Raw genomic sequence first — 72,089 nt, forward strand, 5'->3', positions numbered from 1 at the left:
GACAGTTTCTCCCTGTCTCTCCTTACTAATAGATACTCTATTTAATCAGACAGTTTCCCCCTGTCTCTCCTTACTAATAGAGGAGCTATTTAATCAGACAGTTTCTCCCTGTCTCTACTTACTAATAGATACTCTATTTAATCAGACCGTTTCTCCCTGTCTCTCCTTACTAATAGATTCTCTATATAATCAGACAAGTTTCCCCCTGTCTCTCCTTACTAATAGATACTCTATTTAATCAGACAGTTTCCCCCTGTCTCTCCTTACTAATAGAGGAGCTATTTAATCAGACAGTTTCTCACTGTCTCTCCTTACTAATAGATACTTAATTTAATCAGACAGTTTCTCCCTGTCTCTCCTTACTAATAGATACTCTATTTAATCAGACAGTTTCTCCCTGTCTCTCCTTACTAATAGAGGAGCTATTTAATCAGACAGTTTCTCCCTGTCTCTCCTTACTAATAGATACTCTATTTAATCAGACAGTTTCCCCCTGTCTCTCCTTACTAATAGATACTCTATTTAATCAGACAGTTTCCCCCTGTCTCTCCTTACTAATAGATACTCTATTTAATCAGACAGTTTCCCCCTGTCTCTCCTTACTAATAGATACTCTATTTAATCAGACAGTTTCTCCCTGTCTCTCCTTACTAATAGAGGAGCTATTTAATCAGACAGTTTCTCCCTGTCTCTCCTTACTAATAGAGGAGCTATTTAATCAGACAGTTTCTCCCTGTCTCTCCTTACTAATAGATACTCTATTTAATCAGACAGTTTCCCCCTGTCTCTCCTTACTAATAGATACTCTATTTAATCAGACAGTTTCCCCCTGTCTCTCCTTACTAATAGAGGAGCTATTTAATCAGACAGTTTCCCCCTGTCTCCCCTTACTAATAGGGGGAAACTGTCTGATTAAATAGCTCCTCTGTCTCCCCTTTCTAATAGATGAGCTATTCAATCAGGCAAATTATTTAATCAGTGAAGAACGTACAATCACTTCCTGGCATGAGAGAGATGGAGTGATGAGAGGAGATAGATGGAGGGGTGGTTGGAGAGAAAGATGAACGTTTGAGAGAAGAATTCCATAACAGGTCATAGTGTGGTCACCATGCCAATCACAATCAGGTTCAAACTGCAATTTCAACTTGTTCAAAGATCAATGTTGACATTTACTGTCTGATAGTTTCATTGATAGGTTGTTATCAAACACCCCTGCAGCGGTCACATTCCTGAGAGATATCTATTCTATTCTACCTTTTCATCTCAGAAGAGGTGAAAATAAATATCTTCCTATGTTTTGATTGACATGAGCACACAAGTATTGCTCAAAACAGTTAATGTTAAGAACCTTGAGATTCCACTATGTTTCAATCAATCAATCAAAGCCCTTCTTACATCAGATGATGTCACAAAGTGCTGTACAGAAACCCAGCCTAAAACCCCAAACAGCAAGCAATGCAGGTGTAGAAGAACGGTGGCTAGGAAACTCCCTAGAAAGTCTACAACCTAGGAAGAAGCCTAGAGAGGAACCAGGCTATGAGGGGTGGCCAGTCCTCTTCTGGCTGTGTCGGGTGGAGATTATAACAGAACATGGCCAAGATGTTCAATGTTCATAGATGACCAGCAGGGTCAAATAATAATAATCACAGTGGTTGTCGAGGGTGTAGGCCAGCACCTCAGGAGTAAATGTCAGTTGGCTTTTCATAGCCAATCATTCAGAGTATCTCTACCACTCCTGCTGTCTCTAGAGAGTTGAAAACAGCAGGTCTGGGACAGGTAGCACGTCCGTTGAACAGGTCAGGGTTCCATAGCCGCAGGCAGAACAGTTGAAACTGGAGCAGCAGCAGGGCCAGGTGGACTGGGGACAGCAAGGAGTCATCAGGCCAGGTAGTCCTGAGGCATGTTCCTAGGGTGCAGGTCCTCAGAGAAAGAGAGAGAGAAAAACAGAGAAAGATAATTAGAGGGAACATACTTAAATTCACAAAGGACACCGGATAAGACAGGAGAAATACTCCAGATATAACAGACTGACCCTAGCCCCCCGACACATAAACTAATGCAGCATAAATACTGGAGGTTGAGACAGGAGGGTTTGGTAGACACTGTGTCCTCATCCGACGATACCCCCGGACAGGGCAAAACAGGTAGGATTTAACCCCACCCACTTTGCCAAGCACAGCCCCCACACCACTAGAGGGATATCTTCAACCACCAACTTACCATCCTGACACAAGGTCAAGTATAGCCCACAAAGATCTCCACCACGGCACAGCCCAAGGGGGGCGCCAACCCGGACAGGAAGATCACGCCAGTGACTCAACCCACTCAAATGACGCACCCCTTCTAGGGACGGCATGGAAGAGCACCAGTAATAAGGTTAGAGGCAGAGAATCCCAGTGGAGAGAGGGGAACTGGCCAGGCAGAGACAGCAAGGGTGGTTCGTTGCTCCAGTGCCTTTCCGTTCACCTTCACACTCCTGGGCCAGACTACACTCAATCATAGGACCTACTGAAGAGATGAGTCTTCATTAAAAACTTAAAGATTGAGACCGAGTCTGCGTCCCTCACATAGATAGGCAGACCATTCCATAAAAATTGTGCTCTATAGAAGAAAGCCCTGCCTCCAGCTCCTTGCTTAGAAATTCTAGGGACAGTAAGGAGGCCTGCGTCTTGTGACCATAGCGTATGGGTAGGTATATACGGCAGGACCAAATCGGAAAGATAGGTAGGAGCAAGCCCATATAATGCTTTGTAGGTTAGCAGTAAAACCTTGAAATCAGCCCTAGCCTTAACAGGAAGCCAGTGTAGAAAGGCTAGCACTGGAGTAATATGATCACATTTTTTGGTTCTAGTCAAGATTCTAGCAGCCGTGTTTAGCACTAACTGAATTTTATTTAGTGCTTTCTCCGGGTAGCCTGAAAGTAGACCGTTGCAGTAGTCTAACCTAGAAGTGACAAAAGCATGGATACATTTTTCTGCATAATTTTTTAACAGAAAGTTTCAGATTTTTTGCAATGTTTCATAGATGGAAAAAAGCTGTCCTTGAAACAGTCTTGATATGTTCATCAAAAGAGAGATCAGGGTCCAGAGTAACGCAGAGGTCCTTCATGGTTTTATTTGAGATGACTGTACAACCATCAAGATTAACTGTCAGATCCAACAGAAGATCTCTCTGTTTCTTGGGACCTAGAACAAGCATCTCTGTTTTGTCCGAGTTTAAAAGTAGAACATTTGCCGCCATCCACTTCCTTATGTCTGAAACACAGGCTTCCAGTGAGGGCAATTTTGGGGCTTCACCATGTTTCATCGAAATGTACAGCTGTGTGTCATCCGCATAGCAGTGAAAGTTAACATTATGTTTTCAATTGACATCACCAAGATGTAAAATATATATAGTTAAAATAATAGTGGTCCTAAAACGGAGCCTTGTGGAACACCAAAATTTACATTTGAATTGTCAGAGGACAAACCATCCACAGAGACAAACTGATATCTTTCCGACAGATCAGATCTACACCAGGCCAGAACTTGTCCGTGTTGACCAATTTGGGTTTCCAATCTCTCCAAAAGAATGTGGTGATCGATGGTATCAAAAGCAGCACTGACGTCTAGGAGTATGAGGACAGATGCAAAGCCTCGGTCTGACGCCATTAAAAGGTCAATTTACCACCTTCACAAGTGCAGTCTCAGTTCTGTGATGGGGTATAAAACCAGACTGAAGCATTTCGTATACATTCTTTGTCTTCAGGAAGGCACTGAGTTGCTGCGCAACAGCTTTTTCTAAACATTTTGAGAGGAATGGGAGATTCGATATAGGCCGATTAGGTTTTTTATATTTTCTGTGTCAAGGTTTGGCTTTTTCAAGAGAGGCTTTATTACTGCCACTTTTAGTGAGTTTGGTACACATCCAGTGGATAGAGAGCCATTTATGTTCAACATAGCAGGGCCTTGCACAGGAAGCAGCTCTTTCAGTAGTTTAGTTGGAATAGGTTCCAGTATGCAACTTGAAGGTTTAGAGGCCATGATTCTTTTCATTAATGTGTCAAGAGATATAGTACTAAAAAACTTGAGTGTCTCCCTTGATCCTAGGTCCTGGCAGAGTTGTGCAGACTCAGGACAACTGAGCTTTGGAGGAATATGCAGATTTAAAGAGGAGTCCGTAATTTGCTTTCTAATGATCATGATCTTTTCCTCAAAGAAGTTCATGAATTCATCACTGCTGAAGTGAAAGCCATCCTCTCATGGGCAATGCTGCTTTTTAGTTAGCTTTGCGACAGTATCAAAAATATATTTTGGATTGTTGGAAAAATAGAATGATCGAGCAGCAGTGAGGGTTCTTCGATACTGCGCTGTCCTGTCTTTCCAAGCTAGTCGTAAGACTTCCAGTTGAGTGTAGCGCCATTTCCGTTCCAATTTTCTGGAAGCTTGCTTCAGAGCTCTGGTATTTTCTGTATACCAGGGAGCTAGTTTCTTATGACAATTGTTTTTTGTTTTTAGTGGTGCGACTGCATCTAGGGTATTCCACAAGGTTAAATTGAGTTCCTCAGTTAGGTGGGTAACTGATTTTTGTACTCTGACGTCCTTGGGTAGGCGGAGGGAGTCTGGAAAGGCATTTCGGAATCTTTGGGTTGGGAATATGGTCACTAGTGTAACCAGGAGGTGACGCCTCATTTAACACAGTAAATTCATCAGGCTTAAGCCATGTTTCACATGTTTCAGTCAGTCCAATCACATCAAGATTATCATCAGTGATTAGTTCATTGACTATAACTGCCTTGGAAGTGAGGGATCTAACATTAAGTAGTCACATTTTGAGATGTGAGGTATCACAATCTCTTTCAATAATGGCAGGAATGGAGGAGGTCTTTATTCCAGTGAGATTGCTAAGGCAAACACCGCCATACTTAGTTTTGCCCAACCTAGGTCAAGGCACAGACACGGTCTCAATGGGGATAGCTGAGCTGTCTACACTTACTGTGCTAGTGGAAGACTCCACTAAGCTGGCAGGCTGGCTAACAGCCTGCTGCTTGGCCTGCACCCTAACTCATTGTGGAGCTAGAGGAGTTAGAGCCTTGTCTATGTTCGTAGATAAGGTGAGAGCACCCCTCCAGCTAAGATGGAATCCGTCACTCCTCAACAGACCAGGCTTGGTCCTGTTTGTGGGTGAGTCCCAGAAAGAGGGCTAATTATGTACAAATTCTATCATTTGGGAGGGGCAGAAAACAGTTTTCAACCAGCGTTTGAGTTGTGAGACTCTGCTGTAGAGCTCATCACTCCCCCTAACTGGGAGGAGGCCAGAGACTCTGCTGTAGAGCTCATCACTCCCCCTAACTGGGAGGAGGCCAGAGACTCTCTGCTGTAGAGCTCATCCCTCCCCCTAACTGGGAGGGGGCCAGAAACTGATGCCGACACATCTTTCTAGCTGATTTACACGCTGAAGCTATATTGCGCTTGCTGACCTCTGACTGTTTCCTCCTAATATCGTTGGTGCCGACGTGGATAACAATATCTCTATAATCTCTACACTCGCCAGTTTTAGCTTTAGCCAGCACCGTCTTCAGATTAGCCTTAACGTCGGTAGCCCTACCCCCTGGTAAACAGTGTATGATCACTGGATGATTTGTTTTAAGTCTAATACTGTGGGTAATGGAGTCGCCAATGACTAGGGTTTTCAATTTGTCAGAGCTAATGGTGGGAGGCTTCGACGTCTCAGACCCTGTAACGGGAGGAGTAGAGACCGGAGAAGGCTCGGCCTCTGACTCCGACTCGCTGCTTAATGGGGAGGACCGGTTGAAAGTTTCTGTCGGCTGAATGAGCGACACCGGTTGAGCATTCCTACAGCATTTCCCTCCAGAAGCCATGAGAAAATTGTCCGGCTACGGGGACTGTGCGAGGGGATTCATACTACTATCTGTACTTACTGGTGACACAGACGCTGTTTCATGCTTTCCTACACTTAAATGACCCTTGCCTAACGATCGCGTCTGAAGCTGGGCTTGCAGCACAGCTATCCTCGCCGTAAGGCGATCGTTCTCCTGTATATTATGAGTACAGCAACTGCAATTAGAAGGCATCATGTTAATGTTACTAATTAGCTTAGGCTGGTGGAGGTCCTGACAAACCACATCCAGATAAAGCGTCCGGAGTGAAAAAGTTGAATGAAATAAGTTGAGCAACGGAAAAACAACAAAAATATATAAGCGGTAATTAAAAAATTAAAACCGTAGAGTTGGCAGGTAGCAAAGTAAGGTTAGCAACAAAACGCACAGCAGGATGTAAACAAATCTACAAGTTGTGACTGGAAATGATGGTAGTCTCCAAAAACCGTGCTATATAACTAAAATGCATTAGTATTGGTAGTAGGGGAAAGGGGGATACCTAGTAGAACTGAATGCCTTCAACTAAAGTGTGTCTTCTGCATTTAACTCTCTGAATCAGAGAGGTGCAGGGGGCTAACTTAATCGACTTCCACATTTTTGGCACCCGGGGAACAGTGGGTTAACTGCCTTGCTCAGGGGCAGAATGACAGATTTTTACCTTGTCAGCTCGGGGATTCCATCCAGCAACCTTTCGGTTATTGGCCCAACGCTCTAACCACTAGGCTACGTACAGTAGTAGCAGTAGTAGTACATCATTGTTAAATGAAAAAACAGTAGGCAATCTCCTTCTAGTCCATATCCCTGTATTTGAATAACGTGCCACGGGATTCAACTGGCTGTTGAGTAGGTGGGACGCAAGCGTCCCACCTAGCCCAGAGAGGTTAATGTTGTTATAGAATGGTTGTTTCGTCGGTCTTCGCGTTCAATTATATAATTTACTTAGCTGCAGACTAATAATTAATATCAAAGACTTGTTCTTATTCTGTCGGTATCAGTAGTCTAAAAGTTAACTTTCAGTAGAGGAATTGGATGGTCAAACCTATTGGCCAACTCGTCATGGAGTGGAGGCCTGGTCTGAAGAAAGTGACCCTGGGTGGGGTTTTTTTCCGGAATGACAGAAAAAGGCTGTCTCATGACGCCTGGTCCTGTCTGTGTCCCTGGAGGGCGTGCCGATGACTGATTTAAGCTTTGAACAGAAATACATTCTATCACATTAACATCAGTACATAGGATCTCAACGTATTACAAATAGCTTTATCCTTATTAATACATTTTATACAACCATTTAGATGCAAGTCCCATAGCTGAGGCTATTATATAAACAGTATTATGGTAATATGGCTATATTGTCTCTTCTGAGTATCACAAAATTGTACCAAGCGGACCAGTTCGTAGCTGGATTCTTCACCAATCTTTTATACCTTCTCCAGAACATAAATGTCGTTCGGTTCCCCAATTCTGTGAGTTGGAAGAATTTCCTTGGTCTCTCTATGAAACCCCTCTGTGTCTCAACTGGGCCAGGCGGCAGGACATTTCCTTTGGAATTTACGACCGCCTTCACCGGGCCTGGGTAGGGAGAGGTAGGTAGGGGGATGGTGCAAGGGGGAGGGGGTCAACTGTGCTCCCTGTACTCAAAGAGAGGGCAACGTCATGACAATATTAAGGGCCTGTCTCCAAGAGGCCATTTAGACATTTTCTCTGATTCTGGGCTAGAGGTGTCCCCCTGTTGCAACTTATAATGAACCAGATAGATTTATAATTGACTTTACCAACGAATGCCCTCCCTTCTGTTCACCTGGAAATTCCCATTAAATTGTAATTTGAGATAAACTCAGCAAAAAAAGAAATGTCCCTTTTTCAGGACCCTGTCTTTCAAAGATAATTCATAAAAATCCAAGTAACTTCACATATCTTCATTGTAAAGGGTTTAACCTCTATGGGCTAGGTGGGACGCTTACGTAACAGCCACTGGCAGCCTGTGGCGCGATTTTCAAAACCGTAAAAATCCTATTACTTCAATTTCTCAAACATATGACTATTTTACAGCTATTTAAAGACAAGACTCTCGTTAATCTAACCACACTGTCCGATTTCAAAAAGGCTTTACAACGAAAGCAAAACATTAGATTATGTCAGCAGAGTACCAAGCCAGAAATAATCAGACACCCATTTTTCAAGCCAGCATATAATGTCACCAAAACCCAGAAGACAGCTAAATGCAGCACTCACCTTTGATGATCTTCATCAGATGACAACCCTAGGACATTATGTTATACAATACATGCATGTTTTGTTCAATCAAGTTAATATTTATATCAAAAACCAGCTTTTTACATTAGCATGTGACGTTCAGAACTAGCATACCCCCCGCAAACTTCCGGGGAATTCGCTAACATTTTACTAAATTACTCACGATAAACGTTCACAAAAAGCATAACAATTATTTTAAGAATTATAGATACAGACCTCCTCTATGCACTCGATATGTCCGATTTTAAAATAGCTTTTTGGTGAAAGCACATTTTGCAATATTCTAAGTACATAGCCATGGCATCACGGGCTCGCTATTTAGACACCCGGCAAGTTTAGCACTCACCATAATCATATTTACTATTATAAAAGTTTGATTACCTTTTGTTGTCTTCGTCAGAATGCACACCCAGGACTGCTACTTCAATAACAAATGTTGGTTTGGTCCAAAATAATCCATCGTTATATCCGAATAGCGGCGTTTTGTTCGTGCGTTCCAGACACTATCCGAAATAGTAAACAAGTGTCGCGCGCATGGCGCAATTCGTGACAATAAAATTCTAAATATTCCATTACCGTACTTCGAAGCATGTCAACCGCTGTTTAAAATCAATTTTTACGCCATTTTTCTCGTAGAAAAGCGATAATATTCCGACAGGGAATCTCCTTTTCGGCAAACAGAGGAAAAAATCCCAAAGGCGGGGGCGGTCGGGTCACGCGCCTAAGCCCAGTGTCCCTTGATCGGCCACTTGAGAAAGGTGATAATGTGTTTCAGCCTGGGGCTGGAATGACGACATTCTGTTTTTTCCCGGGCTCTGAGCGCCTATGGACGACGTGGGAAGTGTCACGTTAGAGCAGAGATCCTTAGTAAATGATAGAGATGGAAAAGAAGTTCAAGAAATGGTCAGACAGGCCACTTCCTGTAAAGGAATCTCTCAGGTTTTGACCTGCTATTTGAGTTCTGTTATACTCACAGACACCATTCAAACAGTTTTAGAAAATGTAGGGTGTTTTCTATCCATATGTAATAAGTATATGCATATTCTAGTTACTGGGTAGGAGTGGTAACCAGATTAAATCGGGTATGTTTTTTATCCAGCCGTGTCAATACTGCCCCCTAGCCCTAACAGGTTAAACACTGTTTCCCATGCTTGTTCAATGAACCATAAACAACTAATGAACATGCACCTGTAGAACGGTTGTTAAGACACTAACAGCTTACAGACGGTAGGCAATTAAGGTCACAGTTATGAAAACTTAGGACACTAAAGAGGCCTTTCTACTGACTCTGAAAAACACAAAAAGAAAGATGCCCAGGGTCCCTGCTCATCTTCGTGAACGTGCCTTAGGCATGATGCAAGGAGGCATGAGGACTGCAAATGTGACCAGGGCAATAAATTGCAATGTCCGTACTGTGAGACGCCTAAGACAGCGCTACAGGGAGACAGGACGGACAGCTGATCATCCTCACAGTGGCAGACCACGTGTAACAACACCTGCACAGAATCGGTACATCCGAACATCACACCTGCGGGACAGGTACAGGATGGCAACAACAACTACCCGAGGTATACCAGGAACGCACAATCCCTCCATCAGTACTCAACCAGTCCGCAATAAGCTGAGAGAGGCTGGACTGAGGGCTTGCAGGCCTGTTGTAAGGCAGGTCCTCACCAGACATCACCAGCAACAACGTTGCCTATGGGCACAAACCCACAGTAGCTGGACCAGGCAGGACTGGCAAAAAGTGCTCTTCACTGACGAGTCGCAGTTTTGTCTCACCAGGGGTGATGGTCGGATTCGCGTTTATCGTTGAAGGAATGAGCATTACACTGAGGCCTGTACTCTGGAGCGGAATCGATTTTGAGGTGGATGGTCTGGGGCGGTGTGTCACAGCATCATCGGACCAAGCTTGTTGTCATTGCAGGCATTCTCAACGCTGTGCGTTACAGGGAAGACATCCTCCTCCCTCATGTGGTACCCTTCCTGCAGGCTCATCCTGACATGACCCTCCAGCATGACAATCCCAACAGCCATACTGCTCGTTCTGTGCGCAATGTCCTGCAAGACCTGAATGTCAGTGTTCTGCCATGGCCAGCGAAGAGCCCGGATCTCAATCCCATGGAGCACGTCTGGGACCTGTTGGATCGGAGGGTGAGGGCTAGGGCCATTCCCTTCAGAAATGTTTTGAACTTGCAGGTGCCTTGGTGGAAGAGTGGGGTAACATCTCACAGCAAGAACTGGCAAATCTGGTGCAGTCCATGAGGAGGAGATGCACTGCAGTACTTGTTAGTTTAGATTACTTGTTAGATATTACTGCATGGTTGGAACTAGAAGCACAAGCATTTCGCTACACTCGCATTAACATCTGCTAACCATGTGTATGTCACAAATACATTTTGATTTGAGGAGGAAATGCACTCCACTACTTAATGCAGCTGGTGGCCACACCAGATACTAACTGTTACTTTTGATTTTGACCCCCCGATTGTTCAGGGACACATTCTTCAATTTCTGTTAGTCACATGTCTGTGGAACTTGTTCAGTTTATGTCTCAGTTGTTGAATCTTGTTACGTTCATATAAATATTTACACATGTTAAGTTTGCTGAAAATAAACGCAGTTGACAGTGAGGCCGTTTCTTTTTTTGCTGAGTTTGTGTCCTCAGAGAGTATATGGAAGCGCGAACTAATGAAGTCATATGACAGCTAGAGTAAATAGTAGCGTGTGTGTGTAATTAACCTTGACATTACACACCCTCAGCGAAGAAACATTTTCTCATGAAATCATGTAACTTATAATTAGAGGAAAGGATTCCTGTCAATGCACCCTGCTACAAGCAGGAAACGCATTATGGACAAACCAGAAATGTAACATATCTGTTTGATAGTAACCCTGTCTTGAATGTTGAAGTGTGAACTATCTTGTCATCTTTTTGGCTAACCACAATGGAACATTATAATCTTTTAGGACCCTATTCCAACTAAACTACTGAAAGAGCTGCTTCCTGTGCTTGGCCCTCCTATGTTGAACGTAATAAACGGCTCTCTATCCACTGGATGTGTACCAAACATACTAAAAGTGGCAGTAATAAAGCCTCTCTTGAAAAAGCCAAATCTTGACCCAGAAAATATAAAAAACTATCAGCCTATATAGAATCTTCCATTGCTCTCAAAAAAAATTGAAAAAGCTGTTGCGCAGCAACTCACCGCCTTCCTAAAGACAAACAATGTATACGAAACGCTTCAGTCTGGTTTTAGACCCCATCATAGCACTGAGACTGCACTTGTGAAGGTGGTAAATTACCTTTTAATGACGTCAGATCGAGGCTCTGCATCTGTCCTCGTGCTCCTAGATCTTAGTGCTGCTTTTGATACCATCGATCACCACATTCTTTTGGAGAGATTGGAAACCCAAATTGGTCTACATGGAAAAATTCTGTCCTGGTTTAGATCTTATCTGTCAGAAAGATATCAGTTTGTCTCTGTGAATGGTTTGTCCTCTGACAAATCAACTGTAAATTTCGGTGTTCCTCAAGGTTCCGTTTTAGGACCACTATTGTTTTCACTATATATTTTACTTCTTGGGGATGTCAGTCGAAAACATAATGTTACATTTCACTGCTATGCGGATGACACACAGCTGTACATTTCAATGAAACATGGTGAAGCCCCAAAATTGCCCTCGCTAGAAGCCTGTGTTTCAGACATAAGGAAGTGGATGGCTGCAAAATTTCTACTTTTAAACTCGGACAAAACAGAGATGTTTGTTCTAGGTCCCAAGAAACAAAGAGATCTTCTGTTGAATCTGACAATTAACCTCTATGTGACCGGCGGGACGAATTCGTCCCACCTACGTAACATCCACTGCCAGCCTGTGGCGCGATTTTCAAAATCTTCAAAATCCTATTACTTCAATTTCTCAAACATATGACTATTTTACAGCCATTTAAAGATAAGACTCTCGTTAATCTAACCACACTGTCCGATTTCAAAAAGGCTTTACAACGAAAGCAAAACATTAGATTATGTCAGCAGAGTACCAAGCCAGAAATAATCAGACACCCATTTTTCAAGCCAGCATATAATGTCACCAAAACCCAGAAGACAGCTAAATGCAGCACTCACCTTTGATGATCTTCATCAGATGACAACCCTAGGACATTATGTTATACAATACATGCATGTTTTGTTCAATCAAGTTCATATTTATATCAAAAACCAGCTTTTTACATTAGCATGTGACGTTCAGAACTAGCATACCCCCGCAAACTTACGGGGAATTCGCTAACATTTTACTAAATTACTCACGATAAACGTTCACAAAAAGCATAACAATTATTTTAAGAATTATAGATACAGACCTCCTCTATGCACTCGATATGTCCGATTTTAAAATAGCTTTTGGTGAAAGCACATTTTGCAATATTCTAAGTATATAGCCCAGGCATCACGGGCTCGCTATTTAGACACCCGGCAAGTTTAGCACTCACCATAATCATATTTACTATTATAAAAATGTCATTACCTTTTGTTGTCTTCGTCAGAATGCACACCCAGGACGTCTACTTCAATAACAAATGTTGGTTTGGTCCAAAATAATCCATCGTTATATCCGAATAGCGGCGTTTTGTTCGTGCGTTCCAGACACTATCCGAAATAGTAAAGAAGTGTCGGCGCTTGGCGCAATTCCTGACAATAAAATTCAAAGTATTCAATTGCCGTGACGTCGAAGCATGTCAACCGCTGTTTAAAATCAATTTTTACGTCATTTTTCTCGTAGAAAAGCGGTAAAATTCCGACAGGGAATCTCCTTTTCGGCAAACAGAGGAAAAAATCCCAAAGGCGGGGGCGGTCGGGGTCACGCGCATAAGCTAGTGTCTCTTGATGGGCCACTTGAGAAAGGCGATAATGTGTTTCAGCCTGGGGCTGGAATGACGACATTCTGTTTTTTCCCGGGCTATGAGAGCCTATGGACGACGTGGGAAGTGTCACGTTAGAGCAGAGATCCTTAGTAAATGATAGAGATGGCAAAGAAGTTCCAGAAATGGTCAGACAGGCCACTTCCTGTAAAGGAATCTCTCAGGTTTTGACCTGCCATTTGAGTTCTGTTATACTCACAGACACCATTCAAACAGTTTTAGAAAATTTAGGGTGTTTTCTATCCATATGTAATAAGTATATGCATATTCTAGTTACTGAGTAGGAGTGGTAACCAGATTAAATCGGGTATGTTTTTTATCCAGCCGTGTCAATGCTGCCCCCTAGCCCTAACAGGTTAATCTGGATGGTTGTACAGTCGTCTCAAATAAAACTGTGAAGGACCTTGGTGTTACTCTGGACCCTGATCTCTCTTTTGAAGAACATATCAAGACTGTTTCAAGGACAGCTTTTTTCCATCTACGTAACATTGCAAAAATCAGAAACTTTCTGTCCAAAAATGATGCAGAAAAATGAATCCATGCTTTTGTTACTTCTAGGTTGGACTACTGCAATGCTCTACTTTCCGGCTACCTGGATAAGCACTAAATAAACTTCAGTTAGTGCTAAATACGGCTGCTAGAATCCTGACTAGAAGCCAAAAATGTGATCATATTACTCCAGTGCTAGCCTCCCTACACTGGCTTCCTGTTAAGGCAAGGGCTGATTTTCAAGGTTTAACTGCTAACCTACAAAGCATTACATGGGCTTGCGCCTACCTATCTTTCCGATTTGGTCCTGCCGTACATACCTACACGTACGCTACGGTCACAAGACGCGGGCCTCCTAATTGTCCCTACAATTTCTAAGCAAACAGCTGGAGGCAGGGCTTTCTCCTATAGAGCTCCATTTTTATGGAATGGTCTGCCTACCCATGTGAGAGACGCAGACTCAGTCTCAACCTTTAAGTCTTTACTGAAGACTCATCTCTTCCGTAGGTCCTATGATTAAGTGTAGTCTGGCCCAGGGGTGTGAAGGTCAACGGAAAGGCTGGAGCAACGAACCGCCCTTGCTGTCTCTGCCTGTCCGGTTCCCCTCTCTCCACTGGGATTCTCTGCCTCTAACCCTATTACAGGGGCTGAGTCACTGGCTTACTGGTGTTCTTCCATGCCGTCCCTGGGAGGGGTGCGTCACTTGAGTGGGTTGAGTCACTGACGTGGTCTTCCTGTCTGGGTTGGCGTCCCCCCCCCCTTGGGTTGTGCCGTGGTGGAGATCTTTGTGGGCTATACTCGGCCTTGTCTCAGGATGGTAAGTTGGTGGAGATATCCCTCCAGTGGTGTGGGGGCTGTGCTTGGGCAAAGTGGGTGGGGTTATATCCTGCCTGTTTGGCCCTGTCTGGGGGTTTCATCGGATGGGGCCACAGTGTCTCCTGACCCCTCCTGTCTCAGCCTCCAGTATTTATGCTGCATTAGTTTATGTGTCGGGGGGCTAGGGTCAGTCTGTTACATCTGGAGTATTTCTCTTGTCTTATCCGGTGTCCTGTGTGAATTTAAATATGCTCTCTCTAATTCTCTCTTTCTCTCTTTCTTTCTCTCTCTCGAGGACCTGAGCCCTAGGACCATGCCTCAGGACTACCTGGCATGATGACTCCTTGCTGTCCCCAGTCCACCTGGCCGTGCTGCTGCTCCAGTTTCAACTGTTCTGCCTGCGGTTATGGAACCCTGACCTGTTCACCGGACGTGCTACCTGTCCCAGACCTGCTGTCCCAGACCTGCTGGGACCCTGACCTGTTCACCGGACGTGCTACCTGTCCCAGACCTGCTGGAACCCTGACCTGTTCACCGGACGTGCTACCTGTCCCAGACCTGCTGTTTTCAACTCTCTAGAGACAGCAGGAGCGGTAGAGATACTCTCAAAGATCGGCTATGAAAAAGCCAACTGACACTTACTCTTGTTGCACCCTCGACAACTACTATGATTATTATTATTTGACCATGCTGGTCATTTATGAACATTTGATCATCTTGGCCATGTGCTGTTATAATCTCCACCCGGCACAGCCAGAAGAGGACTGGCCACCCCTCATAGCCTGGTTCCTCTCTAGGTTTCTTCCTAGGTTTTGGCCTTTCTAGGGAGTTTTTCCTAGCCACCATTCTTCTACACCTGCATTGCTTGCTGTTTGGGGTTTTAGGCTGGGTTTCTGTACAGCACTTTGAGATATCAGCTGATGTAAGAAGGGCTATATAAATGCATTTGATTTGATCAACTGGCAGCACAGGTTGAAGCAAAGTATAGTGCCATTGTTTTCAGGAAGTGGTGCTCATGTTGAAATGAGGGACAGGAGGTAGACTAAGGGCAAGGAAGCCACCTGAACTGCCTTACAAAGAAAGAGCAGTCTACGGAAACAGTGAATCTGAGAAAAATGGCTTTAAAGACATTTGTCACCAAAGGTAAAAGGTCAAGTAGTCAAAAATGTAGGCTACAACTTCTTTACCCATCAACCAATCATTGCCCTTCTTTATGAGCCGTTGGAAAAGCTGCTTGGTCTTGTTCAAAGCTCAATGGGTACTTTGCCAATGAGTTGTTGGTTTAGGCTGAGTGGGCTCAAAGTGTACTAGGCCTATGAGTTGTGGTTTAGGCTGATTGGGCTCAAAGGAGACTAGGCCTATGAGTTGTTGGTTTAGGCTGAGTGGGCTCGAGTGGGACTTGGCCTATGAGTTGTTGGTTTAGGCTGAGTAGGCTCAAAGTATACTAGGCCTATGAGTTGTTGGTTTAGGCTGATTGGGCTCAAAGTATACTAGGCCTATGAGTTGTTGGTTTAGGCTGATTGGGCTCAAAGGAGACTAGGCTTATGAGTTGTTGGTTTAGGCTGAGTGGGCTCGAGTGGGACTTGGCCTATGAGTTGTTGGTTTATGCTGAGTGGACTCAAGGGGGACTTGGACTATGAGTTGTTGGTTTAGGCTGAGTGGGCTCAAGGGGGACTTGGCCAATGAGTGGTTGGTTTGAGGTTGAGTAGGCTCAAAGTTGTTAATGGTGCGTCAGTTCGTTTCTGGTATCAGAACAAAATAGTCAGCACATAGTAACTTTTGATTTATTTGTACTTTAATTAATGCAAACACGTGTATGGTAAATATGTGGTTCGTATATACGGGCTCACTGAAATACCACGCAGGGCAGACAGAGAACTGAAATGTCATCACAAGTTCTTCTTTAAATACTTCTTGACAGACGTAGTTCCCACCCCTTGATGGGCCTGTCAGAGTAGAGTCTGGGTGTGGTTTAGACTTACTCCAGCCTATCGTTGGCGTGCAGGTTGGTCCCAACCTCTTGACGCATCACATGTTGCCTGGCGTTGGATCTTATCTTCTTAGTGTATACTCAAGAGTCAGCAACCACTCAATTTCCAGTGATTTACTTATACTGTTGTTTCTCCACTCTACCTGTTCCTCACATGCTCCCCTTGTGATGGGTTTCACAACCTCCTATCACTAAGTCAGCTGCCTACACCTTGTTACACAATGCACAGTTCTCTAAAACCCCTACATTGCAAACATTATCTTGTTATTGCTGTTGTTCAGCAAAAAGCTCTTGCAAAACCCTGTTTTAAAGCATCAGCATTCTGTCCACATGACCCACCATCACATGAGCCACTTACTCTAACATATATCAATATTCAATTATCTATAGTTTATATACTTAATATTGTAGCATAGCTTCCCCGGTATATTATATAAGTTATGCAAACAAATAGTCAGTTCAACCCTAACAAAGTGTACTAGGCCTATGAGTTGTTGGTTTATGCTGAGTGGGCTCAAAGTATACTAGGCCTATGAGTTGTTGGTTTAGGCTGAGTGTTTTTCTACTGTAGATTTTTGCTACTTAACAAGGACAACACACAGGTCTTTCCATCATTGTATGATTTTTTTGTGTGCAAATGAACTCAAGCTTACGGACAATGTCAAATGTGATATTGCGAAGCACCTGAGTGAGTTGGGTGCGCAATTACGCAGGTACTTTCCCGAAACGGATGACACAAACAACTGGATTCGTTATCCCTTTCATGCCCTTCCTCCAGTCTACTTACCAATATCTTAACAAGAGAGCGTCATCGAAATTGCAACAAGCGGTTCTGTGAAAATTGAATTTAATCAGAAGCCACCGCCAGATTTCTGGATTGGGCTGTGCTCAGAGTATCCTGCCTTGGCAAATCGCGCTGTTAAGACACTGATGCCCTTTGTGTTAAAGGAATTTTATATCTTGATGATAATAATCAATAATCAATTCACCTTGACTAATGCCCAAGGTTTGTAAGACAATGGGTTAAAATAATTAGGCAAGGACTCAGCTTTCTGCAAAAGGTTTCTGTAGCTTTATTCATGAGAACGTTCTGGCGTCAGGATAACAAAACAGTCATTATATAGTTCTTGCTTACTTACACACATGCATTTACACACAATCTGTTGGTGACCTGCAACTCCCATTGACTTCTCACGCTGTTTATCACATTCTGGCTCAGCCTGTTCCTTTCCTTCAAGGTTAGGAACTCTTTGAAGTTTTACTCCCTTGACCATCTGCTTCTGTAGCTCTCTATACTAATTGCATACACACATTTCTTTCCCTCTCCAGTGGTTCCTGGACTTTCCGGAACTAATCAGACCAATCGATCCCTACATTGATCATTACATTGATTATTCATTAACCATGCTGTATGACTAATAATTCATCATGGTTTATTGATTCATTTACCTTTATTAGATAATTCTCTTATCACTTTGCAACCATGTACCTATGTGAGAGTGGATTCTCAGCCCTCACTAGCATAAAAACTAAATACAGGCAGACTGTGTGTGGAAAATTATTTAAGACTGAGACGCTCTCCAAAACAACCCAACATTGCAGAGTTATGAGCATCCTTTCAAGCACACCCTTCTCATTAACCTGTGGTGAGTTATTCACAATTTTTGTATGACTCAGCTCTCTCTCATGTATGACCCAGCTCTCGCTACCATGTATGAACCAGCTCTCTCTATCATGTATGAACAATTTCTCTCTATCATGTATGAACCAGCTCTCTCTATCATGTACGACTCAGCTCTATCATGTATGACTCAGCTCTCTCTGTCATGTCTGATTGAGTTCTTCTCTGAGTGTGGGTAAAGTTATGATGTCCTGACCTGTTTCACCTTTCTCCTCCTCTAACTTTACTTTGTTGTCTCTACCACCCTCTACTGTCAGTTCCTGGAATATTACCAGTGCATTCATACTGTATAAGGGATGCATAATGGGACCTTATTCCCTACATAGTGTACTACTTTTGACCATAGCCCCATGGACCCATACTGTGGATATTTAATTATACCAGTTCTGACTTAAACTCACTAATGAGAAGATCTCAATTGCATACTCCTTCTCAAACCCTTTGGAGAAGAAGGTTAAAGGGGTGGGACTTCTGGCTTTCTCATCCAATGGGTTTTGGCAAGGAGACGAGGAGAGGAAGTGAGGAGTATGGCATTTAATTCCCTGTCTGTCCTTCAACTGAGATGTTAGGCTGTCCAATTGGTTTCCTTCAACTAAGGCGTTAGGCTACCCTCTTAAAGGTGTATGTCAACTGTCTCGTCAGATAATGATTCCATGGCACAATATATTTATCTAGTTTTTTCATTTATGAGAACATCATATAACATTTAACAAACAAACTGCAGGAAAACACAGTACAATAGTAAACAATAAATGTTGATTGTTTTTTAATGTATGTTCTTTATATATCTTAGAATGTAGTAGGACATTGGTTTGAGTTGCTTTGACATTCTTGTTGGTTTTATTTTACCTTTATTTAACTAGGCAAGTCAGTTAAGAAATAATTCTTATTTACAAAGACAGCCTAGGAACAGTGGTTTAACTTCCTTGTTCAGGGGCAGACCTACAGATTTTTACCTTGTCAGCTTGGGGATTCGACCTAGCATCCTTTCGGTTACCGGCCCAATGCTCTAAAGCTTCTTAGGGCTAGGACCCTTTTTTCTCAATTTATGCCTGAATGACGTGCCCAAAGTAAACTGCCTGTTGCTCAAGCCCTGAAAAGCTAGGATATGCATATAATTGGTACCATTGGAAAGAAAACACTTTGAAGTTTGTAGAAATGTTAAAATAATGTAGGAGAATATAACACAATAGATATGGTAGGAGAAAATCCAAATAAAAACCAACCAGATTTCTTTCTTTTTGAGAGACCATGCTCTTACAATGGAAAGTATAGGGGCATACTGAATTCTAGCTCCCAGGATGCAATTCCTATGGCTCCCACAGGGTGTCAGCAGTCTATCTTCAAGGTTTCAGGCTTGTAACTTCCAAAACAAATAAGAAATATCAGTTTAAGTACAGGGACAGAGTCTTGGAAATTCGTGTTTGGGCACCATGAAGACAAGACGCACATGCTAAAATCGGTTTCCTATTGAACATACTTCTTTCCGTAAGAAATATTATAGTTTGATTACATTTTAGGGTATCTGAGGAGTAAATAGAAACATATTTTGAGTTGATGAAACAAAGTTTAGGGGTAGATTTTTGGATTCCTTTCCCTGTTTGTTGAACGAGTGGATTACTCAAATCGATGGCGCCAACTAAACAGATTTTTTGGGATATAAAGAAGGATTTTATCTAACAAAACGACACTACATGTTATAGCTGTGACCCTTTGGATGACAAATCAGAGTAAGATTTTTTAAAGTAAGTGAATATTTAATCGCTATTTGTGAATTTATGAAACCTGTGACGGTAGAAAAATATTTTGATGTGGGGCGCCGTCCTCAAACAATCGCATGGCATGCTTTTGCTGTAATAGCTACTGTAAATCGGACAGTGCCGTTAGATTAACAAGATTTTAAGCTTTCAACCGATATAAGACAATTGTATGTACCTAAATGTTTAATATCCATCATTTTTATAATTATTTATTTGAATTGCACACCATCCAGTTTCACCGGAAGTTGTCCCGCTAGCGGGACGCCTAACCACTAGGCTACCTGCCGCCGAAAACCTGATTTAAAGCCCTCATATGTATACACTGGGTGTATAAAACATTAAGAACACCTTCAGTAGAAGAGCTAAGTGACTTCAACGTGGCACTGTCATAGGATGCCATCTTTCCAACAAGTCAGTTTGTCAAATTTCTGCCCAGCTAGAGCTGCCCTGGTCAACTGTAAGTGCTGTTATTGGGAAGTGGAAACGTCTAGGCCAGGGGCGAAAATCTGATATCCACTTTGGAGGGGACAATTACATGAAATTTTCTCAAGAGCAATTCCTGAGGGGGACACCAAAAGTAGTGCTGTAACACATAGCCTACATTGTAATATGGTAAATGTATATTGAGGAACCAAAGAAATAAGGTGTTTGCCGTACTCCTAACTACCGGTACCCAAAACTACACAACTAATCACAACAGCAATAGCATTGCCTTTAACAAATCTTAGTTCAGTCACCAGTTTAAGTTGAGAGTGGGGGTATCCATGGCATTTTCCAATTATGTTCCTATTTTACAAGTAAAAAAAATTGAGAACCTTTCATAATGTTGCCAAACAAAGACTCAACAAACTTACCTGAGACTCCCTGTCTCTGCCAGTCTGTCCCTGCATATCTGTCCCCAACTCTGCTGTCTGTGTGCCATCTGTTGCCTGCTCTGCCTAATGACATCATTGTGAAACATTTCCATTAGAATTTCATTTCTTTCTTATGAACATTTTATCAACTAGTCTTTGAGATATTAGGCTACCAGGGTTCTTACTATGCGTTTTGGTGTATTGAAAAATACTCTGTCTGTCTTTTATTTTTCTGCCTGGCTGGCTACACACACAGTGTGTAGGTTATTTACAGTAGGAGATGGGCTTCTATCATCTTCAATCATTCTATATGGGCTTCGATCTAAAAGGTAGCTAGCAAATGTGAAACGGATTAAAATGACAAGAGTTGACAGCTATATGAGTTCACCATTTACACAACATATGCTGCAACCTTTTGTAATTTTAATAGTTTGTTTCATATTGGCTGGCTTCCAACAATAGCTGAATTTGCAAAGCTAGCGAGCACCAATTCAGTTTCAGTGGTGTTTGCTATAATCTTTGCTACCCGGGTTAAATAAAGGTGAAATAAAATAAATAAATAAAAGTTCCCTTGCGACAATTTAGCTTTTGCAACGAGACCATTAAATATATTTAAGACAATGGTAGAAGAGAGTGTAGTTCTGTTCAGTTTGGACTTCAGTTTATCGCTAACCTTATCACAGGGACTTTGAAGCACTAACTTACATCATCTGCATGCTGATTCCATCTTTGACGACGCCACATAAATGGAATAGGTACTAGCTAGCTTAATAGTTAATATTTGTGTACTAGCTCTGCATATTCAGCTAGTGTGTGTGTGCGCGATTGACTGGATGAACCTCACGGCAGTTACGTAGCAAGCTAAGGAACTGGCAGTGGATCAAACCATTGTGAGGCAAAGGGCGGGGGGAGGTCCCAATCTTTTGAAACTTAAAAACGCGCTATTAAGTGTCTATAATCAGCACAATTGCTTTCATTGCGTATTATTAATATTATTTAAATTACATAGTTATGTTTCAGTGATATATTGGGGGGGACAAATCATATTTTTCCCAGGATGGGGGGGTCGTGTCCCCCCCGTCCCCCCCCGGGATTTCCGCCCCTGGTCTAGGCGCAACAACGGCTCACCCACAGTGGTAGGCCACACAAGCTCACAGAAGGGGACCACTGAGTGCTGAAGCATGTAACACGTAAAAATTGTCTGTCCTCGGTTGCAGCACTCACTACCGAGTTCCAAACTGTCTCTGGAAGCAACGTCAGCACAATAACTGTTTGTCGGGAGCTTCACGAAGCAGCTACACACAAGCCTAAGATCACCATGCGCAATGCCAAGAGTTGGCTTGAGTGGTGTAAAGCTCGCCGCCATTGCACTCTGGAGCAGTGGAAACGTGTTCTCTGGAGTGATGGATCACACTTCATCATTTGACAGTCCGACGATGAATCTGGGTTTGGCGGATGCCAGGAGAATGCTACCTGTCCGAATGCATAGTGCCAACTGTGCATAGTGCCAACTGTACATTTTTGTGGAGGAGGAATAATGGTCTGGGGCTGTTTTTCATGGTTTGGGCTAGGCCCCTTAATTCCAGCGAAGGGAAATGTTAACGCTACAGCATATAATCACATGTATGACTCAGGTCTATCTATCATGTATGACTCAGCCCTCTCTATCGTGTATGACTCAGCTCACGCTATCATGTATGAACCAGCCCCTCTATCATGTCTGATTGAGTCCTTCTCTGAGTTTGGGTAAAGTTACAGTCCTGACCTGTCTCTCCTCTCACCTTTCTCATTGTAACTTTAATTTGTCTCTACTGCCCTCTACTCTCAGTTCCTGGAAAATGACCAGTGCTTTCATACTGCGTAATGGATTAGCTAACTTACATACCCAGGGGATGTGTCCCAAATGGCACCCTATTCCCGACACAGTGCACTAATTTTGACCAGAGCCACATGGGCCCATACTGTGGATATTTAATTATACCAGTTATGACTTGAACTCACTAATGATCAGGAGCATTTTGTCACCCCTGGGAAGATCTCAATTGCATACTCCTTGCGACCTCTCTCATCTCCTCAAAACCCATAGGAGGCGAAGGTCAAAGGGGAGGGACCTCTGGCTTTCTTATCCAATGGTTTTATTTAAAAAAATGATTTAACCTATATTTAACCAGGCAAGTCAGTTAAGAACAAATTCTTATTTACAATGACGGCCTACTAGGTTTTGACAAGATGTTAGGCTGTCCAATGGGTTTTCTTCAACTGAGGCGTTAGGCTGTCCTCGGGTGGTAAAAAGGTGTATGTCAACTGTCCCATCAGGATATGACTCCATGACATATTACAATTATCTAGTTTTCTTTTCATTTATGAAAACATATTACATTTCACAAACAAATTGCAGGAAAATACAGTACAATAGTAAACAATAAAACCAAAAAGAATATCAAAGCAACTCAAATCAATGTCCTACTACATTCAAAAACATTTATAGAAAATAAATTAAAAAGTAGAGAGAAAAAAAAATCAACATCTCATGTAGATTAAAAGCCTCCCAAATTATACTATATTCAAAATATAGACATCTCAGATTCACCATTGCATTACGTTTGTTAAAATGTGTTACACCATGAGTTCTCTCTTAAAAACCCATATGCACAACAACAGCACCAAGTGAGTAATATGAAAATACATTATGATCATATTCCAAGAGAATAGCGACTTGGCCATCCGGTATCTGTATTCCAATGTCGTACAGCAGCACTCTCAGTCCGGTGCAAAGCTACTGTAAACAAGGTTATTTTGCTGCATTTCTGTCTCAGTTGTGAAAGAGGTCTCAATACAGTGAAAATTAGGGAATGTTTTGAGTGTGACAAAGGGATAAAGTGCTCCTCCAAAAAATATAATGCAAGTCGCAATTAACCATGCCTTTGAAAATTGGATTGATGTGCTGTGTAATTCAATTTAATCACCTAAGACTATGGCAGCACCATCCTCAATGAAGCACCAGCTGCGCACACACACAGAAAGAAAGCATTCCAGGTGAAGCTGGTTGAGAGCATGCCAAGAGTGTTGGGCAGAGAGCCTAACTAATAATGAAAAAACAGATATTATATAGGACCTAAAAAGCTTAGTCAGACTGGTTCCAACTCCCATAAGCCACACAGGATGGTGTTTTACCCCCAACCCAGCTTAGTTTCCCAGATGCCAGGAAGATGAGAATGAGGCATTGTTCTAAACTCTTCCAGGCTATCTCTATCTTGGGTCACACACACCACATCTTGTCTATAGAATGCCAGCTTTAGGTAATTATCACCAAGTCATTGTCAGCCCAAGCGATCTAGCAAAACACATTTCCTTGACCCTACACCCAGACTATCTGCAGGAAGCTAGAGTAGAAACCATCTATTGCCAGCCCAAGCTTGAAAGGACTCCTCAGTTAACTCAGAAAGAGAGAGAGAGAGTCCTAAGAACCTTACTCTATTTCATAAAACAACAATTTGGTGCATAAATATAACATTATCTTGTAATCCTGCTACCACAGGGTCTGTAGTGACACCTCAAGCGATGCAGTGCCTTAGACCGCTGTGCCCCTCGGGAGGCCTTTGACTTGCTAACTGGTGGTAGTTATACATGTGCTGTGTTCCACCAGTTGGCATTTCAGAGATTCCTAGTTCTGACTAGCATTTGAATGCGGCATGTACCAAAAAAGGTGCTGAAAGGTTTTTTGGGTGCCGGTACTTTTTATATTTACAGTTGAAGTCGGAAGTTTACATACACCTTAGCCAAATACATTTAAACTCAGTTTTTCACAATTCCTGACATTTAATCCTAGTAAAAATTCCTGTTTTAGGTCAATTAGGATCACCACTTTATTTTAAGAATTTGAAATGTCAGAATAATAGTAGAGAGAATGATTTATTTCAGCTTTTATTTCTTTCATCACATTCCCAGTGGGTCAGAAGTTTAGATACACTCAATTAGTATTTGGTAGCATTGCCTTTAAATTGTATAACTTGAGCCAAACATTTCGGGTAGCCTTCCACAAGCTTCCCACAATAAGTTGGGTGAATTTTGGCCCATTCCTCCTGACAGAGCTGGTGTAACCGAGTCAGGTTTGTAGGCCTCCTTGCTCGCACATGCTTTTTCAGGTCTGCCCACAAATTTTCTATAGGATTGAGGTCTGGGCTTTGTGATGGCCAACAATACCTTGACTTTGTTGTCCTTAAGCCATTTTGCCACAACTTTGGAAGTATGCTTGGGGTCTATGTTCACTTGGAAGACCCATTTGCAACCAAGCTTTAACTTCCTGACTGATGTCTTGAGATGTTGCTTTAATATATCCACATAATTTTTCTACCTCATGATGCCATCTATTTTGTGAAGTGCACCAGTCCCTCCTGCAGCATAGCACCCCCACAACATGATGCTGCCACCCCCGTGCTTCACGGTTGGGATGGTGTTCTTCGGCTTGCAAGCAGCCCCCTTTTTCCTCCAAACATAACGATGGTCATTATGGCCAAAGAGTTCTATTTTTGTTTCATCAGACATGAGGACATTTCTCCAAAAAGTACAATCTTTGTCCCCATGTGCAGTTGCAAACCGTAGTCTGGCTTTTTTTATGGCAGTTTTGGAGCAGTGGCTTCTTCCTTGCTAAGTGGCCTTTCAGGTTATGTCAATATAGGACTTGTTTTACTGTGGATATAGATACTTTTGTACCCGTTTCCTCCACATCTTCACAAGGTCCTTTGCTGTTCTGGGATTGATTTGCAATTTTTGCACCAAAGTACGTTCATCTCTAGGAGACAGAACGCATCTGCTTCCTGAGCGGTATGATGGCTGCGTGTTTATACTTGCGTACTATTGTTTGTACAGATGAACGTGTTACCTTCAGGCGTTTGGAAATTGCTCCCAAGGATGATCCAGACTTGTGGAAGTCTACAATTTTTTTTCTGAGGTCTTGGTGGATTTCTTTTGATTTTCCCGTGATGTCAAGCAAAGAGCCACTGAGTTTGAAGGTAGACCTTGAAATACATCCACACCTTCAATTGACTGAAATTATGTCAATTAGTCTATCAGAAGCTTCTAAAGCCATGGAATTATTTTCTGGAATTTTCCAAGCTGTTTAAAGGCACAGTCAACTTAGTGTATGTAAACTTCTGACCCACTGGAATTGTGATACAGTGAATAAGTGAAATAATCTGTCTGTAAACAATTGCTGGAAAAATGACTTGTGTCATGCACAAAGTAGATGTCCTAACCGACTTGCCAAAACTATAGTTTGTTTACAAGAAATTTGTGGAGTCGTTGAAAAACACATTTTAATGACTCCAACCTAAGTGTATATAAACTTCCGACTTCAACTGTAGGTGCTGGTACTCCTCATGTAAGATGGATGAGCACCACCACAACTCGAGCACTGCACTCAAACCTGTGGTTTGATTTTCTATTGATTTGATGAATAAAAGGGTTCAAGGAGTGTGTTTTCCCTGTATTGGTGAAATATAACCCTTCCTAGGCCAAGGTTGGTGAGGCGCAGTTCCCCCAGCAGAAACATTAAGTGCACCTGGAAAACCACTATATGAATCCCATCCATTATTATTATTATATAGACAATATTACTTCTTAGCTTCAAAGACTCCTGATGTTACACAAAGCAAATGCATAAACATTAATTGCCAAAGTATATTGTCATATGATTGAATATTGGGCAAATTAGTTCGACACATTTTATTTGCATGCTTAAGTGTAGCATTTAGGTCAGTGGTTCCAATTTCTCAGGGTTATCAAACCTGATCATCAAACAATTTAATAACACCTAATAACACATTTACTTACATTACAAATCTACTAGAATTATTGTGTGACTAAAGATGTCAATATGAATTAATTCCTGTACTCAAAAAGCATAGTTCATATGATTGAAAACCTGATTGAAAAAAACTAGTAAAGATTGAGCCATTGATTAAAATGAGCTTATTTGCATTACAGTATATGCATTACATTACATTTTAAAAAATCATCTTGGCTGGATAATGTTACTGTTTAACCTCCGAAGCTTGATAATTAAGCCAATAAACCCAAGTATTATAATTTGTGTTTTAAATCTGTATGTCTGTCTAACTTTATACAACACTATACATGCATGGTGACGTAGATTCAATCAATGGAAGACATTTAGTATAATACACAGCAAGGTACAAATCTATCACTAATACACAACTTTAGTCACAAGGACACACAAAAGTGACCTAAAGCAATCATTGGTGACATTTAATTCATCTTTGTTAACATAATCAGAGTTAGAGAAGTGGGCAGAACTGTTTTATTTTATTTACCTTAGATTGGGAGTCTGGGGACATATTAGTTTGTTTTCTCCCACACTCCTTTAACTCTGGGAACAACAGGTCTTTTAACTCTGAGAATCTCTTTTCGAGGCCTAGGACTTTGCAGATCTTCTCCATCAGCTCCATCACCTGACGACGGTCTGGGTCAGTGTTTCTGAACACATGGTACCTGTTCCCACAGAGCTCAACTATCTGTTGAAGATGAGGGTCTGACTGGATGAACATCTCTATGTTCATATTTTTCAGGTCCTCTCCATGAGTAAAGAGGACAATTGTTTTCTCTCTGATTTTACTATCAAAGGCCTTTTCCAACTGGTTTAAAATCTCTCTCTTACCCTTTGTGAATCGGCCAATTTTAATCACCAACAAGCACACAGACTCATCTCTCATCAAGTATGTTTTGCATTCCTTAACATGTGTGTCTGATTGTGTGCCAACATTGTCATAGAAGAAGTCTGGGGTATCAATGACCCTCCCTTCCATCCCTTGTATTTGCAGTTGTACTTCCTGACACATTTTTGTAACAGGTAAAGAACTTGGATATGATTTAAAAACAGGATTTGCCCCCCATATTGTGTTGCCACTTGCGCTCTTCCCAACACCTGCCTGTCCCAGTAATACAATGTTCAAGCTGTAGATGTTTTTAGGTTTCATCTGTCTTGTTTCTTGTTCATTCAGCACCTCGGGATCTATAAAGCAGTGGTACAATTTAGGCTACATCTTACATAAAATTCATACAGTATATAGACCCATTCACATATTCATATCAAATGTTACTTCTTTACATCAACTTTGGCAGTGTAACTAATGATTACGGATCATTCTGAATGAATCGTGAATAATGATGAGTGAGAAAGTTAGAGGGTCAAAGATCAAACCCCCAAGACATGCTAATCTTTCACCATGACCAATAACAGGAGAGGTTAGCATGTCTTGGGGGTTTGATCTTTGACCCTCTAATTTTCTCACTCATCCTTATTCACGATTCATTCAGGATTATCTGTAATCATGGTAGCATTCACATTAATGTAGAGGGGTTTAGAAACATATTATACTATTTACAATAAAAGGTGACTTTAAAATGATACATTATTTACCATTCATTTATATTGGGCACAAAATAATCTGAAACACAACCAAAACTAACTGCAAATGCCACACGCTTGATGTAGTCATTGTGTGCTAGGAATATGGCACCAAATATTAAACTTGACTACTTTCTTTACAAGACTCTTGAGATGTGTCAATTTTGACCCATACATTGAGAATAGTTTTTTTTATTACTTGTTAAAGAAAATCTCTTTCTCTGAGAAATTGTATTAATATAAACATTTCCATATTTTTTTTACATAAAATATAGCTCAGTATTTGAATTATTATATTTTATACAGTCATTATGTCTCATCTTTATCAAGGATGTCAAGAATTTCAGACCCCGCTGTATATAGGGCTTCTTACAGAGCATAATCAGACAACCCCATTGTAGAATAGTTGACCTATTTACCTAGTCAGCTTGTCATTGTGCGTTCCATTTGAGAAATAAATATTCCTTTCGAGGTGCATTCAAGTTGATTTTTTTTTACCTTTATTTATCTAGGCAAGTCAGTTAAGAACAAAATTCTTATTTACAATGACAGCCTACACCGGGCCAACTGTGCGCCGCCCTATGTCACTCCCAAACATGGCCGGTTGTGATACAGTCTGGATTCGAACCAGGGTCTGTAGTGACACCTCTAGCACTGAGATGCAGTGCCTTAGACCGCTGCGCCACTCGGGAGCCCAAGTTGCGCGTGCAAAAGGGAGAGAAACATGTTCTAATAAGCAGTCAATGCATAACATTTCTTAATGCAATCGCAGGAAAAACAATTTTGAAAGCAGTGTGTTAAAAAGAGGGGGATCCCAGCTTTCCATCGCTACCTCATTTATTTATCCTAAATCAGTGTATATCAGCATAGTTAGGTAAGTAATTCACTGACTGCTATGGTGGAAAAATTACAAGATTATGTTAATGCTTTTATTGCATCAAATGGTTGTTTTATTCAACAAAATAGAGTATTCTGTTAACTATTGTGTGTGTGTTCTACTGAGGATGGGCCTCTGGGAGATAACACTGACAGGAGATTTACGATGTCTTTTGGGTGATAAAACCTAAAGCGCATTCCAGAGCATGAGTTAATGTTTCTGTTCTATACCATACCAGGGAGAGATGGTTCCAGTTTGGAGTAGGAGGACCAGACACTGGTCTGTACAATGAAAACGGTTGACATAGCAGATGCTGTCTGCTATGTATTATAGATATCTTTCATACAGATCTTAACCTTGTGACCCATTCTATATATCTGTTGTTCGTCATGTAGGTTGAGAGGGGTGTATCTTGGCTATAAAAGACCTTTGTACTTTTGACTTGGCACTCTCAACGGATCATCAGAAATGGTGATTCGTCGACAAGCCATTGCTATTGCAAAGCTCTCACTAAAAGATTTAGTTTAAATATAACTCTGACTTGTCAAGTCTGACTTGTATAAGTTTGTTTCTCCTCATTTGATATTAAAGAAATTAACCACCACACTGCATAGTAACATGTAACATGGTTCAATTGTAACAGGTAGGCCTACATTATAGTCACTGTGTTGCACGTTTTCTGGGATATTCAAGTCATCAGTACATTGCTAATCATGTTTAGAGTTTGGGATCTAGCTAATGATTAGCCCAATGGGGTATGCATATGGGCTAATCAGCATACTGTATTCATTGGCGAAAATCTGATATCAACTTTGGAGGGGACAATTACATGAAATTTTCTCAAGAGCAAATCCTGAGGGGGACACCAAAAGTAGTGCTGTAACACATAGCCTACATTGTAATATGGTAAATGTATATTGAGGAACCAAAGAAATAAGGTGTTTGCCGTACTCCTAACTACCGGTACCCAAAACTACACAACTAATCACAACAGCAATACCATTGCCTTTAACAAATCTTAGTTCAGTCACCAGTTTAAGTTGAGAGTGGGGGTATCCATGGCATTTTCCAATTATGTTCCTATTTTACAAGTCAAAAAAATTGAGAACCTTTCATAATGTTGCCAAACAAAGACTCAACAAACTTACCTGAGACTCCCTGTCTCTGCCAGTCTGTCCCTGCATATCTGTCCCCAACTCTGCTGTCTGTGTGCCATCTGTTGCCTGCTCTGCCTAATGACATCATTGTGAAACATTTCCATTAGAATTTCATTTCTTTATGAACATTTTATCAACTAGTCTTTGAGATATTAGGCTACCAGGGTTCTTACTATGCGTTTTGGTGTATTGAACAATACTCTGTCTGTCTTTTATTTTTCTGCCTGGCTGGCTACACACACAGTGTGTAGGTTATTTACAGTAGGAGATGGGCTTCTATCATCTTCAATCATTCTTTTTGGGCTTCGATCTAAAAGGTAGCTAGCAAATGTGAAACGGATTAAAATGACAAGAGTTGACAGCTGTATGAGTTCACCATTTACACAACATATGCTGCAACCTTTTGTCATTTTAATAGTTTGTTTCATATTGGCTGGCTTCCAACAATAGCTGAATTTGCAAAGCTAGCGAGCACCAATTCAGTTTCAGTGGTGTTTGCTATAATCTTTGCTACCCGGGTTAAATAAAGGTGAAATAAAATAAATAAATAAAAGTTCCCTTGCGACAATTTAGCTTTTGCAACGAGACCATTAAATATATTTAAGACAATGGTAGAAGAGAGTGTAGTTCTGTTCAGTTTGGACTTCAGTTTATCGCTAACCTTATCACAGGGACTTTGAAGCACTAACTTACATCATCTGCATGCCGATTCCATCTTTGACGACGCCACATAAATGGAATAGGTACTAGCTAGCTTAATAGTTAATATTTGTGTGCTAGCTCTGCATATTCAGCTAGTGTGTGTGTGCGCGATTGACTGGATGAACCTCACGGCAGTTACGTAGCAAGCTAAGGAACTGGCAGTGGATCAAACCATTGTGAGGCAAAGGGCGGGGGGGGGTCGCAATCTTTTGAAACTTAACGCGCTATTAAGTGTCTATAATCAGCACAATTGCTTTCATTGCGTATTATTAATATTATTTAAATTACATAGTTATGTTTCAGTGATATATTGGGGGGACAAATCATATTTTTCCCAGGATGGGGGGTCGTGTCCCCCCGTCCCCCCCGGGATTTCCGCCCCTGACTGTATTTATTTAGCCAATAAGCTGCATCAGTTGAGCTACAGATGATAATGCTTATTGCTAATAGCACACCTGCCTGATAATATGGACCATGTATAACAGGAGTGGGAAAATTGAAAGGGGTGAGGCTGTAGTGGAAGAATGAGAGAAGATGATATACTCGCGACTTGCTGATGCCAGCCTGGTGTGTTGATTCAATTTGGCATTGTGTGAATGGATGGCTGTATTCACAGTACAAAGAGTTAGATACAACTTACTAGGTTCAGGGGTCTTATCTTGGTCTAGGTTTGAACCTAAAACAAGATTGTCAGAAAACACATGTAAGCCTTGAGAAATATATAGTACCAGCTATTCTATACTAATGCACTTTTTATTAAATGTTCATCAGCGCCAAAAACAATGCATTGAGTAGCCTAAAACATTCAGTTGATCACATTTTTTATCTTTTGAACCTTAAAACTATACAAGGTCATTTTGTACTTACCTGTGCAAGGCATGACATCTTCCTTCTAAAAGGGAAGTAAATAACTATTTGTGAAATAAAATAATCCAAAAACAAAGTATGCTTTATCCAAAATCTTTTTAGTGCAGACCCATCACACTTTTTGGCCATTTCCATTTCAATCAAACATTGTCATTTTGTATTTACCTCTCGCTTTCCGGTATCTATTCTGGTGTCGTCCATCTTTGAACCTGTTAAGGGAAATAAATATATGTTTAGTAATCAAACCTTTGACACATACAGACTAACCACTACACATTATTATAGTCATCCACTTTGTGACATGTATTTGGCGTCAAGCATAACGATCATTCATAGCAGGAGCGGGCAACTTGAAAGGGGTGAGGCTGTAGTGGAAGAATGAGAGAAGATGATATACTCGCGACTTGCTGATGCCAGCCTGGTGTGTTGATTCAATTTGGCATTGTGTGAATGGATGGCTGTATTCACAGTACAAAGAGTTAGATACAACTTACTAGGTTCAGGGGTCTTATCTTGGTCTAGGTTTGAACCTAAAACAAGATTGTCAGAAAACACATGTAAGCCTTGAGAAATATATAGTACCAGCTATTCTATACTAATGCACTTTTTATTAAATGTTCATCAGCGCCAAAAACAATGCATTGAGTAGCCTAAAACATTCAGTTGATCACATTTTTGATCTTTTGATCCTTAAACTATACAAGGTCATTTTGTACTTACCTGTACAAGGCATGACATCTTCCTTCTAAAGGGAAGAAAATAACTACTTGTGAAATAAAATAATCAAAAAACAAAGTATGCTTTATCCAAAATCTTTTTAGTGCAGACCCATCACACTTTTTGGCCATTTCCATTTCAATCAAACATTGTCATTTTGTACTTACTGGGTTTCTGTTGTCTGTGTTGGTGTGGCACGGGGTTTTTGGACCTGTAAAGGGAAATAAATTGGTTTAGTAATTAAACCTTTGACACATGCAGACTAACCATGATTCTAATTTCTACATGGCTTGTTCTAGCAACTCAGAATACGTTTGAAATATAGCTATGTCCAGCTAACATCATTGTTCATGATAGCCAACTACAATAATTAAAACAATAAAAATACCGCCAAAAATGTTTTACTTTCACTTCCTATAAAACATATTTCCCTCACCTCAATGTTTTGAGATGCTGACATGATTTTACCAGGGAATGACCTCTTGCAAAGAAGTGACACATATTAATCTTAGCACCTTCGATTGTGATAAGTACTGTGACAACCAACCCATGATGAGACAACTGCCCCGATCTCCCTTATTCAATGCACACAGTTATTATTCCAGAATGTTTTTGGAAGACACACAAATGAAGCTCCATGATCACGATGAGATGGATGTAATGTGAGAATTTTTGTCAAACAACGAATGTCTTGCATGAACATGTAGTTTTCTTTAGTCATTGTAGTTCATTGACATTTGGCAAAATGTTGACTAAACGGACTAAATGAATATTTGTTTTTATTTTATTATTTTAGAGATCTGCGTCGCGCGGGACTGATTTCTTCATACCCCACCCGTCTGCTCCAGCTGGATTCTTGTCTGACTCCCACCCGCTCCAGCTGGATTCTTGTCTGACTCCCACCCGCTCCAGCTGGATTCTTGTCTGACTCCCACCCGCTCCTGCAAGAACTAGGGCTGTATCCCCCCCAAAAAAGCGTCTCAGAGTAGACAGTTGGTCGTAAGGGGTGAGAAAAGAGACATTTTACTTCTACTCAAATCGGATAAAAATTAAAGTTATGCATGAAGAGACTCTAGTCATAAGATTCCCACCTAGTCGATATATTTAGGGCACCTCATTAGCTGTCCTAACCAGTTAAGACTTCCCATCGGGTGTCTTGATTATATAAAAAGGTAGTGAGTCAGTAATTCCTGCGCCACAGACAGTTTATTTCTTTGGAGTTGAAAGAAGGTTTTGATATTTCTAAATGATCAACCTATAAATAATCTACACCTACATGCAACAGTACATTTTACGCTTTCGACAACGATTTTAAATGAGGCCTAATTCACATGATATGCCTAAATACATATAAACACTAACGTTAGGCTAATAAATAATCACATATTTTTCTGTCGATTATTTCATTAACCTACGTCATGTTATTTCATGTTCTATAGGCATGCCTATACATTGGGCAGTTGACAGCATCTAGGACCTATGTGTTCGTGCTGAACTTGTGGATACCATTTTTATGTTTCTGCATCCAGTTATTTTAAAAAGTTAGAAATCTATAGAAACTTTGAGAACGTATACACATATATACTGTATATATGTTTTCTAACATAGGCATTCACCTTTTTTTCATATTCTTAATGTGTCCATACTTTCTATGAGTTTCAAGTAGAAAGAGAAAATAGCCTAATTAATGAAAAAAAACGACGTGATTTGAAATCATCTGTAATTATTCACTTTTTTCCACAACTGACACCACTGGCCCCAAAACATTATTAAAAAGATTTTTAACAGCAACTGTATTCACAAAATTGATGGATTATATTTCTAATAATGTTTACAGCTTTGTGATCCTATTTTTCACATCAAAAAACTTATTGTATTACGCTGTCTTTAACATGTTAAGAAAATTCCCCAAATGTTACAATTTCCAAAGTTACGAGGAATATTCCCTTCCTTAGCAACCCTGGGTTAAATCATTTATAAAGTAACACTTACTTTCTGACATGTTCCTCTTCTTGCTCTGGCAAATGCCACTGATATGAAAACCTGAAAGGAGAAAATAAATGGACCTTATTCACACTGGGTGTTCAACAATGTTATACATCTCAAACCAACATTCAAATCATGCCGTTTTGGAAGGTCTGTCCATCAATTTGTTTACAGGTTGAATGTCAGGAAAGTTTAGTACTTTTTTCTATACGTCAATGGAGCACTTCCGCTTTTTAAATGACCACGGCGGTGGCTTTCAGGTCCAAAGGGAGGTCTTCGGCATATGGTCTGTGTAAATGTGAAAGGGAAAGTAGTCGTACGTCTTCCTTATATATGCTGTATAGATGTAAGAAAAGCTGTGTGGGCGGTTCTAAGAGAGCTCGGTAGATATAAAAATCACCAAATATTTTCTCTAAATACATTGTTGTTTAGTCTTCTCTTCATTTATTTGAAAATTAATCAAGACGAAATGGGTAGTTCAAACTCTACCCCTGACCGTCCTCCTACCCCTCCTAGAGCTGTGCCTGCAGGTGAGAATTGATTGATTTCTGTAACTTTACATTTGAGTACTGATTTTGAGGGATTTGATCACTTACAATGTATTATCTTTTACAGGCCGTGACATTAGAATTGTGATGATTGGAAAAACTGGAGCGGGTAAAAGTGCTACTGGAAACACCATTCTGGGAAACAAACTTTTTACATCTCTTCCAATAGGTAGCTCAGTGACTGAGAGTTGTGTTAAAGAAAGAGTTCAGGATAACAGATGGATATATGTGGTGGACACACCAGGACTGTTAGACACTGGGAAGACTCCAGAGTATATCGAAAAAGAGATAGTGAGGTGTCTTCAAGAGTCAGCCCCTGGTCCTCATGCTTTCTTGCTGGTGGTGGAGGCAACGACATGGAAAGAGGAGGATCAGAATACTGTGGACGATCTGGAGAGGCTCTTTGGACCAGAGGTCTTCAAGTTCATGATTGTGCTCTTTACTCACGGTGATAAACTTGGGGGTCAAACAATTGAAACCTTCGTACGTGATGGTAATCTGCAAGTTCGAAAAATTCTAGAACGCTGTTCTGGAAGATTCCATGTTTTCGACAATACAAAAAGTTCTAACAATAGAAATCATAGAGATCAAGTTGTTGACCTGGTCACTATGATTGATAAAATGGTGGCAGTAGCTGGAGGAGGGTACTTCCATAGAACAATTTGAATAGAATGTGCTTGGAACCTCCAACCCTGAAGGGTACACTTCCAGCTTTTACTTCCTGCTAAGGTCCACACTCGCAATGGCTGCCAGTCCAACCATTATGCCAAAATTGACTTCAATTTAGTCATTCTACTTCTATGGGTATTTCACACAAACAAGATACACAAATTCTCTGCTGATGCACATGTTCACTGACTGAGCAATTAGGTTGAAATAATATTCAAAGTGTGTTATGAATAAACATATAGAATTAGAGCATAACTACAAAATGTATAAGAAAAAGTTGTTTAGCATAATACATGTTGATCTATTGTAAGAAATCTTACTTATAATAGAATTGTAATACAATTTTTGAAATTGATAGTGAACATTGTAAATTCTGATGAAAAACAATAAAGCTTGACAATCACTATTATGGTTTGTTGATTAATATTTAGGCTGCACATCATCCAAATAGCATAGCTTTGACAAGAATGTATTAATTGTCAATTGAGAGGCTGAAGTGAAAGTGGATTTTCTTTATATTTATTTAAGATGTTGTTTAAGATAAGCTTACTTGTTTTCAGATGATGAATTGCATTGACATATTGCTAGACATCAACTACAATCGCATAACTTGAATTCAATCAAATACATTTAACAGGAAAAACAACTGAGGAAAAATATAATCGTTGGTAAATTCACTTTACACAACACAATCCCATAAGTAGGTAAAAAAAGTATAATTACACAGAACTATTTCGGCCAATAAGGGGCCACCTGTTTAGGGTTGTAAGAAAGAGTTAATTTAGACAGTGATGGAGCCCACTGCAATTCAAATTTCTATCCTCGTTGGTAAAGCCTCTAATCATTGCCAAATGTGGGTAACTAAACCACTATGAATTATCAATATTTACTTTTCGGGTGGAATTCTTTATTCTGAGACAGAGGAGAGTCAACAGATGGGATGAACCAAATCGGAGCTGGTGTCCAGTTGGTAAGTAAGCTATTGGGCATCTTCACATTGTGTTGTGTTACAACATGGAACTAATTAGATGTTTTTTATCTACACAAAATACTACAATGTCAAAGTTATATCTGTTGTTCGTCATGTAGGTTGAGAGGGGTGTATCTTGGCTATAAAAGACCTTTGTACTTTTGACTTGGCACTCTCAACGGATCATCAGAAATGGTGATTCGTCGACAAGCCATTGCTATTGCAAAGCTCTCACTAAAAGATTTAGTTTAAATATAACTCTGACTTGTCAAGTCTGACTTGTATAAGTTTGTTTCTCCTCATTTGATATTAAAGAAATTAACCACCACACTGCATAGTAACATGTAACATGGTTCAATTGTAACAGGTAGGCCTACATTATAGTCACTGTGTTGCACGTTTTCTGGGATATTCAAGTCATCAGTACATTGCTAATCATGTTTAGAGTTTGGGATCTAGCTAATGATTAGCCCAATGGGGTATGCATATGGGCTAATCAGCATACTGTATTCATTGGCGAAAATCTGATATCAACTTTGGAGGGGACAATTACATGAAATTTTCTCAAGAGCAAATCCTGAGGGGGACACCAAAAGTAGTGCTGTAACACATAGCCTACATTGTAATATGGTAAATGTATATTGAGGAACCAAAGAAATAAGGTGTTTGCCGTACTCCTAACTACCGGTACCCAAAACTACACAACTAATCACAACAGCAATACCATTGCCTTTAACAAATCTTAGTTCAGTCACCAGTTTAAGTTGAGAGTGGGGGTATCCATGGCATTTTCCAATTATGTTCCTATTTTACAAGTCAAAAAAATTGAGAACCTTTCATAATGTTGCCAAACAAAGACTCAACAAACTTACCTGAGACTCCCTGTCTCTGCCAGTCTGTCCCTGCATATCTGTCCCCAACTCTGCTGTCTGTGTGCCATCTGTTGCCTGCTCTGCCTAATGACATCATTGTGAAACATTTCCATTAGAATTTCATTTCTTTATGAACATTTTATCAACTAGTCTTTGAGATATTAGGCTACCAGGGTTCTTACTATGCGTTTTGGTGTATTGAACAATACTCTGTCTGTCTTTTATTTTTCTGCCTGGCTGGCTACACACACAGTGTGTAGGTTATTTACAGTAGGAGATGGGCTTCTATCATCTTCAATCATTCTTTTTGGGCTTCGATCTAAAAGGTAGCTAGCAAATGTGAAACGGATTAAAATGACAAGAGTTGACAGCTGTATGAGTTCACCATTTACACAACATATGCTGCAACCTTTTGTCATTTTAATAGTTTGTTTCATATTGGCTGGCTTCCAACAATAGCTGAATTTGCAAAGCTAGCGAGCACCAATTCAGTTTCAGTGGTGTTTGCTATAATCTTTGCTACCCGGGTTAAATAAAGGTGAAATAAAATAAATAAATAAAAGTTCCCTTGCGACAATTTAGCTTTTGCAACGAGACCATTAAATATATTTAAGACAATGGTAGAAGAGAGTGTAGTTCTGTTCAGTTTGGACTTCAGTTTATCGCTAACCTTATCACAGGGACTTTGAAGCACTAACTTACATCATCTGCATGCCGATTCCATCTTTGACGACGCCACATAAATGGAATAGGTACTAGCTAGCTTAATAGTTAATATTTGTGTGCTAGCTCTGCATATTCAGCTAGTGTGTGTGTGCGCGATTGACTGGATGAACCTCACGGCAGTTACGTAGCAAGCTAAGGAACTGGCAGTGGATCAAACCATTGTGAGGCAAAGGGCGGGGGGGGGTCGCAATCTTTTGAAACTTAACGCGCTATTAAGTGTCTATAATCAGCACAATTGCTTTCATTGCGTATTATTAATATTATTTAAATTACATAGTTATGTTTCAGTGATATATTGGGGGGGACAAATCATATTTTTCCCAGGATGGGGGGGTCGTGTCCCCCCCGTCCCCCCCGGGATTTCCGCCCCTGACTGTATTTATTTAGCCAATAAGCTGCATCAGTTGAGCTACAGATGATAATGCTTATTGCTAATAGCACACCTGCCTGATAATATGGACCATGTATAACAGGAGTGGGAAAATTGAAAGGGGTGAGGCTGTAGTGGAAGAATGAGAGAAGATGATATACTCGCGACTTGCTGATGCCAGCCTGGTGTGTTGATTCAATTTGGCATTGTGTGAATGGATGGCTGTATTCACAGTACAAAGAGTTAGATACAACTTACTAGGTTCAGGGGTCTTATCTTGGTCTAGGTTTGAACCTAAAACAAGATTGTCAGAAAACACATGTAAGCCTTGAGAAATATATAGTACCAGCTATTCTATACTAATGCACTTTTTATTAAATGTTCATCAGCGCCAAAAACAATGCATTGAGTAGCCTAAAACATTCAGTTGATCACATTTTTTATCTTTTGAACCTTAAAACTATACAAGGTCATTTTGTACTTACCTGTGCAAGGCATGACATCTTCCTTCTAAAAGGGAAGTAAATAACTATTTGTGAAATAAAATAATCCAAAAACAAAGTATGCTTTATCCAAAATCTTTTTTAGTGCAGACCCATCACACTTTTTGGCCATTTCCATTTCAATCAAACATTGTCATTTTGTATTTACCTCTCGCTTTCCGGTATCTATTCTGGTGTCGTCCATCTTTGAACCTGTTAAGGGAAATAAATATATGTTTAGTAATCAAACCTTTGACACATACAGACTAACCACTACACATTATTATAGTCATCCACTTTGTGACATGTATTTGGCGTCAAGCATAACGATCATTCATAGCAGGAGCGGGCAACTTGAAAGGGGTGAGGCTGTAGTGGAAGAATGAGAGAAGATGATATACTCGCGACTTGCTGATGCCAGCCTGGTGTGTTGATTCAATTTGGCATTGTGTGAATGGATGGCTGTATTCACAGTACAAAGAGTTAGATACAACTTACTAGGTTCAGGGGTCTTATCTTGGTCTAGGTTTGAACCTAAAACAAGATTGTCAGAAAACACATGTAAGCCTTGAGAAATATATAGTACCAGCTATTCTATACTAATGCACTTTTTATTAAATGTTCATCAGCGCCAAAAACAATGCATTGAGTAGCCTAAAACATTCAGTTGATCACATTTTTGATCTTTTGATCCTTAAACTATACAAGGTCATTTTGTACTTACCTGTACAAGGCATGACATCTTCCTTCTAAAGGGAAGAAAATAACTACTTGTGAAATAAAATAATCAAAAAACAAAGTATGCTTTATCCAAAATCTTTTTTAGTGCAGACCCATCACACTTTTTGGCCATTTCCATTTCAATCAAACATTGTCATTTTGTACTTACTGGGTTTCTGTTGTCTGTGTTGGTGTGGCACGGGGTTTTTGGACCTGTAAAGGGAAATAAATTGGTTTAGTAATTAAACCTTTGACACATGCAGACTAACCATGATTCTAATTTCTACATGGCTTGTTCTAGCAACTCAGAATACGTTTGAAATATAGCTATGTCCAGCTAACATCATTGTTCATGATAGCCAACTACAATAATTAAAACAATAAAAATACCGCCAAAAATGTTTTACTTTCACTTCCTATAAAACATATTTCCCTCACCTCAATGTTTTGAGATGCTGACATGATTTTACCAGGGAATGACCTCTTGCAAAGAAGTGACACATATTAATCTTAGCACCTTCGATTGTGATAAGTACTGTGACAACCAACCCATGATGAGACAACTGCCCCGATCTCCCTTATTCAATGCACACAGTTATTATTCCAGAATGTTTTTGGAAGACACACAAATGAAGCTCCATGATCACGATGAGATGGATGTAATGTGAGAATTTTTGTCAAACAACGAATGTCTTGCATGAACATGTAGTTTTCTTTAGTCATTGTAGTTCATTGACATTTGGCAAAATGTTGACTAAACGGACTAAATGAATATTTGTTTTTATTTTATTATTTTAGAGATCTGCGTCGCGCGGGACTGATTTCTTCATACCCCACCCGTCTGCTCCAGCTGGATTCTTGTCTGACTCCCACCCGCTCCAGCTGGATTCTTGTCTGACTCCCACCCGCTCCAGCTGGATTCTTGTCTGACTCCCACCCGCTCCTGCAAGAACTAGGGCTGTATCCCCCCCAAAAAAGCGTCTCAGAGTAGACAGTTGGTCGTAAGGGGTGAGAAAAGAGACATTTTACTTCTACTCAAATCGGATAAAAATTAAAGTTATGCATGAAGAGACTCTAGTCATAAGATTCCCACCTAGTCGATATATTTAGGGCACCTCATTAGCTGTCCTAACCAGTTAAGACTTCCCATCGGGTGTCTTGATTATATAAAAAGGTAGTGAGTCAGTAATTCCTGCGCCACAGACAGTTTATTTCTTTGGAGTTGAAAGAAGGTTTTGATATTTCTAAATGATCAACCTATAAATAATCTACACCTACATGCAACAGTACATTTTACGCTTTCGACAACGATTTTAAATGAGGCCTAATTCACATGATATGCCTAAATACATATAAACACTAACGTTAGGCTAATAAATAATCACATATTTTTCTGTCGATTATTTCATTAACCTACGTCATGTTATTTCATGTTCTATAGGCATGCCTATACATTGGGCAGTTGACAGCATCTAGGACCTATGTGTTCGTGCTGAACTTGTGGATACCATTTTTATGTTTCTGCATCCAGTTATTTTAAAAAGTTAGAAATCTATAGAAACTTTGAGAACGTATACACATATATACTGTATATATGTTTTCTAACATAGGCATTCACCTTTTTTTCATATTCTTAATGTGTCCATACTTTCTATGAGTTTCAAGTAGAAAGAGAAAATAGCCTAATTAATGAAAAAAAACGACGTGATTTGAAATCATCTGTAATTATTCACTTTTTTCCACAACTGACACCACTGGCCCCAAAACATTATTAAAAAGATTTTTAACAGCAACTGTATTCACAAAATTGATGGATTATATTTCTAATAATGTTTACAGCTTTGTGATCCTATTTTTCACATCAAAAAACTTATTGTATTACGCTGTCTTTAACATGTTAAGAAAATTCCCCAAATGTTACAATTTCCAAAGTTACGAGGAATATTCCCTTCCTTAGCAACCCTGGGTTAAATCATTTATAAAGTAACACTTACTTTCTGACATGTTCCTCTTCTTGCTCTGGCAAATGCCACTGATATGAAAACCTGAAAGGAGAAAATAAATGGACCTTATTCACACTGGGTGTTCAACAATGTTATACATCTCAAACCAACATTCAAATCATGCCGTTTTGGAAGGTCTGTCCATCAATTTGTTTACAGGTTGAATGTCAGGAAAGTTTAGTACTTTTTTCTATACGTCAATGGAGCACTTCCGCTTTTTAAATGACCACGGCGGTGGCTTTCAGGTCCAAAGGGAGGTCTTCGGCATATGGTCTGTGTAAATGTGAAAGGGAAAGTAGTCGTACGTCTTCCTTATATATGCTGTATAGATGTAAGAAAAGCTGTGTGGGCGGTTCTAAGAGAGCTCGGTAGATATAAAAATCACCAAATATTTTCTCTAAATACATTGTTGTTTAGTCTTCTCTTCATTTATTTGAAAATTAATCAAGACGAAATGGGTAGTTCAAACTCTACCCCTGACCGTCCTCCTACCCCTCCTAGAGCTGTGCCTGCAGGTGAGAATTGATTGATTTCTGTAACTTTACATTTGAGTACTGATTTTGAGGGATTTGATCACTTACAATGTATTATCTTTTACAGGCCGTGACATTAGAATTGTGATGATTGGAAAAACTGGAGCGGGTAAAAGTGCTACTGGAAACACCATTCTGGGAAACAAACTTTTTACATCTCTTCCAATAGGTAGCTCAGTGACTGAGAGTTGTGTTAAAGAAAGAGTTCAGGATAACAGATGGATATATGTGGTGGACACACCAGGACTGTTAGACACTGGGAAGACTCCAGAGTATATCGAAAAAGAGATAGTGAGGTGTCTTCAAGAGTCAGCCCCTGGTCCTCATGCTTTCTTGCTGGTGGTGGAGGCAACGACATGGAAAGAGGAGGATCAGAATACTGTGGACGATCTGGAGAGGCTCTTTGGACCAGAGGTCTTCAAGTTCATGATTGTGCTCTTTACTCACGGTGATAAACTTGGGGGTCAAACAATTGAAACCTTCGTACGTGATGGTAATCTGCAAGTTCGAAAAATTCTAGAACGCTGTTCTGGAAGATTCCATGTTTTCGACAATACAAAAAGTTCTAACAATAGAAATCATAGAGATCAAGTTGTTGACCTGGTCACTATGATTGATAAAATGGTGGCAGTAGCTGGAGGAGGGTACTTCCATAGAACAATTTGAATAGAATGTGCTTGGAACCTCCAACCCTGAAGGGTACACTTCCAGCTTTTACTTCCTGCTAAGGTCCACACTCGCAATGGCTGCCAGTCCAACCATTATGCCAAAATTGACTTCAATTTAGTCATTCTACTTCTATGGGTATTTCACACAAACAAGATACACAAATTCTCTGCTGATGCACATGTTCACTGACTGAGCAATTAGGTTGAAATAATATTCAAAGTGTGTTATGAATAAACATATAGAATTAGAGCATAACTACAAAATGTATAAGAAAAAGTTGTTTAGCATAATACATGTTGATCTATTGTAAGAAATCTTACTTATAATAGAATTGTAATACAATTTTTGAAATTGATAGTGAACATTGTAAATTCTGATGAAAAACAATAAAGCTTGACAATCACTATTATGGTTTGTTGATTAATATTTAGGCTGCACATCATCCAAATAGCATAGCTTTGACAATAATGTATTAATTGTCAATTGAGAGGCTGAAGTGAAAGTGGATTTTCTTTATATTTATTTAAGATGTTGTTTAAGATAAGCTTACTTGTTTTCAGATGATGAATTGCATTGACATATTGCTAGACATCAACTACAATCGCATAACTTGAATTCAATCAAATACATTTAACAGGAAAAACAACTGAGGAAAAATATAATCGTTGGTAAATTCACTTTACACAACACAATCCCATAAGTAGGTAAAAAAAAGTATAATTACACAGAACTATTTCGGCCAATAAGGGGCCACCTGTTTAGGGTTGTAAGAAAGAGTTAATTTAGACAGTGATGGAGCCCACTGCAATTCAAATTTCTATCCTCGTTGGTAAAGCCTCTAATCATTGCCAAATGTGGGTAACTAAACCACTATGAATTATCAATATTTACTTTTCGGGTGGAATTCTTTATTCTGAGACAGAGGAGAGTCAACAGATGGGATGAACCAAATCGGAGCTGGTGTCCAGTTGGTAAGTAAGCTATTGGGCATCTTCACATTGTGTTGTGTTACAACATGGAACTAATTAGATGTTTTTTATCTACACAAAATACTACAATGTCAAAGTGAAAAAAATAAAGATTAGTTTTCACCTCCTTTGTTATGGAAAGTAAATAGGAGTAAATGTTTGTCACAAAACAAATAATATGCAGCATGGCATTTTTTTGTCTTTGGTATTCGTTATTGTTGTACAGGGTCGTTGGTTTTCTTGAAAGGCAATGTCTTATTACTATTTCTACTGCAATAGGGCTTTTCCCATTATTTCAACCACAAATGAGCTTTTCAAATGGTTCATAAAGAAGGGAACTAATTGGTAAATGGGTAAACAATTAAGAAGGAGACACTGTATTCCTTTGGGCATGGTCAAATGAATAATAAAGCAGAACCACGGGAAGTAGGGGTGCTGGAGCTGATGCAGCATCCCCTGAGAAATTGAACTAATTTAACCAAAATAAGGCTATAAGAAAATATTTCCCCCAAAATAATATTACTCCTTTCTGAACAGGCATGAATAAAATAACGATAAATACTACACCAGTGAGCATAATTTAACTACAGTGGATCAAAAGCTTCAAAATAAATAGCTGAGGATTAAGTTTTATCACAAGCACAGAGTCGGGAATAGCTTCTCTCAATTTGTGCAAAAATGTGTTTACATCCCTGTTAGTGAGCATTTCTCCTTTGCCAAGAGAATCCATCCACCTGATGGTGTGGCATATCAAGAAGCTGATTAAACAGCATGGTCAATACACAGATGCACCTTGTGCTGGGGACAATAAAAGGACACTTTAAAATGTGCAGTTTTGTCACACAACACAATGCCACAGATGTCTCAACTTTTGAGGGAGCGTGCAATTGGCATGCTGACTGCAGGAATGTCCATCAGAGCTGTTGCCAGAGAATTGAATGTTAATTTCTCTACCATACGCTGCCTCCAACGTCGTCTTACAGAATTTGGTAGTACGTCCAACCGGCCTTACAACCGCAGAACATGTGTAACCACGCCAGCCCAGGACCTCCACATTCGGCCTCTTCACCTGCAGGATCTGGGGGCTGAGGAGTATTTATGTCTGTTACAAAGCCCTTTTGTGGGGAAAAACTAATTCTCATTGGCTGCCAAGTGGCCTATGCCCTCCAAGCACCAATGTCTGCACCCCTGCCCGGTCATGTGAAATCCATAGATTAGGGCCTAATTAATTTATTTAAATTGACTGATTTCCTTATATGATCTGTAACTTATATTTTTGTTCAGTATATTTATAAAGCCCTTTTTACATCAGCAGATGTCACAAAGTGCTTATACAGAAATCAAGCCTAAAACCCCAAAAGAGCAAGCAATGCAGATATAGAGGCACAGTGGCTAGGAAAAAAACTCCCTAGAAAGGCAGGAACCTAGGAAGAAACTAAGAGTTGGCCAGTCCTCTTCTGGCTGTGCCAGTTGAGATTAGAAGAGTACATGGCCAGAGTACATGGCCATTAAGGCTAGATTGTTCTTCAAGATGTTCAAACATTCATAGATGACCAGCAGATAATAATGTGTGCAATTCACCCTCTGAATGGCACACATACACAATCCAAGGGACATCAATAAGGGATCTTAGCTTTCACCTGAGTTCACATGGTCAGTCTATGTCATGGAAAAAGCAGGTGTCCTTAATGTTTTGTACACTCAGTATATTTCTATTGTTGGTTGCGGCTGTCAGTTTGGCTTTCACAAATTTCAAAGTACAATCGTGAGAAAAACGTAGGCCTACTGTTTGGAAATGCCTACTGCTGAAAAGAGAAGACGAATATGTCTGTAGAAGCTAACCATTTTTGGGGGAGTGATTCTGAGCAAAGAGCATTGTTTTTCAAAGTAGCTTATCTTGAGATATTGGCACGAGTGCATCAGCCATCCCCTGTGTGTAGCCTATGCTTCAACTTCATCATTGGGTGAGTCAGTGTCACTAGCCTACTGTAGCCTTGTAACGCCCTGGCCATAGAGAGGGGTTTTGTTCTTTATTTTGGTAAGGCCAGGGTGTTACATTGGGTGGGCGTTCTATGTTCCTTTCTCTATGTTTTTGTATTTCTTTGTTTTGGGCCGTGTGTGGCTCCCAATCAGGCACAGCTGAAGCTCGTTGTTGCTGATTGGGAGTCACACATAAGGAGCATGTTTTTCCTTTGGGTTGTGTGAGTAATTGTTTTCTGTTTAGTGTGTTCCTAACAGAACTGTTGCTAGTCATTTTTTGGTTTCTTTTGTATAGTGTTCGTTAATCATTAAAACCTTTTATGATGAACACTCATCCGCTGCACCTTGGTCTTCTTCCGACGACAGCCGTTACAAGCCTATACTATATACAGTGCATTCGACCCCTTGACTTTCCCACATTTTATTATGTTACAGCCTTATTCTAAAATGTATGAAATAATTTTTTCCTTATCAATCTACACACAATACCCCATAATAACAAAGTGAAAACAGGTTATGAATGTTTGTACATTTATAAAAAAAAAACAGAAATACCTTAAGTAATCAGACCATTTCCTGTTTCCATTGATCATCCTTGAGATGTTTCTACAACTTGATCGGAGTCCACCTTTGGTAAATTCAATTGATTGGACATGATTTGGAAAGGCACACAGTTGACAGTGCATGTCAGAGCAAAAACCAAACCATGAGGTCGAAGGAATTGTCCGGAGAGCACCGAGACAGGATTGTATCGAGGCACAAATCTGGGGAAGGGTACCAAGAAATGTATGCAGCGTTGAAGGTCCCCAAGAACACAGTGGCCTCCATCAGTCTTAAATGGAAGTTTGGAACCACCAAGACTCGTCCTATAACTGGCTGCCCTGGCCGAACTGAGCAATCGGGGGAGAAGGGCCTTGGTCAGGAAGGTGACCAAGAAACCAATGATCACTCTGACAGAGCTCCAGAGTTCCTCTGTGAGAACCTTCCAGAAGGACAACCATCTCTGCAGCACTCCACCAATCAGGCCTAAATGGTAGAGTGGCCAGACGGAAGCCACTCCTCAGTAAAAGCCACATGACAGCCTGCTTGGAGTTTTCCAAAAGGCACCTAAAGGACTCTCAGACCATGAGAAACAAGATTCTCTGGTCTGATGAAACCAAGATTAAACTCTTTGGCCTGAATGCCAAGCGTCACGTCTGGAGGAAACCTGGCACCATCCCTACGGTTAAGCATGGTGGTGTCAGCATCATGCTGTGGGGATGTTTTTCAGCAGCAGGGACTGGGAGACTAGTCAGGATTGAGGGAAAGATGAACGGAGCAAAGTACAGAGAGATCCTTGATGAAAACCTGCTCCAGAGAGCTCAGGATCTCAGACCGGGGCGAAAGTTCACCTTCCAACAGGACAATGATTCAAATTTAGAATAAGGCTGTAATGTACCAAAATGTAGAAAAAGTCAAGGGGTCTGAATAATTTCCGAATGCACAGTATATACACTGAGTGTACGAAACATTATGAACACCTGCTCTTTCCATGACATAGACTGACTGACCAGGTGAAAGCTATGATCCCTTATTGTCACTTGTTAAATCCACTTCAATCAGTGTAGATGAAGGGGAGGAGACAGTTTAAAAAATGATTTTTAAACCTTGAGACAATTCAGACATGGATTGTGTATGTGTGCCATTCAGAGGATGAATGGGCAAGACAAAAGATTTAAGTGCCTTTGAACGGGGTATGGTTGTAGGTGCCAGGCAGACCGGTTTGTGTCAAGAACTGCAACCTCCTGGGTTTTTCATGTTCAACAGTTTCCCGTGTGTATCAAGAAGGGACCACCACCCAAAGGACATCCAGCCAACTTGACCCCAACAAGCATTGGGGTCAACATGGGCCAGCATCCCTGTGGAACGCTTTCGACACCTTGTAGAGTACATGCCCTGACGACTTAAGGCTGTTCTGAGGGCAAAAGGGGGAGTGCAACTCAATATTAGGAAGGTGTTCTTATTGTTTATTGTTCTCAGTGTATATTATATATCAATGTTTCCGTTAGGAATATTTGCCGCCGGACAAGTGACTGAGGGATATTGGCCAAATGAGCCACATTTTCATGCCCTTAAACACAGCCTATAACAAATGACAAAAACACTATTCTAATGTTTTGATGTGTGGCATATGCAAAACTTTATAGCCCATTGTTTTATTGGTTTTTAATTTCATAAAACAATAATTTGTCCACCTCACGGTTTAGCTGTCAGAGATTTGAGGACTAAATGCATCAGGGCATTGCATGCATAGGCCTATAGGTGTGGAAATCGCTTAGAGCTTAGAAATCAAAAAGACTGTTGCCAACGGTGCTTCTACAAAGTATTGACTCAGGGCTGTGAATACTTATGTAAATGAGATTAGTCTGTATTTCATTTGAAATAAATGTGCAAACATTTATAAAAACATGTTTTCACTTTGTCATTATGGGGTGTAGATGGGGCGGCAGGTAGCCTAGTGGTTAGAGCGTTGGACTAGTAACCGGTTGCAAGATCGAATCCCTGAGCTGACAAGGTATAAATCTGTCGTTCTACCCCTGAACAAGACAGTGTTCCTAGGCTGTCATTAAAATAAGAATTTGTTCTTAACTGACTTGCCTAGTTAAATAAAGATGGGATAGAATATTTTTGTTTTAATCCATTTTGAATTACGGCTATAACAACAAAATGTGGAATAAGTCAAGGGGTATGACTACTTTAAGGAACTGTACATTGATGTTACTGTAACGGTCGTCGTATGGAGTAGACCAAGGCGCAGCGGGTTGAGTGCTCATATTTACTTTTATTTGAACACTGACAAAACAAAAACAAGAAAACGAACGACAAACAGTCTTGCAGGCTACACACAGCAATGCAAAAATAACGTCCCACAAAACCCATACAAACAACACCCCTCTATATAGGACCTTCAATAAGAGGCAACGAAGAACAGCTGCTTCCAATTGAAGGTCAAACCAATAACCCTCAACATAGAACTAGAAAGACAAGACCAGAACATAGAAATATACTAACATAGAACATAACCAAAAACCCCGGAAAACTAAACAAATACCCCCTGCCACGTCCTGACCAAACTATAATAACGAATAACCCTTATACTGGTCAGGAAGTGACAGGTACATTGTGGCGTCACATGGTGGTGTTACATTGTGATGTTACATTGTGGTGTTACATTGGATCCTGTCTGGTTTATCACCTCAGGAATTACACTACCCTGATGCTCAAGAGAATAAATGCACAGGAGCAGGGCTAGTTTACATTCTACTGTAGGAGCAGGGCTAGCACACCTACTGCAGGAGCAGGGCTAGTACACCTTCTACTGCAGGAGCAGGGCTAGTACACATTCTACTGCAGGAGCAGGGCTAGTACACATTCTACTGCAGGAGCAGGGCTAGTACACATTCTACTGCAGGAGCAGGGCTAGTACACATTCTACTGCAGGAGCAGGGCTAGCACACATTCTACTGCAGGAGCAGGGCTAGTTTACCTTCTACTGCAGGAGCAGGGCTAGTACACCTTCTAGTACAGGAACAGGGCAAGAACACCTACTGTAGGAGCAGGGCTAGTACACCTACTGCAGGAGCAGGGCTAGTTTACCTTCTACTGCAGGAGCAGGGCTAGTACACATTCTACTGCAGGAGCAGGGCTAGTACACCTTCTACTGCAGGAGCAGACCTAGTACACCTTCTACTGCAGGAGCAGACCTAGTACACCTTCTACTGCAGGAGCAGACCTAGTACACCTTCTACTGCAGGAGCAGACCTAGTACACCTTCTACTGCAGGAGCAGACCTAGTACACCTTCTACTGCAGGAGCAGACCTTGTACACCTTCTACTGTAGGAACAGACCTAGTACACCTTCTACTGCAGGAGCAGACCTAGTACACCTTCTACTGCAGGAGCAGACCTAGTACACCTTCTACTGTAGGAGCAGACCTAGTACACCTTCTACTGTAGGAACAGGGCTAGAAAACCTTCTACTGTAGGAGCAGGGCTAGTACACCTACTGCAGGAGCAGGGCTAGTACACCTACTGCAGGAGCAGGGCTAGTACACCTTCTACTGCAGGAGCAGGGCTAGTACACCTTCTACTGCAGGAGCAGGGCTAGTACAAGTTCTACTGCAGGAGCAGGGCTAGTACACCTTCTACTGCAGGAGCAGGGCTAGTACACCTACTGTAAGAGCAGGGATAGAACACCTACTGCAGGAGCAGGGCTAGTACACCTTCTGCTGTAGGAGCAGGGCTAGAACACCTACTGCAGGAACATTGCTAGTACACCTTCTACTGTTGGAGCAGGGCAAGTACACCTACTGTAGGAGCAGGGCTAGTTTACCTTCTACTGCAGGAGCAGGGCTAGTACACATTCTACTGCAGGAGCAGGGCTAGTTTACCTTCTACTGCAGGAGCAGGGCTAGTACACCTTCTAGTGCAGGAACAGGGCTAGCACACCTTCTACAGTAGGAGCAGGGCTAGTACACCTTCCACTGCAGGAGCAGGGCTAGTACACCTTCTACTGCAGGAGCAGGGCTAGTACACCTTCTACTGCAGGAGCAGGGCTAGTTCACCTTCTAATGCAGGAGCAGGGCTAGTACACCTTCTACTGTAGGAGCGGGGCTAGTACACCTACTGTAGGAGCAGGGCTAGTACACCTTCTACTGTAGGAGCAGGGCTAGTACACCTTCTACTGTAGGAGCAGGGCAAGTACACCTTCTAGTGCAGGAGCAGGGCAAGTACACCTTCTAGTGCAGGAACAGGGCTAGAACACCTACTGTAGGAGCAGGGCTAGTACACCTTCTACTGCAGGAGCAGGGCTAGTACACCTTCTGCTGTAGGAGCAGGGCTAGAACACCTACTGCAGGAACAGGGCTAGTACACCTTCTGCTGTAGGAGCAGGGCTAGAACACCTTCTACTGCAGGAGCATGGCTATTACACCTACTGTAGGAGCAGGGATTGTACACCTACTGTAGGAGCAGGGACTGTACACCTTCTGCTGTAGGAGCAGGGATAGTACACCTTCTGCTGTAGGAGCAGGGATAGTACACCTTCTGCTGTAGGAGCAGGGATAGTACACCTACTCTAGGAGCAGGTTTATTACACATACTGAAGGAGCAGGGCTAGTAAACCTTCTACTGTAGGAGCAGGGCTAGTACACCTAGTGCAGGAGCAGGGCTAGAGCACCTTCTACTTCATGAGCAGGGCTAGAACACCTACTGTTGGAGCAGGGATTGTACACCTTGTACTGCAGGAGCAGACCTAGTACACCTTCTACTGCAGGAGCAGACCTAGTACACCTTCTACTGCAGGAGCAGACCTAGTACACCTTCTACTGTAGGAACAGGGCTAGAAAACCTACTGTAGGAACAGGGCTAGTACACCTTCCACTGCAGGAGCAGGGCTAGTACACCTTCTACTGCAGGAGCAGGGCTAGTACACCTACTGCAGGAGCAGGGCTAGTACACCTACTGCAGGAGCAGGGCTAGTACACCTACTGCAGGAGCAGGGCTAGTACACCTTCTACTGCAGGAGCAGGGCTAGTACATCTTCTACTGCAGGAGCAGGGCTAGTACACCTACTGTAGGAGCAGGGCTAGTACACCTTCTACTGTAGGAGCAGGGCTAGTACACCTTCTACTGTAGGAGCAGGGCAAGTACACCTTCAAGTGCAGGAACAGGGCTAGAACACCTTCAAGTGCAGGAACAGGGCTAGAACACCTTCAAGTGCAGGAGCAGGGCTAGTACACCTTCTACTGCAGGAGCAGGGCTAGAACACCTTCTACTGCAGGAGCAGGGCTAGAACACCTTCTACTGCAGGAGCAGGGCTAGAACACCTTCTACTGTAGGAGCAGGACTAGAACACCTTCTGCTGTAGGAGCAGGGCTAGAACACCTACTGCAGGAACAGGGCTAGTACACCTTCTACTGTAGGAGCAGGGCAAGTACACCTACTGTAGGAGCAGGGCAAGTACACCTACTGTAGGAGCAGGGCTAGTTTACCTTCTACTGCAGGAGCAGGGCTAGTACACATTCTACTGCAGGAGCAGGGCTAGTTTAACTTCTACTGCAGGAGCAGGGCTAGTACACCTTCTAGTGCAGGAACAGGGCTAGAACACCTACTGTAGGAGCAGGGCTAGTACACCTTCCACTGCAGGAGCAGGGCTAGTTTACCTTCTACTGCAGGAGCAGGGCTAGTACACCTACTGCAGGAGCAGGGCTAGTACACCTTCTACTGCAGGAGCAGGGCTAGTACACCTTCTACTGCAGGAGCAGGGCTAGTACACCTTCTACTGCAGGAGCAGGGCTAGTACACCTTCTACTGCAGGAGCAGGACTAGTACACCTTCTACTGTAGGAGCAGGGCTAGTACACCTTCTACTGTAGGAGCAGGGCAAGTACACCTTCTATTGCAGGAGCAGGGCAAGTACACCTTCTAGTGCAGGAACAGGGCTAGAACACCTACTGTAGGAGCAGGGCTAGAACACCTACGCAAGGAACAGGGCTAGTACACCTTCTGCTGTAGGAGCAGGGCTAGAACACCTTCTACTGCAGGAGCATGGCTATTACACCTACTGTAGGAAAAGGGATTGTACACCTACTGTAGGAGCAGGGACTGTACACCTTCTGCTGTAGGAGCAGGGATAGTACACCTTCTGCTGTAGGAGCAGGGCTAGAACACCTTCTACTGCAGGAGCATGGCTATTACACCTGCTGTAGGAGCAGGGATAGTACACCTACTACAGGAGCAGGGCTATTACACCTACTGAAGGAGCAGGGCTAGTACACCTAGTGCAGCGGCAGGACTAATACACCTTCTGGTGCAGCATCAGGACTAATACACCTTTTAATGTAGGAGCAGGGCTAGTACACCTAGTGAAGGAGCAGGGCTAGTACACCTACTACAGGAGCAGGGCTATTACACCTTCTACTGAAGGAGCAGGGCTAGTACACCTAGTGCAGCAGCAGGACTAATACACCTTCTACTGCAGCATCAGGACTAGTACACCTAGTGCAGCAGCAGGACTAATACACCTTCTACTGCAGCATCAGGGCTAGTTCACCTTCTACTGTAGGAGCAGGGCTAGTTCACCTACTGTAGGAGCAGGGCTAGTACACCTACTGCAGGAGCAGGGCTAGAACACCTTCTACTGCAGGAGCAGGGCTAGTACACCTTCTACTGCAGGAGCAGGGCTAGAACACCTTCTATTGCAGGAGCAGGGCTAGAACACCTTCTACTGCAGGAGCAGGGCTAGAACACCTTCTACTGCAGGAGCAGGGCTAGTACACCTACTGCAGGAGTAGGTTTAGTACACCTACTGCAGGAGCAGGGCTAGAACATCTTCTGCTGCATGAGCAGGGCTAGAACATCTTCTGCTGCATGAGCAGGGCTAGTACACCTTCTACTGCAGGAGCAGGGCTAGAACACCTTCTACTGCAGGAGCAGGGCTAGTACACCTTCTACTGCAGGAGCAGGGCTAGAACACCTTCTACTTCAGGAGCAGGGCTAGAACACCTAATTCAGGAGCAGGGCTAGAACACCTTCTACTTCAGGAGCAGGGCTAGAACACCTACTTCAGGAGCAGGGCTAGAACACCTACTTCAGGAGCAGGGCTAGAGCACCTTCTTGTGCAGGAGCAGGGCGAGAGCACTTTCTTCTGCAGGCGCAGGGCGAGAGCACCTTCTTGTGCAGGAGCGGGGCTAGTCCACATTCCACTGCACGAGCAACACTAGAACACCTTCTAGTGCAGGAGCAGGGCTAGTCCACCTTCCACTGCAGGAGCAGGACTAGTACTCCTTCTAGTGCAGGAGCAGGGATAGTACACGTACCGCAGGAGCAGGGGTAGTACACCTACTTCATGAGCAGGGCTAGTGCACCTTCTACTGCACGAGCAGGGCTAGTACACCTTATTCTGCAAGAGCAGGGCTATTACACCTACTGCAGGAGCAGGGCTAGTACACCTTCTACTGCAGGAGCAGGGCTAGTACACCTTCTACTGCAGGAGCAGGGCTAGTACACCTTCTACTGTAGGAGCAGGGCTAGTACACGTTCTACTGTAGGAGCAGGGCAAGTACACCTTCTATTGCAGGAGCAGGGCAAGTACACATTCTAGTGCAGGAACAGGGCTAGAACACCTACTGTAGGAGCAGGGTAGTACACCTTCTACTGCAGGAGCAGGGCTAGTACACCTTCTGCTGTAGGAGCAGGGCTAGAACACCTACTGCAGGAACAGGGCTAGTACACCTTCTGCTGTAGGAGCAGGGCTAGAACACCTTCTACTGCAGGAGCATGGCTATTACACCTACTGTAGGAAAAGGGATTGTACACCTACTGTAGGAGCAGGGACTGTACACCTTCTGCTGTAGGAGCAGGGCTAGAAGACCTTCTACTGCAGGAGCATGGCTATTACACCTGCAGTAGGAGCAGGGATAGTACACCTACTACAGGAGCAGGGCTATTACACCTACTGAAGGAGCAGGGCTAGTACACCTAGTGCAGCGGCAGGACTAATACACCTTCTGGTGCAGCATCAGGACTAATACACCTTTTAATGTAGGAGCAGGGCTAGTACACCTAGTGAAGGAGCAGGGCTAGTACACCTACTACAGGAGCAGTGCTATTACACCTTCTACTGAAGGAGCAGGGCTAGTACACCTAGTGCAGCACCAGGACTAATACACCTTCTACTGCAGCATCAGGACTAGTACACCTAGTGCAGCAGCAGGACTAATACACCTTCTACTGCAGCATCAGGGCTAGTTCACCTTCTACTGTAGGAGCAGGGCTAGTTAACCTTCTACTGTAGGAGCAGGTCTAGTACACCTACTGCAGGAGCAGGGCTAGTACACCTACTGCAGGAGCAGGGCTAGAACACCTTCTACTGCAGGAGCAGGGCTAGAACACCTTCTACTGCAGGAGCAGGGCTAGAACACCTTCTACTGCAGGAGCAGGGCTAGTACACCTACTGCAGGAGTAGGTTTAGTACACCTACTGCAGGAGCAGGGCTAGAACATCTTCTGCTGCATGAGCAGGGCTAGAACATCTTCTGCTGCATGAGCAGGGCTAGTAAACCTTCTACTGCAGGAGCAGGGCTAGTACACCTTCTACTGCAGGAGCAGGGCTAGTACACCTTCTACTGCATGAGCAGGGCTAGAACACCTTCTAATTCAGGAGCAGGGCTAGAACACCTTCTACTTCAGGAGCAGGGCTAGAACACCTACTTCAGGAGCAGGGCTAGAGCACCTTCTTGTGCAGGAGCAGGGCGAGAGCACCTTCTTGTGCAGGCGCAGGGCGAGAGCACCTTCTTGTGCAGGAGCGGGGCTAGTCCACATTCCACTGCAGGAGCAGGACTAGAACACCTTCTAGTGCAGGAGCAGGGCTAGTCCACCTTCCACTGCAGGAGCAGGACTAGTACTCCTTCTAGTGCAAGAGCAGGGATAGTACACCTACCGCAGGAGCAGGGGTAGTACACCTACTTCATGAGCAGGGCTAGTGCACCTTCTACTGCACGAGCAGGGCTAGTACACCTTATTCTGCAAGAGCAGGGCTATTACACCTACTGCAAGAGCAGGGCTAGTACACCTTCTACTGCAGGAGCAGGGCTAGTACACCTTCTACTGCAGGAGCAGGGCTAGTACACCTTCTACTGCAGGAGCAGGGCTAGAACACCTTCTACTGCAGGAGCAGGGCTAGAACACCTTCTACTGCAGGAGCAGGGCTAGAACACCTTCTACTGCAGGAGCAGGGCTAGAACACCTTCTACTGCAGGAGCAGGGCTAGAACACCTTCTACTGCAGGAGCAGGGCTAGAACACCTTCTACTGTAGGAGCAGGGACTGTACACCTTCTACTGCAGGAGCAGGGATTGTACACCTACTGCAGGAGCAGGGCTAGTTCACCTTCTACTGTAGGAGCAGGGCTAGAACACCTACTGCAGGAGCAGGGCTAGTACACCTTCTGCTGCATGAGCAGGGCTAAAACACCTTCTGCTGCATGAGCAGGGCTAGAACACCTTCTGCTGCATGAGCAGGGCTAGAACACCTTCTGCTGCATGAGCAGGGCTAGAACACCTTCTGCTGCATGAGCAGGGCTTGAACACCTTCTACTGCAGGAGCAGGGCTAGAGCACCTACTTCAGGAGCAGGGCTAGAGCACCTACTTCAGGAGTAGGGCTAGAGCACCTTCTACTTCAGGAGCAGGGCTAGAGCACCTTCTACTTCAGGAGCAGGGCTAGAGCACCTTCTACTTCAGGAGCAGGGCTAGAGCACCTTCTACTTCAGGAGCAGGGCTGGAGCACCTTCTACTTCAGGAGCAGGGCTAGAGCACCTTCTACTTCAGGAGCAGGGCTAGAGCACCTTCTACTTCAGGAGCAGGGCTAGAGCACCTTCTAATTCAGGAGCAGGGAAGGAGCACCTTCTACTTCAGGAGCAGGGCTAGAGCACTTTCTACTTCAGTTGCAGGTCTAGTGCACCTTCCTGTGCAGGAGCAGGGCGCGAGCACCTTCCTGTGCAGGAGCAGGGCTAGTCCACCTTCCACTGCAGGAGCAGGACTAGAGCACCTTCCAGTGCAGGAGCAGGGCTAGTCCACCTTCCAGTGCAGGAGCAGGGATAGTACACCTACCGCAGGAGCAGGGCTAGAACACCTACCGCAGGAGCAGGGCTAGAACACCTTCTGCTACAGGAGCAGGGCTAGTACACCTTCTACTGCAGGAGCAGTGCTAGAACACCTTCTACCTTAGGAGCAGGGCTAGGACACCTACTGCAGGAGCAGGGCTAGTACACCTACTGCAGGAGCAGGGCTAGTACACCTTCTACTGCAGGAGCAGGGCTAGAACACCTTCTACTGCAGGAGCAGGACTAGAACACCTTCTACTGCAGGAGCAGGACTAGAACACCTTCTACTGCAGGAGCAGGATTAGAACACCTTCTACTGCAGGAGCAGGGCTAGAGCACCTTCTGCTGCATGAGCAGGGCTAGAACACCTTCTACTGCAGGAGCAAGGCTAGTACACCTACTGCAGGAGCAGGGCTAGAACACCTACTGCAGGAGCAGGGCTAGTACACCTACTGCAGGAGCAGGGCTAGTACACCTACTGCAGGAGCAGGGCTAGAACACCTACTGCAGGAGCAGGTTTAGTACACCTACTGCAGGAGCAGGGCAAGAACACCTATTTCAGGAGCAGGGCTAGAACACCTTCTGCTGCATGAGCAGGGCTAGAATACCTTCTGCTGCATGAGCAGGGCTAGAACACCTTCTGCTGCAGGAGCAGGGCTAGAACACCTTCTACTGCAGGAGCAGGGCTAGAACACCTTCTGCTGCATGAGCAGGGCTAGAACACCTTCTGCTGCATGAGCAGGGCTAGAACACCTTCTGCTGCATGAGCAGGGCTAGAGCACCTTCTGCTGCATGAGCAGGGCTAGAGCACCTTCTGCTGCATGAGCAGGGCTGGAGCACCTTCTGCTGCATGAGCAGGGCTGGAGCACCTTCTGCTTCAGGAGCAGTGCTAGTGCACCTTCTGCTTCAGGAGCAGTGCTAGTGCACCTTCTGCTTCAGGAGCAGGGCTAGAGCACCTGCTGCTGCATGAGCAGGGCTAGAACACCTTCTACTTCAGGAGCAGGGCTAGAACACCTTCTACTTCAGGAGCAGGGCTAGAACACCTTCTACTGCAGGAGCAGGGCTAGAACACCTTCTACTTCAGGAGCAGGGCTAGAACACCTTCTACTTCAGGAGCAGGGCTAGAACACCTTCTACTTCAAGAGCAGGGCTAGAGCACCTACTTCAGGAGCAGGGCTAGAGCACCTTCTACTTCAGGAGCAGGGCTAGAGCCCCTTCTACTTAAGGAGCAGGGCTAGAGCACCTTCTACTTCAGTTGCAGGGCTAGTGCACCTTACTGTGCAGGAGCAGGGCGAGAGCACCTTCCTGTGCAGGAGCAGGGCTAGTCCACCTTCCACTGCAGGAGCAGGACTAGAGCACCTTCCAGTGCAGGAGCAGGGCTAGTCCACCTTCCAGTGCAGGAGCAGGGATAGTACACCTACCGCAGGAGCAGGCCTAGAACACCTACCGCAGGAGCAGGGCTAGAACACCTTCTGCTGCAGGAGCAGGGCTAGTACACCTTCTGCTGCAGGAGCAGGGCTAGTTAACCTTCTACTGTAGGTGCAGGTCTAGTACACCTACTGCAGGAGCAGGGCTAGTACACCTACTGCAGGAGCAGGGCTAGAACACCTTCTACTGCAGGAGCAGGGCTAGAACACCTTCTACTGCAGGAGCAGGGCTAGAACACCTTCTACTGCAGGAGCAGGGCTAGAACACCTTCTACTGCAGGAGTAGGTTTAGTACACCTACTGCAGGAGCAGGGCTAGAACATCTTCTGCTGCATGAGCAGGGCTAGAACATCTTCTGCTGCATGAGCAGGGTTAGTAAACCTTCTACTGCAGGAGCAGGGCTAGTACACCTTCTACTGCAGGAGCAGGGCTAGTACACCTTCTACTGCATGAGCAGGGCTAGAACACCTTCTAATTCAGGAGCAGGGCTAGAACACCTTCTACTTCAGGAGCAGGGCTAGAACACCTACTTCAGGAGCAGGGCTAGAACACCTACTTCAGGAGCAGGGCTAGAGCACCTTCTTGTGCAGGAGCAGGGCGAGAGCACCTTCTTGTGCAGGCGCAGGGCGAGAGCACCTTCTTGTGCAGGAGCGGGGCTAGTCCACATTCCACTGCAGGAGCAGGACTAGAACACCTTCTAGTGCAGGAGCAGGGCTAGTCCACCTTCCACTGCAGGAGCAGGACTAGTACTCCTTCTAGTGCAAGAGCAGGGATAGTACACCTACCGCAGGAGCAGGGGTAGTACACCTACTTCATGAGCAGGGCTAGTGCACCTTCTACTGCACGAGCAGGGCTAGTACACCTTATTCAGCAAGAGCAGGGCTATTACACCTACTGCAAGAGCAGGGCTAGTACACCTTCTACTGCAGGAGCAGGGCTAGTACACCTTCTACTGCAGGAGCAGGGCTAGTACACCTTCTACTGCAGGAGCAGGGCTAGAACACCTTCTACTGCAGGAGCAGGGCTAGTACACCTTCTACTGCAGGAGCAGGGCTAGTACACCTTCTACTGCAGGAGCAGGGCTAGAACACCTTCTACTGCAGGAGCAGGGCTAGAACACCTTCTACTGCAGGAGCAGGGCTAGAACACCTTCTACTGCAGGAGCAGGGCTAGAACACCTTCTACTGCAGGAGCAGGGCTAGAACACCTTCTACTGCAAGAGCAGGGCTAGAACACCTTCTACTGCAAGAGCAGGGCTAGAACACCTTCTACTGCAAGGGCAGGGCTAGAACACCTTCTACTGCAAGAGCAGGGCTAGAACACCTTCGACTGCAGGAGCAGGGCTAGAACACCTTCTACTGCAAGAGCAGGGCTAGAACACCTTCTACTGCAGGAGCAGGGCTAGAACACCTTCTACTGCAGGAGCAGGGCTAGAACACCTACTTCATGAGCAGCGATAGTACACCTTCTACTGCAGGAGCAGGGCTAGAACACCTTCTACTGCAGGAGCAGGGCTCGTACACCTTCTAATGCAGGAGCAGGGCTCGTACACCTTCTACTGCAGAAGCAGGGCTCGTACACTTTCTACTGCAGGAGCAGGGCTCGTACACCTTCTACTGCAGGAGCAGGGCTCGTACACCTTCTACTGCAGGGGCAGAGCTCGTACACCTTCTACTGCAGGGGCAGGGCTCGTACACCTTCTACTGCAGGAGCAGGGCTCGTACACCTTCTACTGCAGAAGCAGGGCTCGTACACCTTCTAATGCAGGAGCAGGGCTCGTACACCTTCTACTGCAGGAGCAGGGCTCGTACACCTTCTACTGCAGGAGCAAGGCTCGTACACCTTCTACTGCAGGAGCAGGGCTCGTACATCTTCTACTGCAGGAGCAGGGCTCGTACACCTTCTACTGCAGGAGCAGGGCTAGAACACCTTCTACTGCAGGAGCGGGGCTAGAACACCTACTGCAGGAGCAGGGCTAGTACACCTTCTACTGCATGAGCAGGGCTAGAACACCTACTGCAGGAGCAGGGCTAGTACACCTTCTACTGTAGGAGCAGGGCTAGTACACCTACTATAGGAGCAGGGCTAGTACACCTACTACAGGAGCAGGGCTAGTACACCTACTACAGGAGCAGGGCTAGTACACCTTCTACTGCAGGAGCAGGGCTAGTACACCTTCTACTGCAGGATCAGGGCTAGTACACCTACAGCAGGAGCAGGGCTAGTACACCTACTGCAGGAGCAGGGCTAGTACACCTTCTACTGCAGGAGCAGGGCTAGTACACCTTCTACTGCAGGAGCAGGGCTAGTACACCTTCTACTGCAGGAGCAGGGCTAGTACACCTTCTACTGCAGGAGCAGGGCTAGTACACCTTCTACTGCAGGAGCAGTGCTAGAACACCTTCTACTGCAGGAGCAGTGCTAGAACACCTTCTACTGCAGGAGCAGGGCTAGAACACCGTCTACTGCAGGAGCAGGGCTAGAACACCTTCTACTGCAGGAGCAGGGCTAGAACACCTTCTACTGCAGGAGCAGGGCTAGAACACCTTCTACTGCAATAGCAGGGCTAGAACACCTTCTACTGCAAGAGCAGGGCTAGAACACCTTCTACTGCAAGAGCAGGGCTAGAACACCTTCTACTGCAAGAGCAGGGCTAGAACACCTTCTACTGCAGGAGCAGGGCTAGAACACCTTCTACTGCAGGAGCAGGGCTAGAACACCTACTGCAGGAGCAGGGCTAGAACACCTACTGCAGGAGCAGGGCTTGTACACCTACTGCAGGAGCAGGGCTAGAACACCTACTTCATGAGCAGGGATAGTACATCTTCTACTGCAGGAGCAGGGCTAGTTGACCTTCTACTGCAGGAGCAGGGCTAGAGCACCTTCTACTGCAGGAGCAGGGCTAGAGCACCTTCTACTGCAGGAGCAGGGCTAGAACACTTTCTACTGCAGGAGCAGCGCTAGAACACCTTCTACTGCAAGAGCAGGGCTAGAACACCTTCTGCTGCATGAGCAGGGCTAGAACACCTTCTGCTGCAGGTGCAGGGCTAGTACACCTACTGCAGGAGCAGGGCTAGTAGAACACCTACAGCAGGAGCAGGGCTAGTAGAACACCTACTGCAGGAGCAGGGCTAGTACACCTACTGCAGGAGCAGGGCTAGAACACCTACTGCAGGAGCAGGTTTAGTACACCTTCTACTGCAGGAGCAGGTTTAGTACACCTTCTACTGCAGGAGCAGGGCAAGAACACCTTCTGCTTCAGGAGCAGGGCTAGAACACCTTCTGCTGCATGAGCAGGGCTAGAACACCTTCTGATGCATGAGCAGGGCTAGAACACCTTCTGATGCATGAGCAGGGCTAGAACACCTTCTGCTGCATGAGCAGGGCTAGAACACCTTCTGCTGCATGAGCAGGGCTAGAACACCTTCCGCTGCATGAGCAGGGCTAGAACACCTTCTGCTGCATGAGCAGGGCTAGAACACCTTCTGCTGCATGAGCAGGGCTAGAACACCTTCTACTGCAGGAGCAGGGCTAGAGCAACTACTTCAGGAGCTTGGCTAGAGCACCTACTTCAGGAGTAGGGCTAGAGCACCTTCTACTTCAGGAGCAGGGCTAGAGCACCTACTTCAGGAGCAGGGCTAGAGCACCTTCTACTTCAGGAGCAGGGCTAGAGCACCTTCTACTTCAGGAGCAGGGCTAGAGCACCTTCTACTTCAGGAGCAGTGCTAGAGCACCTTCTACTTCAGGAGCAGGGCTAGAGCACCTTCTACTTCAGGAGCAGGGCTAGAGCACCTTCTACTTCAGGAGCAGGGCTAGAGCACCTTCTACTTCAGGAGCAGGGCTAGAGCACCTTCTACTTCAGGAGCAGGGCTAGAGCACCTTCTACTTCAGGAGCAGGGCTAGAGCACCTTCTACTTCAGGAGCAAGGTAGAGCACCTTCTACTTCAGGAGCAGGGCTAGAGCACCTTCTACTTCAGGAGCAGGGCTAGAGCACCTTCTACTTCAGTTGCAGGGCTAGTGCACCTTCCTGTGCAGGAGCAGGGCGCGAGCACCTTCCTGTGCAGGAGCAGGGCTAGTCCACCTTCCACTGCAGGAGCAGGACTAGAGCACCTTCCAGTGCAGGAGCAGGGCTAGTCCACCTTCCAGTGCAGGAGCAGGGATAGTACACCTACCGCAGGAGCAGGGCTAGAACACCTACCGCAGGAGCAGGGCTAGAACACCTTCTGCTACAGGAGCAGGGCTAGTACACCTTCTACTGCAGGAGCAGTGCTAGAACACCTTCTACCTTAGGAGCAGGGCTAGTACACCTACTGCAGGAGCAGGGCTAGTACACCTTCTACTGCAGGAGCAGGGCTAGTACACCTTCTACTGCAGGAGCAGGGCTAGAACACCTTCTACTGCAGGAGCAGGGCTAGAACACCTTCTACTGCAGGAGCAGGACTAGAACACCTTCTACTGCAGGAGCAGGACTAGAACACCTTCTACTGCAGGAGCAGGACTAGAACACCTTCTACTGCAGGAGCAGGGCTAGAGCACCTTCTGCTGCATGAGCAGGGCTAGAACACCTTCTACTGCAGGAGCAAGGCTAGAGCAACTACTTCAGGAGCAGGGCTAGAGCACCTTCTACTTCAGGAGCAGGGCTAGAACACCTACTGCAGGAGCAGGGCTAGTACACCTACTGCAGGAGCAGGGCTAGTACACCTACTGCAGGAGCAGGGCTAGAACACCTACTGCAGGAGCAGGTTTAGTACACCTACTGCAGGAGCAGGGCAAGAACACCTATTTCAGGAGCAGGGCTAGAACACCTTCTGCTGCATGAGCAGGGCTAGAACACCTTCTGCTGCATGAGCAGGGCTAGAACACCTTCTGCTGCATGAGCAGGGCTAGAACACCTTCTGCTGCATGAGCAGGGCAAGAACACCTTCTACTGCAGGAGCAGGGCTAGAGCAACTACTTCAGGAGCAGGGCTAGAGCACCTTCTACTTCAGGAGCAGGGCTAGAGCACCTACTTCAGGAGCAGGGCTAGAGCACCTTCTACTTCAGGAGCAGGGCTAGAGCACCTTCTACTTCAGGAGCAGGGCTAGAGCACCTTCTACTTCAGGAGCAGGGCTAGAGCACCTTCTACTTCAGGAGCAGTGCTAGAGCACCTTCTACTTCAGGAGCAGGGCTAGAGCACCTTCTACTTCAGGAGCAGGGCTAGAGCACCTTCTACTTCAGGAGCAGGGCTAGAGCACCTTCTACTTCAGGAGCAGGGCTAGAGCACCTTCTACTTCAGGAGCAGGGCTAGAGCACCTTCTACTTCAGGAGCAGGGCTAGAGCACCTTCTACTTCAGGAGCAGGGCTAGAGCACCTTCTACTTCAGTAGCAGGGCTAGAGCACCTTCTACTTCAGGAGCAAGGCTAGAGCACCTTCTACTTCAGGAGCAAGGCTAAAGCACCTTCTACTTCAGGAGCAAGGCTAGAGCACCTTCTACTTCAGGAGCAGGGCTAGAGCACCTTCTACTTCAGGAGCAGGGCTAGAGCACCTTCTACTTCAGTTGCAGGGCTAGTGCACCTTCTACTTCAGTTGCAGGGCTAGTGCACCTTCCTGTGCAGGAGCAGGGCGCGAGCACCTTCCTGTGCAGGAGCAGGGCTAGTCCACCTTCCACTGCAGGAGCAGGACTAGAGCACCTTCCAGTGCAGGAGCAGGGCTAGTCCACCTTCCAGTGCAGGAGCAGGGATAGTACACCTACCGCAGGAGCAGGGCTAGAACACCTACTACTGCAGGAGCAGGACTAGAACACCTTCTACTGCAGGAGCAGGACTAGAACACCTTCTACTGCAGGAGCAGGGCTAGAGCACCTTCTGCTGCATGAGCAGGGCTAGAACACCTTCTACTGCAGGAGCAAGGCTAGTACACCTACTGCAGGAGCAGGGCTAGAACACCTACTGCAGGAGCAGGGCTAGTACACCTACTGCAGGAGCAGGGCTAGTACACCTACTGCAGGAGCAGGGCTAGAACACCTACTGCAGGAGCAGGTTTAGTACACCTACTGCAGGAGCAGGGCAAGAACACCTATTTCAGGAGCAGGGCTAGAACACCTTCTGCTGCATGAGCAGGGCTAGAACACCTTCTGCTGCATGAGCAGGGCTAGAACACCTTCTGCTGCATGAGCAGGGCTAGAACACCTTCTGCTGCATGAGCAGGGCTAGAGCACCTTCTGCTGCATGAGCAGGGCTAGAGCACCTTCTGCTGCATGAGCAGGGCTGGAACACCTTCTGCTGCATGAGCAGGGCTGGAACACCTTCTGCTGCATGAGCAGGGCTGGAGCACCTTCTGCTTCAGGAGCAGTGCTAGTGCACCTTCTGCTTCAGGAGCAGTGCTAGTGCACCTTCTGCTTCAGGAGCAGGGCTAGAGCACCTGCTGCTGCATGAGCAGGGCTAGAACACCTTCTACTTCAGGAGCAGGGCTAGAACACCTTCTACTTCAGGAGCAGGGCTAGAACACCTTCTGCTTCAGGAGCAGGGCTAGAACACCTTCTGCTTCAAGAGCAGGGCTAGAACACCTACTTCAGGAGCCGGGCTAGAGCACCTTCTACTTCAGGAGCAGGGCTAGAGCCCCTTCTACTTCAGGAGCAGGCCTAGAGCCCCTTCTACTTCAGTTGCAGGGCTAGTGCACCTTACTGTGCAGGAGCAGGGCGAGAGCACCTTCCTGTGCAGGAGCAGGGCTAGTCCACCTTCCACTGCAGGAGCAGGACTAGAGCACCTTCCAGTGCAGGAGCAGGGCTAGTCCACCTTCCAGTGCAGGAGCAGGGCTAGTACACCTTCTACTGCAGGAGCAGGGCTAGTACACCTTCTACTGCAGGAGCAGGGCTAGTACACCTTCTACTGCAGGAGCAGGGCTAGTACACCTTCTACTGCAGGAGCAGGGCTAGAACACCTTCTACTGCAGGAGCAGGGCTAGAACACCTTCTACTGCAGGAGCAGGGCTAGAACACCTTCTACTGCAGGAGCAGGGCTAGAACACCTTCTACTGCAGGAGCAGGGCTAGAACACCTTCTACTGCAGGAGCAGGGCTAGAACACCTTCTACTGCAGGAGCAGGGCTAGAACACCTTCTACTGCAAGAGCAGGGCTAGAACACCTTCTACTGCAAGAGCAGGGCTAGAACACCTTCTACTGCAGGAGCAGGGCTAGAACACCTTCTACTGCAAGAGCAGGGCTAGAACACCTTCTACTGCAAGAGCAGGGCTAGAACACCTTCTACTGCAAGAGCAGGGCTAGAACACCTTCTACTGCAAGAGCAGGGCTAGAACACCTTCTACTGCAGGAGCAGGGCTAGAACACCTTCTACTGCAGGAGCAGGGCTAGAACACCTTCTACTGTAGGAGCAGGGCTAGAACACCTTCTACTGCAAGAGCAGGGCTCGAACACCTTCTACTGCAAGAGCAGGGCTAGAACACCTTCTACTGCAGGAGCAGGGCTAGAACACCTACTTCATGAGCAGCGATAGTACATCTTCTATTGCAGGAGCAGGGCTAGAGCACCTTCTACTGCAGGAGCAGGGCTAGAGCACCTTCTACTGCAGGAGCAGGGCTAGAACACCTTCTACTGCAGGAGCAGGGCTAGAACACCTTCTATTGCAGGAGCAGGGCTCGTACACCTTCTACTGCAGGAGCAGGGCTCGTACACCTTCTACTGCAGGAGCAGGGCTCGTACACATTCTACTGCAGGAGCAGGGCTCGTACACCTTCTTGTGCAGGAGCAGGGCTCGTACACCTTTTACTGCAGGAGCAGGGCTCGTACACCTTCTACTGCAGGAGCAGGGCTCGTACACCTTCTACTGCAGGAGCAGGGCTCGTACACCTTCTACTGCAGGAGCAGGGCTCGTACACCTTCTACTGCAGGAGCAGGGCTCGTACACCTTCTACTGCAGGAGCAGGGCTCGTACACCTTCTACTGCAGGAGCAGGGCTCGTACACCTTCTACTGCAGGAGCAGGGCTCGTACACCTTCTACTGCAGGAGCAGGGCTCGTACACCTTCTACTGCAGGTGCAGGGCTCGTACACCTTCTACTGCAGGAGCAGGGCTCGTACACCTTCTACTGCAGGAGCAGGGCTCGTACACCTTCTACTGCAGGAGCAGGGCTCGTACACCTTCTACTGCAGGAGCAGGGCTCGTACACCTTCTACTGCAGGAGCAGGGCTCGTACACCTTCTACTGCAGGAGCAGGGCTCGTACACCTTCTACTGCAGGAGCAGGGCTCGTACACCTTCTAATGCAGGAGCAGGGCTCGTACACCTTCTACTGCAGGAGCAGGGCTCGTACACCTTCTACTGCAGGAGCAAGGCTCGTACACCTTCTACTGCAGGAGCAGGGCTCGTACACCTTCTACTGCAGGAGCAGGGCTCGTACACCTTCTACTGCAGGAGCAGGGCTAGAACACCTTCTACTGCAGGAGCAGGGCTAGAACACCTTCTACTGCAGGAGCGGGGCTAGAACACCTACTGCAGGAGCAGGGCTAGTACACCTTCTACTGCATGAGCAGGGCTAGAACACCTACTGCAGGAGCAGGGCTAGTACACCTACTGTAGGAGCAGGGCTAGTACACCTTCTACTGCAGGAGCAGGGCTAGAACACCTTCTACTGCAGGAGCAGGGCTAGTACACCTTCTACTGCAGGAGCAGGGCTAGTACACCTTCTACTGCAGGAGCAGGGCTAGTACACCTTCTACTGCAGGAGCAGGGCTAGTACACCTTCTACTGTAGGAGCAGGGCTAGTACACCTACTGTAGGAGCAGGGCTAGTACACCTACTATAGGAGCAGGGCTAGTACACCTACTATAGGAGCAGGGCTAGTACACCTACTACAGGAGCAGGGCTAGTACACCTTCTACTGCAGGAGCAGGGCTAGTACACCTACTGCAGGAGCAGGGCTAGTACACCTTCTACTGCAGGAGCAGGGCTAGTACACCTTCTACTGCAGGAGCAGGGTTAGTACACCTTCTACTGCAGGAGCAGGGCTAGTACACCTTCTACTGCAGGAGCAGGGCTAGTACACCTTCTACTGCAGGAGCAGGGCTAGTACACCTTCTACTGCAGGAGCAGGGCTAGTACACCTTCTACTGCAGGAGCAGCGCTAGTACACCTTCTACTGCAGGAGCAGGGCTAGTACACCTACTGCAGGAGCAGGGCTAGTACACCTACTGCAGGAGCAGGGCTAGTACACCTACTGCAGGAGCAGGGCTAGTACACACTCCACTGCAGGAGCAGGGCTAGTACACATTCCACTGCAGGAGCAGGCCTAGTACACCTACTGTAGGAGCAGGGCTAGTACACCTACTGTAGGAGCAGGGCTAGTACACCTTCCGCTGCAGGAGCAGGGCTAGTACACCTAGTACAGGAGCAGGGATAGTACTGCAGGAGCAGGGCTAGTACACATTCTACAGGGCTAGTACACCTACTACATTAGCAGGGATAGTACTGCAGGAGCAGGGCTAGTACACCTTCTACTGTAGGAGCAGGGCTGGTACACCTTCTACTGTAGGAGCAGGGCTCGTACACCTTCCACTGCAGGAGCAGGGCTCGTACACCTACTACTGCAGGAGCAGGGCTAGAACACCTACTGTAGGAGCAGGGCTAGAACACCTACTGCACGAGCAGGGCTAGAACACCTACTGCACGAGCAGGGCTAGTACACCTTCTACTGCAGGAGCAGGGCTAGTACACCTAGTGTAGGAGCAGGGCTAGTACACCTACTGTAGGAGCAGGGCTAGTACACCTTCAACTACAGGAGCAGGGCTAGTACACCTTCAACTACAGGAGCAGGGCTAGTACACCTTCTACTGTAGGAGCAGGGCTAGAACACTTTCTACTGTAGGAGCAGGACTAGTACACTTTTTACTGTAGGAGCAGGGCTACAACACCTACTGCAGGAACAGGGCTAGTACACTTTTTACTGCAGGAGTGACAAGCAAGACAAACACATGCAACACATTCCAAGTCCAATTTTATAAGTAATGCATGAGTCAGTGTATCAGTAGACACACTAATACAGATAGCCTACACTGTTATCAATGAGAACAGTATAACAGTTCATTCAACAATCATACAATCATTACAAACTTAGGAATGACAGAGTTTAACACAGCATCTTTCAATCAAATCTTTGTTTTTGTTTCAAGTGTTTATTATTAGCCTTCGGCAGAGAGGTTTGTTGACGTGGTGAGATTTGTAACCGCTTGTCAAAATGTGGTGCCCAGTAGAGACCAAGGGAATACACAGATGCACTATAAACCACAGGTGCTGACAACGCAACAATCATGATGATTACCTATTCAGAGCATGTGCGGACCAACTGGCAAGTGTCTTCACTGACATTTTCAACCTCTCCCTGACTGAGTCTGTAATACCTACATGTTTCAAGCAGACCACCATAGTCGCTGTGCCCAAGAAAGTGAAGGTAACCTGCCCAAATGACTACCGCCCCATAGCACTCACGTCGGTAGCCATGAGGTGCTTTGAAAGGTTGGTCATGGCTCACATCAACACCATCATCCCGGAAACCTTAGACCCACTCCAATTTGCATACCGCCCCAACAGATCCACAGAGGACGCAATCTCCATCGCATTCCACACCTGGACAAAGGGGACACATATGTGAGAATGCTGTTCATTGACTACAGTTCAGTGTTAAACACCATAGTGACCACAAAACTCATCACTAAGCTAATGACTCTGGGACTAAACACCTCCCTCTGCAATTGGATCCTGGACTTTCTGACGGGCCGCCCCCAGGTGTTAAGGGTAGGCAACAACACATCTGCCACGCTGATCCTCAACACTGGGGCCCCTCAGGGGTGCGTGCTTAGTCCCCTCCTATACTCCCTGTTTACCCACGACTGCATGGCCAAGCACGACTCCAACACCATCATTAAGTTTGCTGACGATTCAACAATGGTAGGCCTGATCACTGACAACGATGAGACAGCCTATAGGGAGGTCAGAGACCCTGGCGGTGTGGTGCCAGGACAACAACCTCTCCCTCAATGTGAGCAAGACAAAGGAGCTGATCGTGGACTACAGGAAAAGGAGTGGGTTGTTACGGAGTGGGTTGAGAGTTTCAAGTTCCTTGGTGTCCACATCACCAATGTTAGCAGTTGATGTTATTCTTCAATATCAAACTCCAAAGCAAATCAGGGGGATAAAAATAGGTTTGAGAAGGACAAATCAAGATGTTATGCTGGGAGGTAGATGTTCTGTCTCCCCTGTCCCCTCCCCTACAGACCGTAGCACACGTAGCTCTGAGTTCAGGAGTGACATTCCACAGATTCTAAACAGCTGTTGAACTGGAACCCAACTCCTATTTACATTGACAATTCCCTATTGACCATAGTACTATATTTAGTTCAGTACTGTCGTCCTCTGCGTTGTGTTTTTATCTTCAAAATATTCTTACTCCCCCTAGACCATTTTAAAAATAAATAATTAAAATGTATTTTTAGAAAACAATAGAAAACATGAAAAAGACAGAATAAAAAACATTAGCAGTAAGCATAAAATCATTCACGTTAAACATCTTGCATTTCTATAAAACACAAAGAGCATATTGTGCTTGCCGTTGCAATAAGAAATAGATTTCAAACAAAGTTACAGAAAAGAGGTATCAACAGTTGTGATACCACACCTGAGAGAGCATGGTGAGAGAGCATGGTTCGTTACAGCACCGAGAACAGTTACCATGGGCACATTGACCACAATCATGAGGCTTGGTGTGATGACCCTCATGATCCCTACCACATTCTTATAAACACCACTGACACCCATCTCCAAAAAGACACGGCTGATGAATCTTATGATACCCCAATCACGTAACCATCGGATTTTAGCAGACCAACATCGGGCAATAGCACACTTGATAACCTGGATGAGGATGAGAAAAATAACCACAACTCCCACTATTGGAAGTATCATTCCCACCAAAAAAAATCCCCATGTACCAAATGTGGAAGACAAACACATGACTAATCCTAAATCATCTGGATTGTAATCATGATATTTAGTGCCCTCAGTCCTGATCTTTTGGATTAGGTCAGTTATTTCCTCAGAATTATCAGGAATGTAAGTATAGGATTCAGCGCCAATAACAGCACATGTACCGCCTTGTGCGGACAGAAGATAATCAAGAGAAAATGGAAAATGTTGTAAAATGAAAATGAGGAAAATGTTGTAGTTGGGTATGGAAATCTCAGAATTTTTGGTGGCCTTCCTAAGCCAGGATTCAGACACGGCAAGGACATCAGGGTTGGCGGAATGTGCTAAAGCAGTGAGTAAAATAAACTTAGGGAGGAGGCTTCTGATGTTAACATGCATGAAACCAAGGCTTTTTCGATTACAGAAGTCCACAAATGAGAGTGCCTGGGGAACGCAGGGCCAGGGTTGACCTCCACATCCCCTGAGGAGCAGAGGAGGAGTAGGATGAGGCTACGGCTAAAGGCTATCAAGATTGGTCGTCTAGTGCGGTGGGGACAGAGAATAAAAGGAGCAGATTTCTGGGCATGGTAGAATATATTCAGGGCATAATGTGCAGACATGGGTATGGTGGGGTGCGGGTACAGTGGAGGTAAGCCCAGGCACCTAGTGATGATAAGAGTGGCTGCATCTCTAGCCGTGCTGGTAATACTGGGTGAGGTCACCGCATGTGTGGGAGGTGGGACAAAGGAGGAAACTGAGGCATGTAGAGTGGGACTAGGGGCTCCACTGTAAACTAAAACAATGATAGCTATCCTAAGCAACAGTAAACAGGGCATATTGACATTTGAGAGAGACATAAAGCGAGGCATAAAGCAATCACAGGTGTTGATTGGGAGAGCTAGCTAAGACAACAGCGGGTAAGACCACAACAGCTGTGAGACAACAACAAGAGGTAAAATGGCGATGAATGGGCAAAGAGGGTTGATTAGCTATACACAGGGCCTGAGTACGCGGCTGGGGCCGACAGATAAACAAAAATAAACAGAATGGAGTACTGTGATTAATGAATAGTACAGCAGGCGTCAGCAATGTAGCCAAGTGATCATAGGGTCCAGTGAACAGCAATAGATGGGACAGGGAAGCCGCGAGGTATTCGTTACTACGCTGGAACGCATGCGACACAGCGTTTAAAGTTAGCAGGCTCCAACGTCCGACAGAGGCCGGTTGCAGGCACAGCGGATGGAGCATTCGTCGGCAGACCAGTCGAGGTGGTACGACGGGGCGCCGTGTCGACAAGGGATACAAGCCAGATGGCGAGAGGTATTGTTGTTGTGGTCATTTTCTTTGCTAGCCGGGAGATGCGCCTGGCTCGCAGCTAACTGGTGCTAGCTTCGGGGCAGGGGTGTTAGCCACTATAGCCACTCAGTAGCAGCGGGTCTAGAGCTTACGGCAAGGAACCGGTGGAGTAGTGGATTCTACCCGTGTTTGGGTGGAGTCCGGGTGAACACTGAGTAGGCCGGGAGGTGGGCCTGGCTCAGGGTAGCTTCCGGGCTGGGTCACTCGGTGGCAGCTAGCTAGCTGTGGAGATCAGGTGTGATGGTCCAGGGTTTACGGCAGGGATCCGGTGTTGTAGTGGAGAAACAGTCCGATAGTGGTAGGCTGGAAAGTATTATCCAGGCTAAAAAAGGGCTGGTGTCTGTGCAGAAGGTAAAGCAGTGGCTAACAATGACTAAATAGCTAGTAGCTAATTAGCTGGTTAGCATCTGATGGCTAGCTCCCGATGGAGTTCTGGCTATAAGGTCTAAAAAATTGCGGTTCCATAACACATTGGGTGAGGCAGGTTACCGGAAGGCATATTTAATTTAAAATGGAAAAGAGATTGAAAATAAACTTGAAATATATACAAATATATACAAAAAAGACGAAAAATACAAAAGTAAACGAGAGGACGAACAAAAACACGTCTGCACTGCTATGCCATCTTGGAATCAGTGGAAAAGCATTCCAGTTGAAGCTGGTTGAGAGAATGCCAAGAGTGTGCAAAGCTGTCATCAAGGCAAAGGGTGGCTATTTGAAGAATCTCAAATATAAAATACATTTTGATTTGTTTAACACTTTTGGTACTACATGTGTTATTTTATATTTTTGATGTCTTGGTATCCAATTGGTTTTTACAGTCTTGTTCCATCGCT

General features: G+C 44.4%; 3 protein-coding genes across 11 annotated transcripts; 2 read left to right on the plus strand and 1 right to left on the minus strand.

Annotated features, from left to right (window-relative positions):
* Positions 1-26,348: 26,348 nt before the first annotated feature.
* Positions 26,349-42,148, minus strand: LOC123728265 (GTPase IMAP family member 6-like). Of its 9 annotated transcripts, XM_045700130.1 has the most exons (18): positions 41,916-42,148; positions 41,723-41,773; positions 39,898-39,941; positions 39,733-39,757; positions 39,507-39,542; positions 39,178-39,221; positions 39,012-39,036; positions 38,785-38,820; positions 37,431-37,514; positions 34,378-34,428; positions 32,553-32,596; positions 32,389-32,413; positions 32,163-32,198; positions 31,834-31,877; positions 31,669-31,693; positions 31,442-31,477; positions 30,091-30,174; positions 26,349-27,669 (listed from the first exon to the last, which is right to left on the minus strand). In XM_045700130.1, exons 2-18 carry the CDS (start codon positions 41,730-41,732, stop codon positions 26,936-26,938), a joined length of 1,383 nt encoding a protein of 460 aa, XP_045556086.1. In that variant the 5' UTR covers positions 41,733-41,773; positions 41,916-42,148; the 3' UTR covers positions 26,349-26,935. The 9 variants fall into 9 exon arrangements, with proteins under 9 accessions (XP_045556086.1, XP_045556087.1, XP_045556088.1 ...); XM_045700131.1 differs by lacking the exon at positions 37,431-37,514; XM_045700132.1 differs by lacking the exon at positions 30,091-30,174.
* Positions 34,614-35,997, plus strand: LOC123728267 (GTPase IMAP family member 7-like). Its single transcript, XM_045700140.1, has 2 exons — positions 34,614-34,901; positions 34,987-35,997. Exons 1-2 carry the CDS (start codon positions 34,655-34,657, stop codon positions 35,583-35,585), a joined length of 846 nt encoding a protein of 281 aa, XP_045556096.1. The 5' UTR covers positions 34,614-34,654; the 3' UTR covers positions 35,586-35,997.
* LOC123728266 (GTPase IMAP family member 7-like) lies at positions 41,984-43,342 on the plus strand. Its single transcript, XM_045700139.1, has 2 exons — positions 41,984-42,246; positions 42,332-43,342. The coding sequence occupies exons 1-2, from the start codon at positions 42,000-42,002 to the stop codon at positions 42,928-42,930; spliced, it is 846 nt and encodes a 281-aa protein (XP_045556095.1). The 5' UTR covers positions 41,984-41,999; the 3' UTR covers positions 42,931-43,342.
* The last annotated feature ends 28,747 nt before the right edge of the window (positions 43,343-72,089 follow it).

The sequence above is a fragment of the Salmo salar genome, chromosome ssa17 (genome assembly GCF_905237065.1).
Source record: "Salmo salar chromosome ssa17, Ssal_v3.1, whole genome shotgun sequence".
Lineage (NCBI taxonomy): Eukaryota > Metazoa > Chordata > Actinopteri > Salmoniformes > Salmonidae > Salmo > Salmo salar.

Bases quoted from the DNA above. Each gene is read 5' to 3' on its own strand.
- LOC123728267 (XM_045700140.1), top strand. From the start codon at position 34,655: ATGGTCTGTGTAAATGTGAAAGGGAAAGTAGTCGTACGTCTTCCTTAT. The intron at 34,902-34,986 runs GTGAGAATTGAT...TATCTTTTACAG, and splicing joins TCCTAGAGCTGTGCCTGCAG to GCCGTGACATTAGAATTGTG.
- LOC123728265 (XM_045700130.1), bottom strand. The intron at 37,515-38,784 runs GTAAGTTGTATC...TGATGTCATTAG, and splicing joins AGATAAGACCCCTGAACCTA to GCAGAGCAGGCAACAGATGG. The intron at 30,175-31,441 runs GTAAGTTGTATC...TGATGTCATTAG, and splicing joins AGATAAGACCCCTGAACCTA to GCAGAGCAGGCAACAGATGG.
- LOC123728266 (XM_045700139.1), top strand. From the start codon at position 42,000: ATGGTCTGTGTAAATGTGAAAGGGAAAGTAGTCGTACGTCTTCCTTAT. The intron at 42,247-42,331 runs GTGAGAATTGAT...TATCTTTTACAG, and splicing joins TCCTAGAGCTGTGCCTGCAG to GCCGTGACATTAGAATTGTG.